Source organism: Elaeis guineensis, chromosome 1 (genome assembly GCF_000442705.2).
Source record: "Elaeis guineensis isolate ETL-2024a chromosome 1, EG11, whole genome shotgun sequence".
NCBI classification, from domain to species: domain Eukaryota; kingdom Viridiplantae; phylum Streptophyta; class Magnoliopsida; order Arecales; family Arecaceae; genus Elaeis; species Elaeis guineensis.
In genome coordinates, this window is record NC_025993.2 from 176,988,243 (window position 1) to 177,059,455 (window position 71,213).

The 71,213-nt window shown below is 36.1% G+C and overlaps 5 protein-coding genes and 2 non-coding genes across 17 annotated transcripts; 2 read left to right on the plus strand and 5 right to left on the minus strand.

Annotated features, from left to right (window-relative positions):
* Positions 1–3,961: 3,961 nt before the first annotated feature.
* Positions 3,962–14,611, minus strand: LOC105039814 (uncharacterized). Its single transcript, XM_010916093.4, has 9 exons — positions 13,886–14,611; positions 13,650–13,760; positions 11,674–11,735; positions 11,340–11,576; positions 11,084–11,251; positions 10,870–10,919; positions 10,624–10,756; positions 7,812–7,849; positions 3,962–4,344 (listed from the first exon to the last, which is right to left on the minus strand). The coding sequence occupies exons 1-9, from the start codon at positions 13,923–13,925 to the stop codon at positions 4,248–4,250; spliced, it is 936 nt and encodes a 311-aa protein (XP_010914395.1). The 5' UTR covers positions 13,926–14,611; the 3' UTR covers positions 3,962–4,247.
* Positions 14,612–14,778: 167 nt separating this feature from the next.
* On the minus strand, positions 14,779–27,576 carry LOC105039815 (uncharacterized). Of its 5 annotated transcripts, none has more exons than XM_073249713.1 (5): positions 27,422–27,562; positions 18,579–18,625; positions 16,799–17,362; positions 16,509–16,628; positions 14,779–16,323 (listed from the first exon to the last, which is right to left on the minus strand). In XM_073249713.1, exons 3-5 carry the CDS (start codon positions 17,318–17,320, stop codon positions 15,202–15,204), a joined length of 1,764 nt encoding a protein of 587 aa, XP_073105814.1. In that variant the 5' UTR covers positions 17,321–17,362; positions 18,579–18,625; positions 27,422–27,562; the 3' UTR covers positions 14,779–15,201. The 5 variants fall into 5 exon arrangements, with proteins under 5 accessions (XP_073105814.1, XP_010914399.1, XP_073105813.1 ...); XM_010916097.4 differs by lacking the exon at positions 27,422–27,562 and adding an exon at positions 22,187–22,335; XM_073249712.1 differs by lacking the exon at positions 18,579–18,625 and having other exon boundaries at positions 27,422–27,576.
* A 4,467-nt stretch (positions 27,577–32,043) lies between these two features.
* Positions 32,044–35,036, plus strand: LOC105039816 (uncharacterized). Of its 2 annotated transcripts, none has more exons than XM_010916098.4 (2): positions 32,044–32,474; positions 33,845–35,036. In XM_010916098.4, the coding sequence occupies exons 1-2, from the start codon at positions 32,119–32,121 to the stop codon at positions 33,873–33,875; spliced, it is 387 nt and encodes a 128-aa protein (XP_010914400.1). In that variant the 5' UTR covers positions 32,044–32,118; the 3' UTR covers positions 33,876–35,036. The 2 variants fall into 2 exon arrangements, with proteins under 2 accessions (XP_010914400.1, XP_010914401.2); XM_010916099.4 differs by having other exon boundaries at positions 32,336–32,474; positions 33,872–35,036.
* A 1,766-nt stretch (positions 35,037–36,802) lies between these two features.
* Positions 36,803–46,167, minus strand: LOC105039817 (uncharacterized). Of its 2 annotated transcripts, XM_010916100.4 has the most exons (9): positions 46,005–46,166; positions 45,778–45,866; positions 45,094–45,702; positions 41,898–44,563; positions 41,521–41,790; positions 41,297–41,377; positions 37,403–37,514; positions 37,231–37,297; positions 36,803–37,143 (listed from the first exon to the last, which is right to left on the minus strand). In XM_010916100.4, exons 2-9 carry the CDS (start codon positions 45,839–45,841, stop codon positions 37,044–37,046), a joined length of 3,969 nt encoding a protein of 1,322 aa, XP_010914402.1. In that variant the 5' UTR covers positions 45,842–45,866; positions 46,005–46,166; the 3' UTR covers positions 36,803–37,043. The 2 variants fall into 2 exon arrangements, with proteins under 2 accessions (XP_010914402.1, XP_073105852.1); XM_073249751.1 differs by lacking the exon at positions 41,297–41,377 and having other exon boundaries at positions 46,005–46,167.
* A 120-nt stretch (positions 46,168–46,287) lies between these two features.
* On the plus strand, positions 46,288–46,359 carry TRNAP-AGG (transfer RNA proline (anticodon AGG)). Its single transcript has one exon. It is a non-coding gene; the product is annotated as a tRNA-Pro (tRNA).
* A 6,472-nt stretch (positions 46,360–52,831) lies between these two features.
* TRNAP-UGG (transfer RNA proline (anticodon UGG)) lies at positions 52,832–52,903 on the minus strand. The gene has a single exon. It is a non-coding gene; the product is annotated as a tRNA-Pro (tRNA).
* Positions 52,904–55,699: 2,796 nt separating this feature from the next.
* LOC105039818 (uncharacterized) lies at positions 55,700–68,157 on the minus strand. Of its 5 annotated transcripts, none has more exons than XM_073249769.1 (5): positions 68,023–68,157; positions 67,668–67,783; positions 66,960–67,028; positions 66,794–66,843; positions 55,700–59,643 (listed from the first exon to the last, which is right to left on the minus strand). In XM_073249769.1, exon 5 carries the CDS (start codon positions 59,452–59,454, stop codon positions 56,215–56,217), a length of 3,240 nt encoding a protein of 1,079 aa, XP_073105870.1. In that variant the 5' UTR covers positions 59,455–59,643; positions 66,794–66,843; positions 66,960–67,028; positions 67,668–67,783; positions 68,023–68,157; the 3' UTR covers positions 55,700–56,214. The 5 variants fall into 5 exon arrangements, with proteins under 5 accessions (XP_073105870.1, XP_073105860.1, XP_010914403.1 ...); XM_073249759.1 differs by having other exon boundaries at positions 66,785–66,843; XM_010916101.4 differs by lacking the exon at positions 68,023–68,157 and adding an exon at positions 67,865–68,000 and having other exon boundaries at positions 66,785–66,843.
* Positions 68,158–71,213: the final 3,056 nt, after the last annotated feature.

The window sequence follows — 71,213 nt, forward strand, 5'->3', positions numbered from 1 at the left end:
ACATCCACAGATGAGTCTAAGGTGTGCAAGCTACAGAGGTCCATTTATGGACTTAAGCAGGCATCTCGGAGTTGGAACATACGTTTTGATAGGACGATCAAAACGTATGGCTTCGTTAAGAACGGAGAAGAACCCTGCATTTATAAGTGGGCTAATGGTCCAGCAGTAGTATTTCTTGTATTGTATGTGGATGACATTCTCTTAATCGGGAATGATGTCCCTGCATTACAGGGAATAAAGATTTGGCTATCGTCACAGTTCTCCATGAAGGATTTGGGAGAAGCTTCCTACATCCTAGGGATGAGGATCTATAGGGATAGATCCAAAAAGTTGCTTGGCTTATCCCAGTCCACGTACATTGATACTATGCTGAAAAGGTTCAGCATGGAAAATTTCAAGAAAGGCTATCTACCGATAGGCCATGGAATTTCTCTCTCGAAGAGGGATTGTCCGACAACACCTCAAGAGAGAGAGCGTATGGGTAGGATTCCATATGCTTCGGCAGTGGGATCTATCATGTACGCCATGACATGTACATGATCAGATGTGGCATACTCACTAGGGGTAGTGAGTAGATACCAATCTGATCCAGGAGAGAATCACTGGAAGGTTGTTAAAACCATCCTGAAGTATTTGAGAAATACTAAGGACCAGTGGCTTATATATGGTGAATCGGACTTGAGACTTATAGGGTTTACAGACTCTAGTTTCCAGTCTGATCGCGATGATAGCAAGAGTATGTCAGGATTTATTTTTACCCTTAATGGTGGAGCTGTCTGCTGGAAGAGTTCCAAGCAGCACACTGTGGCTGATTTAGTATGCGAGGCGGAGTATATTGCTGCATCAGATGCTGCCAAAGAAGCGGTGTGGCTGAGGAAATTCATCACCGAGCTCGGAGTAGCACCCTCCCTTGTTGGTCCAGTTCTGCTCTACTGCGACAGCTCTGGAGCCATTGCTCAGGCGAAGGAACCAAAGGCACACCAGCGGACGAAGCATATTCTGCGCCGCTACCATCTCATCCGGGAGATCGTGGATCGAGGTGACGTCGACCTTCAGAAGATCGACGGGAAGGAGAACCTGGCCGACCCATTCACTAAAGCCATTGCGGTGAAGGAGTTCAACGACTACAAGTCGAAGATGGGTATTAGATACTGCACCGATAGGCTTTAGGCCAAGTGGGAGATTATTGGGAATAGTGTCCCAAAGCCAATCGTCAGCCTGTTGACGGTTGTGCTCCTTTTGTATTAGTACATGAATTATAAATAAATAAAAGTTATTTTGATATTTTTTCATCACAAATGTTTCATCTTCTAATGAACTCCTGTGTTGTGGTGAAGTCCTTAGGACTATTTAGACTCGACAAAGGAGGATTTGTCGTTTAGTCCTTAAACATGTTCGCGACCAAATGATACGTTGTTACCAAGGACGACAATATTTATCGAGCATAGGTCGTTGTGTGCCATATGGGTTGGTTGTCCTCATAACCAAAGAGTGTGGAGACACTGGTATGGCATACAGGTGAGATGTAATGGTACATCTGCACTGAACGTGACCAACTCCGGAGCTATTTCTGCTGTCAAGATTTACTCCGATGGGATATGGGTATAAATGTCTCTCCGATCTGAGACCGTCACGGTGACTTGCAAGCAACTCACTGCACTTAGGCACTGGACTACCTGAATTTCTAATTCAGTAACGGAAGGTTGCTGGGTGTAGTCAAGTACTTGACTTGTCGGTGCGTGTGTCAAGATAGGATTGACCACTCCAGTTTAGGAGCTGTGTACAGTCGTGTTTCAATTTAGCAAAACCTTGGCCAGGGTAGTCCTAGTGAGGAGTCACAGGACTAATTGAGTTGAGCACGATTCGGATGATATCATCAGGGTTGACAGTTTAATCCTGAGTCATCCTAAACACAGGGGTCAAAAGGGATGAATTATACGGTAACCATATTCACGTAGGTTCTGAATGTTGCGATTGCGATTATTCGACCTATCCGGTCGTCGGGTACCATTGCTAGATGGTCACTTCGATTAGTACAGAAATTGGTTCCTGTGCTACCGGCTTAGGTTCGAACCTGCGGGGTCACACACATTAGAGGTTCCTTTCTGATCTGATGGTTGATTATGAGTCTTATCTATCTGGAACTCTATGATTGAGAATTAGGATTCTCTAATCATGAGTTCCACATATTTTGGGTACCGGGGTCAAAAATTTTGAATTTCGAATTTTGAATTTGAAATTTGAACTCTTTGATCAGGGTTTCATATCGATGGTCTCTGATGCCTGATTGCCCATTGGATTTGGACTCAACATTTATGAGAGGTTTAATTAGTGATTTAATCACTAATTAACTCAATTTGATTGAGTAATTATTTTTGGATCAAGTCCAATTGAATTGGATTCAGTTTGGATTGACCCGATTAGGTTAAATGTTGACCTAATCGCTAAGGTGGTTTAGTCCCTGATTTGATCAGGAGTTAGGTTTAGTTAATTCCTGATTTGATTAGGATTTTATTAAGCCTAATTAAGCCTAATTATGTTGGATTTAATTTGGTCTAATTGTGCTCAACCTATTTTAAACTAGGTTGGCTCAATTTGAATCAAACCACCTTGTTTTAAATTTCCTGTGTCACCCAACTTCCTTGCACCCATTTGAATTCACGAGAAGAAACTTCTCGTGAAATTTTTCTCACGTAAAACCCTTCCCCACGTCCTCATTTGTGCGCCATATGGATGGATAAATTAATTAGTTAGCCATTCAAATTCAAAGCATGTTTGAATTTGAATGGATAACTTATCACTTGCCCTTTCATCCTTATCCATTTTGTGCGCCACATTACTTACACGAGAAAAGGTTTCTCGTGAAACTTTTTCACGCACAAAGAGCCACGCCCCTTCTCTTCTCACGCCCAAAAGGATAGGGATAAGTTGGTTTTCGTTTGAATTCAAATTTGATTTGAATTCAAATGTGTAACCTCTTGTCTTTATCCTCTCACGCGGATAAGACACGTTCGACGTTGTTTTAAAAAGAAGAGAAAGGTGGGACGTGCGTAGAAAAATTAGGAGAGAAACTTTGGGGCGTGAGGAAGGCTTCTACGTAAGGTGAAGGTCCAAAACCTTCCGAGAGAAAAAGAAAGAAAAGAGAGAAAATTGGGCGCAGGATTTTTGGTGTGTACCCTAGAGTTTCTACCTAGGGTTCGGGAAGTGAGATTGGTGTGCCATGAGTGTCGTGAGTCCACCAAATTTCAGAGAGAGATCTATCAGCCTCTCAAGTAACTGTGCAGACGATCCGGAGCATCCGAGAAGTCGGCACACATCGATCGAAGGAGTTCAATCAACATCTGCCATCAAAAGGGTGAAATCACGAACTAGCATTCGTAACGAGCTGATCAGACGGGAGCTTCGTGTGGACGATCCACAGAGGCCAGACAGTTGGGTGGCTGCGACATGACAATCAAAGCCCTCCGACGGTGATCAAATTACGGTGATCGACTACCCGCAAAAGGTGATGTGTTCTGAACACAGTACTGTAAAACGTTTACTGATTCAAATTTGAATTTCAAATTTAAATGCATGCTGTTGTATCATATTTAGATCTTAGTGTAGGGTTAATTAGTATTAATTAATGAGATTAATTAATAATTTTGCTGTAAAATAGTAATTTTGAAAAAAATTTAAAATTACCATTTTGCTCCTGCATTAAATTTTTGCTTCAAATATAACAATGCACAATCTCAAGGCTGCCCTTTCGAGTGGCTAGCCCAAATGCAATTAGAAATAAGGCGACAGAATCTCCTATAATTTTGAACAATGTTAGCTCAAGTGATTCCACTTCTGCTGATTTTACCATAGTTGTTTCTCGGCTTAACCAGGAGATTTCATCAGTTGGCCAGACCAAGATTTTGTTCAGTAGCTGAAGTTTCTTGTTCTCGAGTTAGTGCTCCTCAGGTAATCAAATGGATGTCATAACAGCTGAATTTATTTTTTATTTCCTTGGAATGATGAATGCCATGTACAATAACTAACTCAAGTTGAATGATCAAATCAGATAATGCAATATAAATTACAAACCAAATTGGTAAAGGAAAGACGACCATTGAAGAATGATTAAGCCAGCGTATCTATGATGGATCTGGTGTGGCCTCTGAATGCAAACATGGAAGGAATGGTGGCATTACTTGTTAGAATGTATCGACGAGCTCACATCCGGAAAGTGGCAGTAGATTAACTTGGAATATCCACCACAATTAGATGGCCTTCATTCCAGCAACTTCTCGTAGCTTCTCGCAGACAATGAATGTGATTGTGGTCTGGGGACCTAATCTTGCAAAGGTAGCAAAACCTCTGATACATAAAATATGGATGCAAAAGAAATTATTACACAAGTATTCAAATGTAAAGGGTGCAAATTGAAAAGGAATTATTTCAACCAGCTTAATTTATTCAAGCAACAGTTTCTTTTGAGTTTTCTTAGACAGCATTCAGGCAGCAATATTTGCCGATTGTATATAACAGAAGGTATGTCTTCACGCCCATCAAGGATAAATGAAAGTTCAAAAGAAAGTAGACAATGTATGGCAGATGAATAAATAAAGGAAATAAAATGATTAACTAGCTTAGGTTGGGTAAGGGTATGCTCTGCCAAGAAGTGGAAAGAGTAAGCTTTTACTGGTACTTATCCACAGATAATAGTACTTAAATTTCTGAGAGACATACATAATAGTTCTGTCATTGGGTTCATATAAATAAAAAGCATGCTTCACCATGAATTAACCCATGCTTTCAGGTTAAACCATCCAGGCATGTGGTCAAAAAGAACCAGGGGAAATTGACACCCAGTTCTTTCATTGACCGCCATCTGATGATTGGTCCTCACACAGCCACTTTATAAGTAGTCTTGCAAACAGTTCGGCTACTTTTTGCACATAGGACTTAGACCTGTTTCTATACCTGATTTATATACATTTATGCATGGGCCATGGATCAAAATAAAATGCCAATCAAGAGGCAGACAACAACTTCGTCAAACAATAAGGAGAAATCCACAGTAGTTATGGTACTCAGGTCAGATAGCCAATAACAAGTCAGTTTGATTGGCCTGAGGATCTAGCACATAGGACCATATCCTGATAATGATGGAAATCTTCAACTATCTTCATTTAGAAAATTATTTGTTTATCAAAGTTGCCATCCCATCTACAATGATATGACACCATTCTAATCAGATGTCTTTCCTTTTTTACTAATTTTCAGGTCCATACTGTTTCCAGAGACGAATAAAAATAGCATGTCAACACCTCCTATCTAATCATAACAGAAAGGGTCTCAACCAAGAAAATATCATGGTCATTGTTGCATGCCAAGCAAAATTTAGACCCTAGTTGCCAACATTATTGACCCTGCGGCATGCTAAATAACAAACTAACTCCAGTTATTGCATTTGTGAATTGTAGGCATTTACCGCTCTAACATAATGGGATTTTTTGATGCAATCAGCAGACAGGTAAAGTCCACTATTATACATCTTACCTTCTTCTTTTGTTTTTGAAAAGTATGGTTGGAGTACCACCTTCTCTGTTTGGACCCTGAAATTTCCTCAGCACATATGCAAGGGAGATGGGCACCAACTGGAGGACCCAAGTCTCACTGGCTTGCCACATTTGTTGTTGCTTCTTGTTTTCAAGGTTCCCATTTCCCAAATCCCTTCATCCATATCCTTCCAAATCAGTATAGGGTTCAGGATAGCCTTCATTTTAATAAACTGCCCAATGTTTGCGTTACTTCTTACTTAGTTGTGGAAATTTTGAAGAAAACATAAAAAATATTTGGCAGATGTACTCCATAAAGTTATTTTGTGACCAACTTAGAAGGTAATAAAAATGATAGAATGCTATAAAAGGTCCTGAAGGAAGATACATTTAAAGAGCAGACAGACAAGACTCAAGCAGAAGAAAGCACCTGAAAAGATGGGAAAACCATAAATTGCTAACAGGGAGATCTCATCCCAACTTCGTTCTAAAGTGAACTCTTGTTAGCATGCATGTTTACCATGACTAAATACATCAAAGAATGTGTCTAACTCCTCAGTTTCTTACTGGAAAAAGATAACTAAGAGTTACCACAAGAGAATTAAAAAAACCATAAACTGACCGACCCTTTATAATCATGATACCAAGTATTCAGTCCATCAGTTGTATCTAAATAAATCAAAATTGAACTTTATCCATGAAGGTCTCTCTGTAAATATTTCTCACATAATTCTCACATAGTACAACCATCAACATTGCAAAAAAAAAAAAAAAAACAAGGCTTATCCTATTTTTTGCAAATGAGAATTTTGATCTCATTCATGATGAGATAACAATGTCTATGTCATTTGCAGACACACTCCTGAAAAGGAAAGATGAGATTGAAAATTGAAATGGACTGATCTGGAGGAATTTGGCAGTTCAGCCTCCAAGGATATCACTAGGAATGATCATTTGGGGTGCCAAAAGAGATACGACAAACAAAGCCTGGAGTATTTCTCCCCTCTTTTCTTCTCAAGTAGAATCCATTGTTTCTTTATAATTGAACAGTTTAATCAAAGCATAGCAGTAAATGATAAAATGGAATCATTCCGTTATTTTTTAAATGGATAATTTCTAAAACTCAAATGCCTTTAGTTACAAATACATCTAATTATATTAAGTTGTCAACACTATCTGAAGCTTGATCAGTTGATTCCTCATTTCTTAAATTTAACTTAACAGAGGTAGAGCCAGGGGATCAGTTGGGGCCATGCCTGCACCACAACACCACCACCCCCCCCACAAACCAACACAATTTTTTTTGAAAAAAAAACCATAGGAACTCTGCTATTTCTCTCTTGAACTCGGTCGTTCTCATATGCCAGTTTGGATTCTCAGATTGGGTTTGTCCAGCAAGCAAATTTTAGATATCTTAGAAAGTTAATATTCATGCTAAATAAGGAAGTTGTTCTTGTCAATCAAGGGAGCAATCCTTATTGGGATATGAATTGACCGGAGAAGAACTTGATGAACTCTATTCACAAAATGGTACTGTTGAAACTAAAGTGGTTATTTTTTACTCATGTGGCCATTCCTTCATTTACAACTTTGATCCCTTCCCTCAGCAGTCTGCTCTTGACCTGCAACATATGGCATGTCCATATATGCCTTCCTTTCTCTGTCATAGTGGCAAATTAACTACTTGACCATCTCTCAGCATGTTTCATCACTGTATGCTTTGTGCAAAGACGAGGATCATATTTACATGGTTCTTTACTAAAGTTTTAAAGATTTCCAATCCTTTTAAATTCCTATTTTGTTATCTTAATTTCTATGTTTCAAGTCAAGAACATGATAGAATAGGATAACAAAAATGGGTTTGAAACTTGATAAGTTGTGTCTTCCCCTTTTTCTGGGAGAACAAGGAGGGAGAACCCACCCAATTTTTAAGATAATTCAAAGGAAGAAAATACAAACTTATTAAGGCCAATGGTAATGAATTTTAAGAGAATTGATTGTAGGTCTTCAATTGAAATCATTACACATAACATGTTTAAATGATTTGATATGGTGTACATACTTTAGCAAGACATTACACAAGAAAAATGGCAATCATGAAAAAATAAAGCTCAGATGGCTAGGTTAAAGCAGTACAACCATGTTCAACACCAGCAATGATAAATTCACCAAATTATATAAATAAAACTGATTCAGCATCAGGCACACCCAAGAATGCTTGTGTGCCATCAATATTTGCATCAAATACTCTGATGTTTGATAAAGTTAGCAAATGATCCTCACCCTTTATAAAGTGCTCTGAAGCCCTCCGTAAGCACAACCTGAAAGCAACCCAACAACCCAACCAAAAAACAAAATAAGGAGACAAAAAAGAAGTAAGAGCTCAACAAAACCATAAGCATCTTTTTCCTCATCTTGAATCTTAAGAAGAAGATACTTCAGAATTATGAACAAAACCAATTAAAAGAGGGGGAAAAAGCATGGGCTGTTCGCAAAAAGTTCATCTTGCACTATATGCTAGATCAGAATCACAATTTTACAGAAGATACAACCAAAAACATTATAAGCATTTCAGTCTACTCCCTTTAAGATCAACAACAAAAAAGTTAAGTATTTTAGATGTCTTAAAGCAAAGAAGGAAAGAATCACTCTTTATCTTGATTTGGCTCCCAACTAAGCATGGATGCTGAAAAAATTTAAAGCAATGGTTTCACTCGCTCAGCTAGTCAGTCTTAAATGATATATGTAGTGTATGGATTGCATAGAGGTAATTGAGAAAAACCTGGTTGGGTAAACCCATGAATACAAGACTTAAATTGTGATAGGAAGCCGCAAGCCAAACCATGAGGCAATCAGGTAATATTCATGCCAGCATGGGGAAGAGAAATAATTATTTTAGGACAGTAGTACGATTGAAGTCATGATCCGGAACCTTTACCGTTGTGGTATGGACCAGTATGGTACAATACTGAACTCTTAAGAGAGGGTATGTCTCTTGGTGTTTGCACAACAAAATAGATGTAAAATACCATGTAAATCAATGTCGCAACCATATGGATGTGGTACCTTATTGATACGATCTTATATGGATGATTTGGACTGATAAAGATTTGTACTTTAATCCTTGGATGATACTATCTCTAACCTTCTAGATAGATCATGTGGATGGCAAACTTTTTGTGATAGCATATCATCATAAGACTCTGTCTCTATGTGGATAATTTTTGAAAGAAGTGATCCATGAGTTTTAAATGATCTGATATCATTTAAAAGATGAACAAAGCCAATTTAAAACATGTTGCTCTACAAGACAGATGCCCAGTAACTAACAGAAAATGCTAACCATGTCACAAGGAGGGCCATAAGTGAGCAGCTGTAGAGTTTTAGCTTAACCACTTCAATAGGAAGAACATAAGCAAATGCCTAATAAAGTCATCCATTATAGCACAAAAGATAAAAAAATAACACAAACTGCTGCACTTTTGATATCATCTATAGCCTGTCCAACCTCCAGCACCATTGTAAAATGGATTTCATATTTTATTAACTATGGCTATTCTATCAACATACATACATGCACACAAACATGCATATATCTGTGTATTTATATATAGTCTTCCTGAAGTTTCATGCTTAGCATCACTGCTTCTTCCTTGACAAATGACAAATTATTAGATGCAAATACAATCTGCAATCTGCCTCAAGTTTTAGGAGGGGGATATGTGTACTGCATGTAGAATTTCTATTCAATATAACAGGTGACGATGTACATGGCTATTAGATGAGTAATGTATTTTTAGCCATATAGTGGGCTCAGGCACCACCGGCCCAAAATTAGATTGTTGACATGCATTACAACACTTTTCTTAATTTTCTTCAAAAATTACAGAATGTTACTTAAAGAATAAATTGTTGAAATCACATCTACAAGAAGACACTGGAAATGGGCTTTAAGGTTTTCTCAAATGAGAGCAAACTTAAGCCTTTTGCAGTAAGATTGATTGTCAATCTAATTTCAACACTTCACTGTTTTTGGTCTAAGATCAACAAAGGCCAAAAAAAAAAAAAATGTTTAGTTAAAAATTCCCAGATAACAACTCATTCTTCATCAGGGAAGATGCAAATGGTGATCCATCCTCCCTACACCTCAAGATTAATTTATCTGTTGCTTCCTTTAATGTTGCCCTCATTAGCATGACAGATATGAATCTAATTCATATAAAATGTATAATAGAACATCTAGTGACTCTATCTATATCAAATATATTTCTCCAGAAATGTAAATTATATGGTTTACTTAGGAATTCTACACTACAAATTCAAGAGGAAACCCATTAATGCTTTCACAGGTAAGTATAAATTTAAGACTCCTCAGCATGCAACATAGCTATCTTGTAATCATTCATACATCGTTATTTTACATTTGTGACATCCAACACATTTGTTAAACTCATAGCAATTTGTTGGCTTTTGGATGGACTAAAATAACCATGTAAGAATTGTTGATACTGTTCACATCCTTAGTAGATCTCTATTACTTGATCTCAATGCCCATTATACTCTGGGTGAAGGTATTTTGCAACCCAAAAATATCTGAGTTCTAGGAAGCCAGTGAGTGTTAAAGCCAGTATTGGCTTTTGGGTTTGATCCCACTTTTGTTCCAATTCCTAATTCTGAAAAAGAAAATCAGGAATTACAAATCAAACAATTTGATGTTTTTGAATTACCTTTTAATCAAGCATTATGATTGCAGACCTGTAACTTCTAATGATTATGAAATGCTGTATAATTTTTCATGTAAATGTGCTAGCTGCCCAGGTGGGTTGCTGTGATTGTACGATGATGCTGGCTTCATATTTATCTAGATACAAAATTTTATCATGGCACGATGATGATGGCTTCATATTTCTCTATATACAAAATTTTATCATTGCACAGACCTGATAAAATGAGGCTAGGCCCCTAACTGGCAAATAAAACGAATAGACTACAAGATTGTACCAACTTATACTTGATATTCGACACAAAATGTATATGAGAAATATTGCTCAATGTGCAGAAAAACTTTGCATCATGAAGCATTTGTGTTTAATACCCGGTAAGCACAATGGAATCCATTTCTGTAACTTCTGACACCCGTGGGTTCTTGTTGCAACATAAGGCGGGTTTTGATCATGTCGATGGGTGCTGTTACTAGGGTTCCGACTGTTCCAGCTATGCAACTTGAGCTTCAAAAAGGCATAGACTGATGTTAGTTATTTCTCAGCATTCTAATCTAAAAGCAGCTTCAGAGTATAATTCACAGATCTAGACAACAAGAATAACCAGGAATTCCTTATACATGAGATGTAGATGAAAACCTTCTTCAAGAGGTGTCCATTTGAGCAAGGCCTGAATCAGAGGAAAGTAAATGAAGTTATCTACAAAAGCAAAAGCCTGAGTTAAAAAAAGGGATAAAGAATAATATATTATTCAATTAAATATTTAAAACAATGTAAAATGCCTGCTAATAAGTAGAGAAAGAAGGGTGGGGTGCATCCGATGAAGAGCTAAACCTGCTTGGATTCATCATATGTTGCCATCTGTGATGCAGTCAAAGAACCAGCTCTGGCCATTGCTGGGCCAACACCTTTCCAAAGTGCTCTTATGCCCTCCTCTGACATGATTTTATGCATCTCTCTAATAGGGCCCCTTCTGGTGTTTGAGTTCATTTGCAGCCTCACCTGCATACATGCACAGGTAAAGAGAATTCTCCATTATGTAGGGATTATCACAACAGTTCCATAGAATTGACAGTGTGCAGTATTCTACCTTTAAGACTTCCGTTGGATTGGTCAATGCAGTTGCTATGGCACCAGAAAATGCTCCAGATGCAACCTTCACAAGAAAATTAGTTGATCCAAACATGTAGTCACAAATACATTTGCAAGGCTCATATAAGCCTAACCTAAGACCTCCATAAAGGACAGACCTAGTCAATGCAGGTCCAAGGCCCAAATATAGTGCCCTAGGGCCTTCGCTTTTAATTATTTGTGCAGAAAGTTCTCCCTGCAGGTTTCAAAGATTGTGTTTAGCAACTATCTCCAATATCAGAAGAAAGAAATCTAATAGCTTGATGAGACAGCTAGTAGCCATGGAAAGATACCATCCCAATCAAGTTCCCTCTTTGGCCGGCAAGCTGCATCTGAAGTCTAACTTTGAGAACATCTGCACCACCAGTTTCATTTTATACATGTATCAGCAGGTAAGATTTTTCATTTGGTATATACAATTTCAAACAAGGGATATTAAATATTAAAAAAAAAAAAGAAAAAAAATACTAAAAAAAATATTTAGCATGTTATCTTCTATATGCCTCAAAAAACTTAAAATGCCGGAGTTACAGTTCTAACCAATAGTATAATCAGCCAAAATATATACACGTGTCAGATGACATTTCTAAAAGTTTTTTAGTACCTCTATCCCTAACCAAGCTCCAATTGCAAGAGCTCCTTTCCAGTGTCATTATGGTGGGTTGAACTCATAGCTAAGAGCCCAAACCTTAAGCAGTCTTTAGGCTTTGCAAAACAAGAATTTGTTAAGTATCCACACTGTTGGATGTGTATCAGACTCGCCTATATGTGGCCAACATAGAAAATTGAGCTGGACATAAGGCCTGTGTAACATTGCTCCACTCTGTGCACTTTTGTGACCCATTTTCACTTCTTTCAGCTTTACAAATGTAACTTGAAATCTTCAATCAACATACAGCAAGATGATGTTTGCCTTTGTTAAATTTCAGTGACCAAGGTACAATGTCATTGAAATCAGTCTTTAGAAAATCTAATAACTGAGGCAGGCCTTCTATTTTTAAGTCTTGCTCCTACTTTATGCAACATCATTTACTTATGTCTAATTCCACTCGATATCTAGTACACTAGGAAGTATGGACAAAATCAGCACAAGTTCCCTTCTTTAAATATTGTCAGCATTGACGAAGTCAACAATGATGCGAACTCGCTAAACATATGCTTCCCGTCCATTTCATGAATTTGACTTCTTTGGTTCTTGATATCAAAGTAGTGTTTAAGCCATCACTCGACAAAAATTTTGTAGCCACCAGTCTTTTGTGCCCAGCACAAAGACTTCAATCATAAGACTTCCATTGATTCACCTGGATGTGTTGGTATTTATCATATAAATACTTCACAACAATTTCCACTTTCCAGACAATCACGATGGAATTAAGAATTTTTGAAATATCCCAAGACAAGTCCTTTTGCTTTCTAAAAGGTTCTAAAAAAGTTTTGCCATGTCATGTAGGCAATTTTGGAGATAAATCTTCTCTAAACTTGTCTAAGTAAATTATAATTAGCAGTCAATGTCTAATAATATTATACTCTCACCCACGCGCGCCCACAAAAAAAGTATTTATTCAATGGCTTTTGATTATTCAGATTCAATTTTTAAAAATTTATGTACATATCCATGCCAACGTGCACTTGTAATCATATTTCTCATATAACCAGAAGTTTCTTGAACATTCCACAGCATGAAAAAATAGTTAAAAGGTTCAGATTATCATTGGGAATCAAAAAGAAGAAGAAAAAGAATAAAGAAAAAGAAAACAAAGATATAAAATGATTTAAGTAGACACTTTGGGCATCATCAACAAACTATCTGTACAAATTGTGGTGGAAATTTGAATTACCATAGCCCCTCCCAAAATATATGAAAAGAAATATGAATAAGCAGTGTAGATAGGTATCTTCTTAAAAATCAAAAACAATATGAAAACATGAAAAGCTATATCAATCCTATAAAATAATGGTCGTCTATAAAAAAGAAAAAAAAGTTCATACGCACGTAACCCTAATTCACAGTATCCACACTTTATTCCCATCCATAACCATTCCTACAAGGCATTGTGGAGATTCATATCATTCAAGTGCATTAAAGGTGGTTTCAATCTCAAAAAGTCGTACCAATCCTAACATTTATTCTTCGTTTAGGAATTCCGAAAAATCTAGATATCTTTATCCATCACTAGACCAATCCACTTCATATGACATCCAGAAGAAAATGGAATCAAATCAAGATGCTAAAATAGGAAGACAAAAAAGAAAAAAGGAAAAAAAAAACCTAGAGGATGCGTGACAGTGGTAGCAACAGCAACCGCTGCACCACTGGTGGAGAAATGGTAAAGGGCATACGGCACGTCAGATCTCTGCTTCCCTTCACTTTCCATAAGCCCTGCAAATCATCCAAGAATTGCGCGCAAAAAAAAAGCTTTAAACATATGAAAAAACACGGTGGCTCAAATTATTCCTATTTCAAGAAATACATAACAAGTAATATCGATATTCGGATAAGCGTACCTCCGGATGGAAATGATCTTGGAGGCTCGGAACTCCCCATTCCTCCACTTTGATAAGAAGATGGCCTCGCTATTCCTCCCTCTCGTTTTCGTTATTCTTCCACCGGACAGGGGCAGGTTGGGGGAAACGGTTTGGTCTGCGTCACCATACCCACACGCCATATCCCGGATTTGATGACGCCGTTAACGACCCTTAAGACATAATTGTCATTATCTGTCTCAAATTTATGAGCAAACAGCAAACTATATAATAAAAACGAAGAAAAAATATCTAACGCCGTAAGATGACGGCTCTTGGGTGGTTGGATTGGTCTTGGACGGTTGGATTCGTTGGGTCCTTGACTAGGTTTTATTTGGGCTAAATTTTCGAGACGGGATGGGTTGGAAATTGCTGACGCCGTCAATCCTCCAGGGGCTCCACAAAGAAAGCGTCAATAGGGGCAAAAAACACGGCATGTCAAACTTGGAGAGCAGAGGCTCAAAACCAATGAATGTTATTGTTCTCCAATCAGTATTTACACGCACGCATCCATGGCTTTGACGATGAGAAGACATTAAATTTGTCCCTGGATGTTACCTCCGGCTGATTGGATGCCCCTAGGTTTTTCTAAACCACATAATAATAAAACATGATTTTTTTTTTTTGTGAAGCAGATTTCATGAAAACTGAGAAAAGACCTATTTTTATAAAACTTCTGTACATTTTTCAGGTTCAATGACTTGCCAATTTTAGTAGAGCAAGTCTCCCGGAAAAGCAAATAGCCATTTTGTGAAACCGATTCATTTTAGATCATCTGTGAATCTATTTTACTAAAACTGGTCAACAAAATAACCCCTTGGTATGCATTCAATGGAGAAGCACAGTCAACAAACAGCAACAGAAAGTCTATTGCATTCATGAAATGTACAGATTCAATTTTCATATCCAAGCCATAAGCACAATTTTAATTGATTTTTATGTAATATGTTGGCTGACCACTCATACTCCATTAGACAATTGCAGTACAGGATCAGACTAAATGTAACAAGCATACTGGCAACTTCTGCCAACAGACTGAATGATAAAATTCCCAATAAAAATTATAAGCACACTTTTAGTACTGACACAGCAGATGAGAAACTTGCAGCCATAAATATTGCTAACAGAACAAATGTGGGGGCTCAGTCATCTCATGATTTAGTATAGAATACTACATTTTGAGCATGTACCAGTACCTACATCATTCTATAAGCAGAGTGCTTGGCATTGGCATGTGATAAGACATTGCACCAAATGCCTCCAGTCTTTAAGAAATGGCAGGATCTTCCTATTTCAGGCTACCTCGAAGACTTATCTGTGTGAAGAAGAAGGCCAGCAAAGGAGTATCGGGATGACACAGGCAGGAACTGAACTTCAGCCCTGCTATCTAGATGTTGATATCTCTGGCTGTTATCTGAGAAAGCATCTGCCGCATGAGTAGAATGCAATCTTTCAGGCTCGATGACCCGCTCTCCATATTCAACCTCACCTCTCCTGGATACACCATACAAGTGGGTAAGATGAGATGCTGGTTTAGAAACTGGTGCTTCGGCCACTGTCAGCAAATTATACTCTGTCTCATCCACTCTATTCTGGAAGAGATCCATCTGATAATCCAAAGGATTTTGATATAGCGCTCTACTAGATTGACATGGCACAGTTTCAAAAGGATAATTAGGATCCCTGTTTCCAGGGGACATGTCTAACGTCAAAGGAGCAGAGATGGAGGAAGCAGGAACCGGCATCCGAGGTTCTCGCTTCAGACCATATTTCTGATACTCCTCCTCAGTCAGAGAACAAGGATCATGTTGAACGAAATCATCAAGTGCTGAGGAGGTTTGTATGTGTGAAGGCAGTTGTCGCGTCAGACCATATGTCCGATACTCATCAGTCAGAGAAAGTGGATCATGTCGAACAAAATCACTTGACGCTGAAGAGGTCTGTAGGTGTGAAGGTGGCATATAATACCTCCTGGCTTCATCAAAAGCATATGGACCTCTGGCCAATGTTTCTGGGTATGGATGCAGCGAAGCTTCTACGGTTGGTATAAAGGACCTTGGTGGTGCAGCATCCTGGGTTCCATGGGACAAGTTTGACATGGAAGCAGGAGCAGGCATTGGGGGATCTTGCTTGAGACCATATTCTCGATACTCTTCAGTGCGAGAAAGAAGATCATGTACAATAGACACACTTGGTGGAGTCTCCTTGTAAGGGGGTGCATTATAGTAGCTGCTGGCTTTATCAAGGCCATATGGACCCTTGGCCAATGTCTCTTGGTGCAGATGCAGAGGTGCTTCTATTGACGGCCTAGTAGTCCTCAGTGGTGCAGGGACTGGAGCTGGATGTGGAGTACAAGCATGAACCTCAATATTCGGTTGGAGCTTAGGAGAAGGGCGAAATAACACAGTGAGCTTCTTCACCTGTAAAATGTCACATCAAACTTACTGTCCGACAAACCTATGAAGGAAGTATTCCTGATATGAAATTGAGGGAAAAAAAAAGAAGGGGGAAAGAAAAGGTCCATGATCAAATAAAGTCAAGAAAGTAAATGAGCAGCTAAGATAACTGCTTGATTCATGATTTCTGAAAAGATTTTGTTACTCACTTGCTGGACAGTTAGTTGAATCTTGAACTTATTCTTGTTGCCTTCATAATTGTCCTTGATTGCCTTCTTAAAAACACTTTCTGGCAGAGGCAAGCAATCCATGTGAACCTCAAAACGGACCTGTCAAAATTTTTGGTGGATGTTAGAGGATTTCACAAGGAAACTAAGAGAACAGTGCTTAATATCATTCTGCAGTCTGCCATGTGCCTCTGAATGTATGAGTTGGTTTATTTTCAGCAGTATTTACTCTGAAATGGTACTACAGATATGAAATGCTAAATAAGTAGTACCTGTGCAGGGAAGGACCCATTAAAAGCAGATGGCTCAAGTTTCATCCCACCTGCAGATGATGCCCTATAGATGCCATACAAAAGCTTAAGATCGAAATCATATAGGAAGAGCTTTAGACCAAGCTTGATACTCTTTACAAGCTCTTGCTGGTTTGGTGGATAACCCATGACCATGTAACGGAAGCAATCAGGTTTGGTTTTTCCATTGCACATGAATATCAGCCCACCAAGCTTCTCTTCATCATTTTGGTCTCCTTGGTCCTTTCCCTGTGTCTTTCCATTCTCCTTTCTATTGGCCACATATTTTTCTTTGTTTTTGTAGTCTTCATTCTTATTCTCAGGTTGTACTTGAGCCTTTGGAGATCCTTCAGATTCTTTTATTTTGGCCAAGCTCTGATTTGGATCTTTCTTTGCAATTTTTGTCTCAGGCTTCAGTGCTTTGGAGGTTCTTGTTTCAGATGATGCTTTTTGTGATACTTCACCAGTGTTCCCACCTTTTCTCTTGTTACTTCCTGGGGCCATAGTTTAATCTGCTAGCTATGACTGCCAGGCATAATGGAGAACCTGTAACAGAATATCTCAATCAACTTCAATGAAAGGGACGCTTCAATCATACTTGACATTAAAACCGACACACAATTGTTTAATACTCAGGGTAACTATGACTGCTCATTCTCTTGCCAGTTAATATTTTTCAACACAGATTAATGGGAAGTAAATGTACAAGAGCAATGCCAGATAAGAACAATGAAACTAAATATCAGACTCTGTCCAGTAATGACATGACATAGTATTCCAGAAAGTGACAGAACTTTGTTTCACTCCAAACAGTCACAAAATTCAGGACCCACTAACAATATATTACAAAATTAAGAAAAGAAATTCTCCAATTTACAAGACGAGATATTTTAAAAAAAAACATAAAAAACATAATATGATAAGGAAACAAATTGGATGCCCAGTTCTAGATTAAGCTTATTCATTTTGAAGATGAGCTTTACATACTATAGGTCCACTTAATGTTTTTCACGAATATTCCAGATCTTGGTCAGCCATACAATGGCACATTGCCATGTGATACCCCAAAAGCATTTTTTAATTGCAATATGTAAAAAGCTAATGCAACACAATTCGACTGAATTATTACCCATGGAAGTAGGAGGCAAAGCCCTAACTTGAAAAGAAAGGAAAAGATATTGAAATAGTCCTTGCTGTTATTACTAAATCACAAGTATTGAAGGGCTCATGCCTCGGCTTTGCTGCCTTCTCGTTCTCTGTTCCTCTTCTTCTCCCTCTTTCTTCTAAGGAAAAAAGTAGCAGGCAGAGACAAACTGAAAGGGAGTGAAAGTCCTCATTGATTCTCTCTTTTATTCTCATTAATGTGAACTTGTGTTGTCTGAAAACCTTAGTCTCTGGGATAATAGGAGTGTCAAAACTTTTGGACGCTAAAATATTGCATCACTTGCTAGCACTCTGAAAATACTTAAATAAAAGATGGAAATATGCTTATATGAAGAACCAGAGATGATCATTTAGAAAATGAACAATGGGCAAAGAGATATATATAAATGCCAAACTTAAAAAATAGAGCTCAATAATTAATGAAATCTTAAAGATAATTACCAAAGTTCATATTATCTGTCAGGCAGTAGCTTGATTATTTTGTTTGTGAAATATCATACGTATATCTAAGCTTTGTACATCCTTTAAAACAATTTGACACATGATTTTCTATGTTGTACATCTTTTAGTTGTCAAACTCTTTGAATCTGAAACCCACCAGTTATCGTAGTCTTCGATGGCCTTCACTGCTTTGGGGTTAAATAACTGCAATCAGATACCCAATAACAGAGGCTTAAGTGTTGGTGCTGGTTTTGACATAAATCATGGCCCAAAACATGATATGGTAACAGGTACAAATTGATAAATGTCAGTATCAAGTTATAAACTAACGATTAAAACTATTAGGAAAATTAGAAAATAAGAAAGGAAACTTCATCACAGAACATGTAGGAAAAATAAAACAACCCTCCTTATAATCTCTATAGCAGGCAATTTTATGACTTTGTAATCAATTAGTGATTATACTTACAAATGCACACAATCTTTGAACATGAGTCCGTCACATTCCTATAATAAATTAAACACTTTCACACTTCCAAGTGAACCCTGTTTTTCTAACTTGTATTTCTTCTCCTCTTCCCTTTCTTCTCTCTTGCCCTTCTTCCTCCAATGTTGAAATGGAAAGAGGGAAACACATCTTACTCTAAATGTTATAACTCAAAATGACACACATAGATCAGTCTTAAAAGCACACTAATTGTTTGAGTTAGGTCCAACAGGTCTGTCCTGGCTTGTACTAGCTCAAGTCCGCTAGTTTGTTTGCTAAATAGACCAATGAGAACCAATAGTAGTTTACACTGCAAACCAGCCCAGAATTGGATTGCAAGGGAAACAAAGAGATATTATGGACAAACGGAAATTGTGCCATAAGCTGGTATTTGAGTGTATATTCATCAATTTATCCTTAATAGACAATTGGCAGCCCCTAGATTCCTGTCACAACAACCTCAACAACTAGTTTCAAGTTCCAGAGAACTCTGAGGCAACATAATTCACACATATTACACTTTATCTGTGGATAGATTAATTACTGATGACAGCAAAGTCATTAAAGGCACAGAATACACCAACTCATCAAGGTCTCTTGCAACACAGGTGCAAGATGCAAAGGAAGGTGCACGCTATGCATGTGCTTGTGTAAGTGTGTATTTGTATGTGATTTTTTGTTTGTGCACTGTGTTTGTTCGTACTAGTTTTATTATCAGATATGATCAACATCATGAATTCATATATGTGTTTGCACATAGATGTTTACAGATACATGTACAAACATACATATATATACAATTTTTCATACATGTAGACACAAACAGAATGCACAAAAAATCCTCATGCAAACACGAAATAATTTCGGCCACCCCCAGGCAATCATACACATACACGTAGAAACACAAAACAACTAGACAAACACATATGCACATGCTCATTAAAGCACACAAGATACAGCACATTTGCAACCATTCAGCGTCATAAACATCGAGACAGCACTAAAAGCATGCCTTATGCCTCGGCCCCTTAGCAAGGTGCAGAGAAGGTCATCTTTTTGATGCCTCGGCCTGAGGTAGGCGAGGCATTGAGGATGCACCCGGGCAAGCATTGTGATACAGGTATAGCTTAGGCATGCCCCTTAACAACACCAGACGACAGTAAAAATGATTTCAGGAATATACAAGCCTTTTAAATAGATTGAGAAGCATATAAACTCGGCAATATTCCACGAAACAAACAAGGTGGAGAAATGGTAGCTATTTCTACTATACTTTAGAGCAGGGTTTGCCATACCGGGCCAAACCGCCCGGTATGGGGCGTGCCGAACCGTCCCGGTGGGGAACCGAGACGGTTCCGGCATGCAAAACGATACATGCCATTTTCGGAAAGAAAAAGAGAGGAAGAGAGAGAAATAGAGAGAGAGAGGGAGGGAGGAAGAAAAAGAAGGAAGGGGATCCGTCGGAGGGGCCGCCGGAGGCCCTCCGACGGGCAGCGATGGCCGTCGGGCGGCGGAATGGCCTCCTGCGGCTCCGCGCGGGGAACAGGGGCGATCTCTCGGATTTTTTTTTTTAAAAAGCTTTTTCAAAACGAAGTCGGCAAGTGGTTTGCCGACTTCACTTAATTAAGTCGGCAAACTACTTGTCGGCAAACTACTTGTCCGCCGCGGGAGGGCCTCCGGCGGATCTCCTTCCTTCTTTTTCTTCCTCCCTCCCTCCCTCTCTCTATTTCTCTCTCTTTCTCTCTTTTTCTTTCCCGATTTCCTTCGTCGGTTCGCCTCGGTTCGGAACGGAACGGAGGCGTGCCGTATCGTACCGCCGGCCGGCCGATCCGGCCACCGATACCGATACAGGAAACCTTGCTTTAGAGTTTGGCTGAAAGAGTGTGTACCTTCATGTGTCTATGGTACAAGATAAACTACAGCTTTCATCGGTGCATTGCATGTTACAAGTTGTAATTGATAAAACATGTACAATTTAACCAAGAATGATTGATCCCAAACTCAAGAAAAATAAAAATGCACCAAAGGAAGCAAAACTAATGCACATGACTTGATTATTCCCTAGACTCGGACTCAGAAGTGAAGTTGAAATGTGTAAAAAATGGGCATGGCGATCTTAACTACTGTAGAAAACAATGCTGTACATGCTAGATATAATTACCATATAAGGAGCACAAACTATCTTAAGACAATGGTGAAGCTTTCGATCATTAAAAGCCAGTAGGACCATGAAGAATATGCATTCATTCAGAACCAAAAATTGGGAAAGGTCCTCATGCAGGCTCTAGTTCAAATCTTTACTATATTATGATTATCAAAGTCTAATATAACACAATTTTCATTGCTTTCTGACTAAGAAAATTGCATGTTTGCTACCTCATGATGGTTGATTCCACTCTCAATTCATGATTTTGGTTGTCTACATGATTAATGTAAACTGTGTCAAAGAACTACTTGCCAAGAAAGTAGGTTAGCTCTGCTGGCTTTTGTGAATAATGGCCTTAAAACTCCAAATTTAATAGTTTAGACTATTAACTAAGGGGCCTCACTTCTATAAACTAAAAATGGTGGAGTACATTATAAGCCAGGCAGACAGGCAATTAACCAGAACTGGATGTTTATCCATAAACAACAACAACAACAACAACAAAAATCATAATTCTACGAGTGGGATCAGTCATATGCATCACATACATTAACCAAAGACTAGGAATATATTTATCAACGAATACAGATTACAAAAAGTTCATGGTAAAAACATTTTGACATGCATTGCAGGTGCATATACTAGTAGTACCAATTCAACCAAACAAAACATTCTGCAAAAACTATGACAGAATAGTTTTTTTCTTTTTTTTTTTTTCTAAAATAGTAAAAATATAGTAACATCTCATAGATAGCGGAATTTGCCCTAAATGATACAAAAGTAACATGCTTATCGTACTCCACAAATGCATCGCGCAATCAAATATAATCATAAACAAAAGGAACTTACTTATGAAGTGCTTATAGAAGTCAGAGCAAATAAGAAAATTCTTAACCTAAATTCAATGTGAACCCTACTGATTTAGGTAAAAACACGTACCAGTATCAAACCCTAGATAACATGGAAGAAGTGCTTATAAGAAGAAATCAGAGCTACAAGACTTCAAGTTGCTTGGGAAATTCTAACTCTCGGCATACGATCACACAAAATTTAAGAGAGATTGGACGGAAATCATAGAAGGACATCGATTTGAAGAAGAGGAAGAACTAGGGTTGTATGGTTCGAATCGTACCTTATGAGAGAGAGAGAGATCGAGGCGACGATGCCAGCTAGCTGGAAGTGAATACTGTGAATTTTTATTGAAAGCGAGGGTTTTGCTTCGCTTCACCAAGGAAGCTCGGCCATTGGGGCGGCCACACCCATGGTTTTGATAAAAATGGCAAAAACATAGTGGTCGACATAAGTTGCCTTTTTGTTTTTTTTTTTAATGATGAAACGTAGCTAGTTGTCGTTCACGTGCGTGCTATGCATACGTGAGAGAAAATATAAATGATTTTTTTATGAAAAACAAATGGAGAAACATCGTGGATTGTTTTGATCTCTCTTCCAAGTTTTGATTTTTTTTTTTCATTTTAAAGATAAAATAGTAAATTATTATTTTTAATATAGATTTAGAATGTAAATAGAAGGAAAAAAAAAGGAGGATAGAGATACTATGGTTCTTAATAGTGATGCCTACATCAAGAGTAAATAAATAATAAGAACATAAATAAAAAAATTTTCTCACCACTATAAATATAATTTATTACACATTTTTTTGCAACAATATCATTGTAAATATAAAAGGATAACATTATCCTTTCAATTAAAAAATATATTTTGGTTGTCCCATAAAAATTTACATTTTTTATAAACTTTTAGAAATATTAATGCAAGTTACTCTATATTTAAAATACATATTCATTAAAATATATTTATTAACACCATTTACCAAAAAATATGTAGGGATATAATTGTAAAAATAGACTAATTTAAGGGGATATATGAATAGAAATTTTAAAAATAAATATGTAATAAGTAATATTTACAAGAGTGTGTATATATATATATGGTAAGGTGTGAAACTCTTATTCAATGAAAACTGATAAATACAAGGGTGAAACAAAACTAGAGCCAGCAAGCACAAAAGCAGGCTCAGGCAGCAAAAACAAGATTTAAACATGTAATACTGTACATAATATTTTGACTACATTAAAAAATATATATTTTGACTACACCAAAAGAAGAAAACTATATGAAATAGATCCTTGTTAGTATGTTGGAATACAACAATCAAAAAATCAGCATGGAGATGTGGCTCATGAAGTCGAAGAATATGTCATTTATATGTGAGTCAGCGGCATCACAGCTGAGAGTTCTGTAGGAGTTGAAAAGAGTAATGAAGTATTTGGAGCCTTGGGACTTGTACAACCAAGCATGCATAGGAACCATTATATAAAGTTTCTAAATTTATATCTGAGTAAGAACAACCACTATACATTGTGTGGAGGAACCAGGCACATATACCCCGGAGCTACAAGTTTGGAGTCCATCAGGTACTCTTTATTTGTAAGCATGGAATTTGAGTAGAATCATATAATCTAGGGCTCGAGTAGCAAGAAAATCCAATGACATAAGAATAGCGATGTCCAATAGGGATGAGCAGTAAGGTGGCACCAGTCATAAACATATAGAACCTATAGATGAAGAGCTCAATATTATACATACAACTAACACTATTATCTCACTCTTTGATAAGTAATTTCATAAGCGTCAGCATTAAGTATTTGAATAGCATGACTATCAAGATGAGCAACATTTTCAATTTGAAAATCCACTGTCATAGCCACCCGAGCTGTACAATCTGCAAGTTGGTTGGCCTCCCTATGAATATGGGAAACAATAAAGGAAGAGTATCTCATCCTCCAGGTTTTTAAATCTAGCACGAAAGGATTAGTATCGTACTTTCCATCATTAGAAGAAAATAACCAGGACACAACAATTTGAGAATCTCCTTCTAACTAGATTTTTGTGGCATTTAGATTTAAGATTGCTGCTAGGAGCATATATTCAATACCCAAAACCAATATAAAGGAAAGATATTTAGTAGAATAGCTTGAATCTCTTGTGGGGTGTCTAAGGGTTTGACTAAAAAGGAACAACTAGAAATAACTATATTATTCTGTTTTGAATTTGACCATGAAAGAATTCTAGCAACAATTTTACCTGTTAAATTACAAATATTTTCTACCATTAAATATCAGAGAAGAGATAACAATCAAAAACTCAGACCGAGTATTTCTTTTGTTTTAGTTTAAAAAATCTCTAAAGGGCCTCACCTTGGTACCTCCCTCTCCCAAAGAAAAAAGGGGTAAAACCTTGAATTGTGACCATCATATGATACAGAGATTGTTTTATATCAAGATTGGGCATTCTATCATTACTTATTTTTCTTTTATTGATTCTTTAATAACTAAGACAAGTTGAAACTAATTCTATTATACTAACGTTTATTTGGTTGTTTGTTATTATAAAAGGCTTATTGCATATCATTCTCTAAAATTTTCTTCCTTATATATATTAATATAATTTAAAATATATATACATAAATCTTAAGGTTACATCCACCGTACATGTTACTATTAGGAAAATTAGAAAATAAGAAAGGAAACTTCATCACAGAACATGTAGAAAAAATAAAACAACCCTCCTTATAATCTCTATAGCAGGCAATTTTATGACTTTGTAATCAATTAGTGATTATACTTACAAATGCACACAATCTTTGTACATGAGTCCGTCACATTCCTATAATAAATTAAACACTTTCACACTTCCAAGTGAACCCTGTTTTTCTAACTTGTATTTCTTCTCCTCTTCCCTTTCTTCCCTCTTGCCCTTCTTCCTCCAATGTTGAAATGGAAAGAGAGAAACACATCTTACTCTAAATGTTATAACTCAAAATGACACACATAGATCAGTCTTAAAAGCACACTAATTGTTTGAGTTAGGTCCAACAGGTCTGTACTGGCTTGTACTAGCTCAAGTCAACTGATACCGCTAGTTTGTTTGCTAAATAGACCAATGAAAACCAATAGTAGTTTACACTGCAAACCAGCCCAGAATTGGATTGCAAGGGAAACAAAGAGATATTATGGACAAACGGAAATTGTGCCATAAGCTGGTATTTGAGTGTATATTCATCAATTTATCCTTAATAGACAATTGGCAGCCCCTAGATTCCTGTCACAACAACCTCAACAACTAGTTTCAAGTTCCAGAGAACTCTGAGGCAACATAATTCACACATATTACACTTTATCTGTGGATAGATTAATTACTGATGACAGCAAAGTCATTAAAGGCACAGAATACACCAACTCATCAAGGTCTCTTGCAACACAGGTGCAAGATGCAAAGGAAGGTGCACGCTATGCATGTGCTTGTGTAAGTGTGTATTTGTATGTGATTTTTTGTTTGTGCACTGTGTTTGTTCGTACTAGTTTTATTATCAGATATGATCAACATCATGAATTCATATATGTGTTTGCACATAGATGTTTACAGATACATGTACAAACATACATATATATACAATTTTTCATACATGTAGACACAAACAGAATGCACAAAAAATCCTCATGCAAACACGAAATAATTTCGGCCACCCCCAGGCAATCATACACATACACGTAGAAACACAAAACAACTAGACAAACACATATGCACATGCTCATTAAAGCACACAAGATACAGCACATTTGCAACCATTCAGCATCATAAACATCGAGACAGCACTAAAAGCATGCCTTATGCCTCGGCCCCTTAGCAAGGTGCAGAGAAGGTCATCTTTTTGATGCCTCGGCCTGAGGTAGGCGAGGCATTGAGGATGCACCCGGGCAAGCATTGTGATACAGGTATAGCTTAGGCATGCCCCTTAACAACACCAGACGACAGTAAAAATGATTTCAGGAATATACAAGCCTTTTAAACAGATTGAGAAGCATATAAACTCGGCAATATTCCACGAAACAAACAAGGTGGAGAAATGGTAGCTATTTCTACTATACTTTAGAGTTTGGCTGAAAGAGTGTGTACCTTCATGTGTCTATGGTACAAGATAAACTACAGCTTTCATCGGCGCATTGCATGTTACAAGTTATAATTGATAAAACATGTACAATTTAACCAAGAATGATTGATCCCAAACTCAAGAAAAATAAAAATGCGCCAAAGGAAGCAAAACTAATGCACATGACTTGATTATTCCCTAGACTCGGACTCAGAAGTGAAGTTGAAATGTGTAATAAATGGGCATGGCGATCTTAACTACTGTAGAAAACAATGCTGTACATGCTAGATATAATTACCATATAAGGAGCACAAACTATCTTAAGACAATCGTGAAGCTTTCGATCATTAAAAGCCAGTAGGACCATGAAGAATATGCATTCATTCAGAACCAAAAATTGGGAAAGGTCCTCATGCAGGCTCTAGTTCAAATCTTTACTTTATTATGATTATCAAAGTCTAATATAACACAATTTTCATTGCTTTCTGACTAAGAAAGTTGCATGTTTGCTACCTCATGATGGTTGATTCCACTCTCAATTCATGATTTTGGTTGTCTACATGATTAATGTAAACTGTGTCAAAGAACTACTTGCCAAGAAAGTAGGTTAGCTCTGCTGGCTTTTGTGAATAATGGCCTTAAAACTCCAAATTTAATAGTTTAGACTATTAACTAAGGGGCCTCACTTCTATAAACTAAAAATGGTGGAGTACATTATAAGCCAGGCAGACAGGCAATTAACCAGAACTGGATGTTTATCCATAAACAACAACAACAACAACAACAACAAAAATCATAATTCTACGAGTGGGATCAGTCATATGCATCACATACATTAACCAAAGACTAGGAGTATATTTATCAACGAATACAGATTACAAAAAGCTCATGGTAAAAACATTTTGACATGCATTGCAGGTGCATATACTAGTAGTACCAATTCAACCAAACAAAACATTCTGCAAAAACTATGACAGAATAGTTTTTTTCTTTTTTTTTTTTCTAAAATAGTTAAAATATAGTAACATCTCATAGATAGTGGAATTTGCCCTAAATGATACAAAAGTAACATGCTTATCGTACTCCACAAATGCATCGCGCAATCAATATAATCATAAACAAAAGGAACTTACTTATGAAGTGCTTAAAGAAGTCAGAGCAAATAAGAAAATTCTTAACCTAAATTCAATGTGAACCCTACTGATTTAGGTAAAAACACGTACCAGTATCAAACCCTAGATAACATGAAAGAAGTGCTTATGAGAAGAAATCAGAGCTACAAGACTTCAAGTTGCTTGGGAAATTCTAACTCTCAGCATACGATCACACAAAATTTAAGAGAGATTGGACGGAAATCATAGAAGGACATCGATTTGAAGAAGAGGAAGAACTAGGGTCGTATGGTTCGAATCGTACCTTATGAGAGAGAGAGAGAGATCGAGGCGCTGGAAGTGAATACTGTGAATTTTTATTGAAAGCGAGGGTTTTGCTTCGCTTCACCAAGGAAGCTCGGCCATTGGGGCGGCCACACCCACGGTTTTGATAAAAATGGCAAAAACATAGTGGTCGACATAAGTTGCCTTTTTGTTTTTTTTTTAATGATGAAACGTAGCTAGTTGTCGTTCACGTGCGTGCTATGCATACGTGAGAGTTTTATAAATGATTTTTTTATGAAAAACAAATGGAGAAACATCGTGGATTGTTTTGATCTCTCTTCTAAGTTTTGTTTTTTTTTTTTTTTTTTCATTTTAAAGATAAAATAGTAAATTATTATTTTTAATATAGATTTAGAATGTAAATAGAAGGAAAAAATATGGATAGGGATACTATGGTTCATAATAGTGATGCCTACATCAAGAGTTAATAAATAATAAGAACATAAATAAAAAAATTTTCTCACCACTATAAATATAATTTATTACATATTTTTTTGCAACAATATCATTTTAAATATAAAAGGATAACATTATCCTTTCAATTAAAAAATATATTTTGGTTGTACCATAAAAATTTACATTTTTTATAAACTTTTAGAAATATTAATGCAAGTTACTCTATATTTAAAATACATATTTATTAAAATATATTTATTAACACCATTTACCAAAAAATATGTAGGGATATAATTATAAAAATAGACTAATTTAAGGGGATATATCAATAGAAATTTTAAAAATAAATATGTAATAAGTAATATTTACAAGAGTGTGTGTGTGTATATATATGGTAAGGTGTGAAACTCTTATTCAATGAAAACTGATAAATACAAGGGTGAAACAAAACTAGAGCCAGCAAGCACAAAAGCAGGCTCAGTCAGCAAAAACAAGATTTAAACATGCAATACTGTACATAATATTTTGACTACATTAAAAAAAAATATATGTTGACTACACAAAAAGAAGAAAACTATATTGAAATAGATCCTTGTTAGTATGTTGGAATACAACAATCAAAAAATCAGCATGGAGATGTGGCTCATGAAGTCGAAGAATATGTCATTTATATGTGAGTCAGCGGCATCACAGCTGAGAGTTCCGTAGGAGTTGAAAAGAGTAATGAAGTATTTGGAGCCTTGGGACATGTACAACCAAGCATGCATAGGAACCATTATATAAAGTTTCTAAATTTATACCTGAGTAAGAACAACCACTATACATTGTGTGGAGGAACCAGGCGTACATATACCCCGGAGCTACAAGTTTGGAGTCTATCATGTACTCTTTATTTGTAAGCATGGAATTTGAGTAGAATCATATAATCTAGGGCTCGAGTAGCAAGAAAATCCAATGACATAAGAATGGCGATGTCCAATAGGGACGAGCAGTAAGGTGGCACCAGTCATAAACATATAGAACCTATAGATGAAGAGCTCAATATTATACATACAACTTGTTGCGGTCAATCGCCTCGTCGTCTGATCGTCGGGGAACGTGCGTCTGCAAAATAGAGAAGTCCACACTGACCGGAGGCGGCTCCGGCGGAGACCCTCCGACGGTCAAGTCAGAGAGGTGACTGGGCAACAGTGAAATGAAGACAGAGAGCTCAATCGAGAGAGAGAGGGAGAGGAGCGAGCCTGTGGATTCGAAGTCGAGAAGTGGAGAGATCGAGATGGGATCCCTTGCACTGTTGCCTTCCCCGATTTATATAGTGGAGCACGGTATGGCGCCGTCATTAATGACGCGAACAATTGAGGAATTGTCAACTCACTGTAGACTGTCAGAGTCGCCGTAAAAGCGTCATGTCGCCGTGGGGCTGTCAAATCACTAGGGTTGACAATGCCCTAGGCGGGACAATGCCCCTAGGTGACAGTGCCGCATGTTGCTGTCAGAACTGACAAGCTCTGGCGGCTGTACGACGATCGGAGGAGTCGATCGACCCTAGATCGGTGGCCAGCTGAGTGGCGTCGGGCCTCTCTGTTGGTCGGCGAGTCTTACGTGAGTCGGCCAACAGACTTCTGGGTTCAGTCGGTCGGGAGAAGTATGCCCGACTGACACATCCTCAGTCGGTAGTGGGCCGTTAATCGGCCGGTGATGGCGCCCGTCAGTCGGTCGCTCCGACCGTCAGTCGGTCGGTCGGTCCCTCCGGCCGTCAGTCGGTCGGTCGGTCCCTCCGACCATCGATCGGTCGGTCGGTAGGTATTCTCCAACACAACTAACACTATTATCTCACTCTTTGATAAGTAATTTCATAAGTATTTGAATAGCATGACTATCAAGATGAGCAACATTTTCAATTTGAAAATCCACTGTCATAGCCACCCGAGCTGTACAATCTGCAAGTTGGTTGGCCTCCCTATGAATATGGGAAACAATAAAGGAGGAGTATCTCATCCTCCAGGTTTTTAAATCTAGCACGAAAGGATTAGTATCATACTTTCCATCATTAGAAGAAAATAACCAGGACACAACAATTTGAGAATCTCCTTCTAACTAGATTTTTGTGGCATTTAGATTTAAGATTGCTACTAGGAGTATATATTCAAGACCCAAAACCAATATAAAGGAAAGATATTTAGTGGAATAGCTTGAATCTCTTGTGGGGTGTCTAAGGGTTTGACTAAAAAGGAACAACTAGAAATAACTATATTATTCTGTTTTGAATTTGACCATGAAAGAATTCTAGCAACAATTTTACCTGTTAAATACAAATATTTTCTACCATTAAATATCAGAGAAGAGATAACAATCAAAAACTCAGACCGAGTTTTTTTTTTTTTGTTTTAGTTTAAAAAAACTCTAAAGGGCCTCACCTTGGTACCTCCCTCTCCCAAAGAAAAAAGGGGTAAAACCTTGAATTGTGACCATCATATGATACAGAGATTGTTTTATATCAAGATTGGGCATTCTATCATTACTTATTTTTCTTTTATTGATTCTTTAATAACTAAGACAAGTTGAAACTAATTCTATTATACTAACGTTTATTTGGTTGTTTGTTATTATAAAAGGCTTATTGCATATCATTCTCTAAAATTTTCTTCCTTATATATATTAATATAATTTAAAATATATCTACATAAATCTTAAGGTTACATCCACCGTACATGTCACTCTCTTTTAGGTTGTTACTAAGTTGAGCTTGATAAAACTTAGGTCTAATCAAGCTTAGATCAAAAATAATTTCTAGCTATATATTTTAACTCGAATCAAACTGGATGCTATTTGATTTGTTTGATAACAAAGCCGATCAACTCAAGACTAAATCAAGCCCGGTCAAACTAAAATGAGTGCTTGTTTATCAATCGAAAAAATGAGTGCTTATTTATCAATCCAAAAAATGAAAGAATATCCCAATTAAACTTTATTTCAGTGCAAGTATATTTGAAATGTATAATATTAACTAAAATATATTCAAGCTCGATCAAATTGGGTCGGTTTTTGTGTTAGCTTAAAATTAATTTGGAGTCTCTTTTATAAATTCAATCTTTTTTTTTTCTTGGCATTCAAGATGAGTTAAGACATAGAAGACTCTTTTACGCTTATTATATTATCTATCTTTGCATTACTAACTCAATAATTTTTTTCTCTCTAATATTTGAAATATATTCAAAAAAATTTAGAACTTGCAAAATTTTGCTTTACACATATGTAGTTCTTTGGGATCTAGCCAATATTCTCTTCCAACTTTCAATAATTTTAATAATATGACCTATATTACAACATTATGCCAGCAGAGGCATATTACAGATACTAATATAATTTTTGGAAAACTATGAATACTAAATTATAATATCAATGGTATAATAATAGTCATACTGTAGTTAATATATTATTTTAAGGATAAACTAGTGAAAACTCTCTGTTTGAGTTTAAAATTAAAAGTAGCTCCCCAATTGAGTTTCACTTAAAAGCAGCTCCCCAATTGACATAAATGACTAAATTACCTCTGCAGTTATAAACCAATACTAAAACAACACTGCAATGCGATATTAGAAAATAGTATTGTCTTATTGTAATATAATACTATTTTATTATAAAATAATAGTGTCTTATTATGATGTAAGGATATTACAAAATAATACTTTCTTATTATAATATAGTACTACTTTATTATAAAATAATACAGTCTTATTGTAATATAATACTATTATAAAATAATACTCTCTTATTATAAAATAATATTACAGTATTATAAAATAATACTGTGATATTAAAAAATAGTACTGTCTTATTATAAATCAGTACTGTGTTACGTATTATAAAGCAATACTGCGATATTAAAAAATAACACTATCTTATAATAAATCAGTACTGCATTATTGTAAAACAATACTGTCTTATTGTATAATCGTACGAGGATATAAAGATATAACGATCATTTCAATTAGAAATAAAAAATTATTTTTAATTTATATTTGAAATAAAAAATTATTTTTAATTTAAACTCAAATAAATTTTTTTTTTAATTAAAAATATAAAATAAAATTTTTTATCTAATTTATCATTATTTTAATTATAATATTACAACAATATAAACCGGTTGGAAGTCGGCACAAGGCAGCGTCGGCCGTAAGATGAAACTTAGGTATGTACGATCGGTGCAAATAGGAGCGATTCAGACTGACGGCAAATATTCCGTTAGTCGGATCCCATTTTGGAATAGATAAGCTTCAAATGGGTAAGCTTGGCGTCCGCCCACTTCTTTGCCTCCGCCGCCGCCCACACCCCATCGGAGAACGCCGGCGGCACCTTTATCCCCTCCACGCCGTCCCCTCCGCCTCCACGAGGACAATCTTTGTAAGCATTTTCGCCGCCTGCTGCTCTGAAGGGTGTTCGCTAGCCCAGTTATCACTGCCGGTTTCGCTGGAACTTCTTGGCGGGGAGACGATAAAACAGAAGAAATCTGAGGCAAGAAGCGGGCCGCCGGAGGGTGTTTCAGATGAAGTTTTCGGATTGGTACCTGAAGATCGCTGCGGTATCGGCGGCGTGTGGAGCCGCGATGGAGCTCTTCATGATCCACACCGGCTTCTGTATGAGACCCCTCCCTTTCTTCTTCTTCTTGTCTCACTCTTGCTTTCTTGTGTCTTCTTCTGATTCAGGGATCAAAGAGAGAAAAAGAACTCTTTTTTTTTTTTTTTGGGGGGGGGGGTGGGTGGGGGGTGTGCTTCCTCTAGCATTACATAATTGTAGATATGTCTAATGTGTCTAAGCTTAAGAGAGGCCTTGGTCATTTGAGTCAAATTTCTAGGGCCATAATTATTAAAAGGAGAGTTGGTTTGTCTATTCCAAAAGAACATTTGTTATTAGAACATTATGTGTTTCAACTTCTTAAAATTAAAACATGATGCCAAAGTTCTTTACAAATTTATGTTATGAAAAGATGAAAATCGAATTTGAAATTTATGTGAAAATGAGTTTCGAAGGTAGATTTCTTGGTATATTTGTATCGTGGACTGAGTAGGGATGAGGGTGGGGGCTCAGGAGAAGTTTGGGTGTGGGGAAGTTTTTATGAGGGTGTTAAGCAGGTCTGGATTTAGGTTGTAGAGGAGGAGCAAGCTAGTGAGGAAATAGTTCCTAGTCTAGGGCTTGAGATTCTAGGGAGAGTTTAGAAGAGTCAATATTACAAATCTGATTACTGACAGGTGTAAGACCAAACACAAAATTCGTAAAAAAATTATAGAAAATATGTTTTTAATCTCAAATACAAACTGATAATATTATTGTATAAGATTAAACATAAAATTGTCAAACAATTCGTAGAGATTGTTTTAAGCTGATCAGCCATCTGGATTAAGATACAAAGGTAATACCTTCAAGTTTAATCAAGGATCAGAGGTAGTATCTGACATCGGTCCGCTTCAAGCCTGGGCAAAACTTTATTCCCAGAAGCTTGTGCAGTATCATGTCTAAACATTAACTTGAGACAACTCTAAACATGCTCCAAAATGTGCTATTTCAGATTGCTACGTTTAGGAGTTGTTCAACATTTAGAAAGTTATATGCACATAGGAATGAAGAATGGACCTAGAATTAAAGTAGTTTGAATAAAGCTAGAATGGTGTATCATATATGTTACACCTTTTGTGACTACAGACTGCAACACTGATAATCCTAATACTACATTACTGCTGGTTTCAGCAGCAAAGTTTAAATGAAAGTACAATAGTGATCATGCATCAGATAAAAGCAGCAGGATTGTGAAATAATTAAAATAACAATAATGAATTTTGATGTTTCTCATCTATTTTCATGCTAGGAATCGAGAAGAGTGCCATTATATAGGCTGAAAATAGTAGTGTAGAAATGAGACAGCATGCTTATGTGTCCATTTTCTTGTGACTACCAAATGCTGCTCTATTGATTCTGAATCCTGACAGTTGTACTTCCACCATATGCACAGGATGATGGGGTGCTCTCATTTTTGCAGATGATAAGGTAACTGTTCTGGAGTCAGAAAAGCGAGCATGGGAGAGCTCTCCTGAAGCTCAAGCTATCAAAGAAGCCCTTAATCCATGGAGAAAGCTTGATGAAGAATCTGAAAAACCCTCATAATGCAACAAATGTCAAAGGTGTGGCCCTGTCAATTGACATAATGCCTTAGGTTGAGCAGTTCCCATACGTTGGAATAAAATAGAGGTTTGTTTGTCTGGAGCATAGATTTCACATCAACTCATTTGGTTTGTATTTCTCAAAAACCAGTTTATATTAAAACAACATAAAAATAATAATAATTACAATTTTCCATTCAAAAGATCCATCTTTATTAAGCTCCAGTTGAGCATATTTTTTGCCAACAGAGTTCAGCTCTGAAAATTACTTAGTAGATTCAAACATAGATGTGTCTATGAAACAGTGATGAGGTATTTGAGGACTTCTTGCAAGTTGAAGACATTATATCGTAGAATTGAGTTTCAATTTTCATTCTCTTGCATCTCAATTGTCATATGTTTCCTATTACTCTTGGTTTTACCGTTCCTGGGAAGGAGAGAGCATAGCGTACAAGCATGCTAACTTGTCTCATGGTAAATGAGATTAGCTTCAGGGTAAAATGAGATGAACTCATTTAGCCTGCTGGTGCAAACGATCGTGTTTCTGTTTCATGCTCTATTGTCTTTCGGTTGCTTCTTTGTGAGGTTTTTATCTGTATCTGTAATCTGTCTTTTTTTGAGCAATACAGTGGTAATATGCCGGTGCCAGCGTTTGAGATCTACCATTTGTAATCTGTCTACATGGCCAGACCGTCAACCAGATACTTGGCTCTTTCCTTGCTCGTTAGTTTCGTTCTCCTGCTGCGACCAAGTGCCAACCAGATACTTGGCACTTGGTCGCAGCTTCCTTGTAATTGAACAGGTAAGACACAATAATGTAAGTAGGAGGGGATGACTCTACGGCTTTGTTTAGATTGAGGGTACATGAGAGCTCATAAGGGGAGGGGAGAGGAGGGAAGGATAAGAGAATTAATGAATTTTTGTTTGGAAAGAGAAGGAAAGGGTAAAGAAATATACATATCTTAACCTTGTTTGGATAAAGGGGATAAGAGAGTGGTAGAAGAATTTTTATATATATTTTGACAAATATGTCATCTTTTTCAAGTGTACTGTTTAATGTTTGTGATATTTTGACAAAGATCGTGAATCTCGAATCTGCCTTCTAAAGATCGTGATATTTAGATTTATGTGCCTGCAGGCGAAGGGACGGCTATAGAGTTTCTGAGTAGTGCGAAGAGCAAAGGGACGGTTGGGAAGATAGAATATATAATGGTCTAGTTGTAATTTTAAAATTTTATTAAAGATAAATTAGGAAAATAAAAATTAAGCGTAAATTTTTTCTTTCATTACACTTCAAATCGGGGGTACAGAAAATTGAGTAAGTGAGGGGTATGGAGGAGTTGAGAGAATCCTTCTCTATCCTTCTTTACTTCTCAAAAAATTTGATCAAACAGGGATTTATTCTTTACCCTCCTCTTTCTTCTCCTTGTGAACCTCCATGTACCCTCAATCTAAACAATATGTACGGAATATTTGGTTGGGGGGAGTGGGGATCTGAAATCAAAATCGGAATGAGTGACTCTTATTTCAACTATTTGATTAGGAAGAGTCTCATTCCAATTTCGATTTCAGGATGGAATGGGAATATCTCAATCTATATAAAATTCAATCCTTACTTTTCTCTATGGATTTAAATTTTCATTCCAATTTCGATCATGAACCAAATGCTTCAGAAGATTTGATCATTCCGATTTCAAACTATTCTGATTTTTATTTCCATTTCGATTTCAGTTACGAACTAAACACTCTCTACCGTTAATCTGATGTTCGATTAAAATACATACCGAAAAAAGAGAGGTGCCTAGATGAACTGATGTCGATACGAATGTTAGAATTTTTGCATACGACAAACAGTTCGTACCCCAGCAATTTGCTTCTTTCATTTTATCCCGAGGGAGATATTTGAGTTTTTTTTTTAAAAATAATTAAAAAAAAAAAAAGGCCTAAGTTCAAAGTTTGTTATCATAATGTTGCTCTAGAGGGGGAGCTATGCTTCCTTTCAATTACACCTGCAAGATCTGTCATCAGTCCTAGTGTTTTGCACCCAACATCCATGATCTAGGAGCAGGCATGCACAAGGCAGCCATCCTGGCGTTTGCCAGGTTTGCTGTGGGAAGCTTGTCCTCCTCAGAAAGAACTAGCCGCTGCATTATGGATTGGAAGAACCGTTCCTTCTTCGAAACCCACCATTGCAAGCGAGAAGCGGCTCCAATTCCAACAATGCTTGTACCGTGTAAAATCCTCAGAGTGAGAGAAGAAACCCGATTACACCTTTAAACTACCGAGGAGCATTCACAAGGATAAGTGTCGCATTTCACACACAAGGGCCAATCTCTTATCCTACCTTGCCGCACCATCCTACTTTTAAGGTTCTGGGCACCAAAAAGACCTGCTTACAAGAATCGTCAGTTTCAGCAGATCTCTGGATGTTACTAGCCCCTGCTTAGTGCACCCAAAAATTTTTTCATGATCACACTCCTTTGGAAGTAGCTACAGGAACCATATGAGTGGCATTTTTTGTGCTTTGTTCGCCTGAATAGAAAGGAATCTAATATCAGAGAGCAAGGGAGGAAAGGAAAACAAAGGACCGTTCTTCAAAAACAAACAAATTTGACAAGTCCATCTTAATCTAGCAACATGATCCGCGGTTTTAAGGATTCACAAAAATCACCACCTCTCCAGGAAAAAATTCAAGGGAAAAAGGAAGAAACAGCCATCTCAATACAATACAAGCTTAGTCATTAGGAAGCTCACCTTTTTCACCTTAGGAACGATATCATGATTACGGGTCATGCAGAGAAAGGTGCAGATTTAACAAAAATCCTCTTGGAGAGGACTAGACACTATAATTAAAAATGGAATACCTAATTTACATCTTCATAAGATAAAAAAAGGGAAACAAAAGATAAATGCAGAGACGTATTTAATACATACAATACACCCTGCATTATCTTAACCCAGTACCGTTAACTTAGCTCTTAATTTAATGAAATCCCTCCACAAAGAGCTGATGAAATAGATGTAGAGAGCTTCAACATTTAGGGGAGCTAGCTATGCACACTTGTTGACAGGAAGAAACTGGTCTCCATCTTTGTGTCTTAACCATATTGTCGAGCGGGTTTGTTTAACATGATCCAAAAAGAGTCGATGTCTGGAGATTACGGGAACACAAGAAAATTGGACTCAAGAAAGTTGTTAGCTGTGCGTGATGAAAAAGTACAAATGGTGCAGCACTAACCTCTCGTATTCCAGCTTCTGGATGACTATACCATTTAGTAAAAGCTCCGAGCTGAAAACCCCTGCTCCTGAATGTTGAATCCACATGAATGATGAGATATTGGCTTTCTGAGAAAACCGTTTGTCCAGCAGTACAGTTTGAAATAAGCAAGTAAAAAATAAAAAAAAATTACCTTTCTCAAGGAGAGGTATGCAGATGGAATAATCTTCTTCACAAGAAATTACCAAAAGATCATCTGGCACTTTTTCTTCCTTCATTGCAGATCTCCCAATTCTCTCCATTGGCTGAATAAAGATTTAAATTGTCTTTTACTACATATGCAGACATAAGGTGCAGTGTTTATGAAAGAGTAAAATGATACATCACACCAACTATGTCGACAGACTATATGCCAGTTTCTTGCCTGCAGTTTCCCATCTCCCCAACTGGAGGAAATGATAGCATTTTAACTTGTGTAAGGGTAAAAATCTGTTTAATAAGATAATTTGGAACATATAGTTGGGCATATATTGGAGCTTGAGAAATGGAAAGTGCTTGGAGATCTTTTAGTTGCAAAACATCATTAATTGAGCATAAATTTTCCATCTCCAAAGAAAATACAAACACATCCCAAGACGAACTTCTAAATGATTATAACTTCTAGTTATGGAGAGCACATGGAATCAAAAAATAATTGTGATTTTATCATGGCATGCCCTTAAGTCTTGCACATGTTAGTTACTTCATTCTCTCTGTTCACCCGCACCAACAGGTTACAGTCCAAAAGATCTATGATGGCACCATGTGCTACCAGCACCAATTGACAGTAAACTACAAGGTCTTCAGAAAAAATCAAGTCATTACCGCCTCACAACTCCTTCCCTTTATCAAGCAATGAGTTAATCAGGCTTACAATGCACAAGAGATGCAACGCTAAGTTGGTTGAGTGGGCCGGTTTTCCACATGGTTGCTCTGTGTAGAGATGTACTTAGTATCATAACTTCAGGTTACAAGATAGATTGTTCAATATATAGTTTAGTAAATGGGAAAGATCACAATTGTGACCATAAAGCCTTCTCCCAACTATTTGGTGTTGGCTTTATGGATCCTCGTTTGCCAAGTATTTCTACTTAGGACCACTTCTAATATTATTCCAAGTTTCTCCAAACCTTTCTCCCTATTTCCATTCATGTTATCTTATTTCTTCCCCCTTCTTTTCTTACCATCTTTAAGACAAACCAAAGTACCTCTCCTTAATGGAGCATCCTAGATCTTCATTGTTCCTGTTCATACTCCCAACATCTCAATTTATTTTCCATCACTTTGTTCTTATTTGTGCAACTCCGATAGCTCCTCTAATATATTCATTTCTTATTTCATCCTTTCTAGTTTTACCACATATCCATCTTAATATTCTTATTTCTGCTACATTTAACTTGTTTTCATATATGTTCTTTACCCAACACTTTGAACCATACAACATGGCAGGCCTTACTGTTGTAAAGATCATAATCACTAAAAGATATAAATTTAAAGTTATAAGAAAGATTTCATCTCAATGCACATGCCATTAAACTAGTGGGTTTAAATTTTTGGTTATGTGCACCATATATGCCCTAGAGGCTATTTCGTGCACGGCCACCTATAAAGGGGGCTTAGGGAGCATAACGAGATGGAGTTTTATCTATATGGGAGTCTAATCCAATCAGGATATAATGGAGGAGTGCGACCATTCATATGGTACTAAATACTAATGGTGGAGCCGCATTAGTATGAAATCTCTCATCCTTAAATAATCCACATGTTTGCAATGACTCTTCCATCAACGAGCACAGGTTGTAGGGCTGGTGTTATGTGTTCATACCCCTCGTGTGGCTCAGCGCTAGCCTCAGTTAATGTTGTTTCTGCTGTGGTTATGCCCACTCCTCAAGAAAGGGTAATCATGCAATTCAAGTTTTTCACCAAGATTCCCTCAAAAGAAAACCCACCAATATTATATCCATGGAGAAGCACAATGCTCAATCTATGATTGATGCCAACTAATGTGGATACTAGAGACACCATCAGTCCATACAATTGCAAAAGCAATAAAAACTTATTCTCCATTATTTTACACTTATGAACTTAAAAAGAAAAAAGAATTCTTCTTTTGCTTGCTCATAGGGTATATGCCACAAAATGATGATTGATTGACGAGCAAAGGTGGACTGTATCCATGGATCTCAACTGAAAATGGTAGCAATACACCACTTTGTTGAAAAAGAAGGGGGAAAAGAAGAATTTGTTTGGTGTGTTATTGGTGGGGCTAAATCATTGCTGAGATGCTAACCAGCTGGCTATTTGAAGCCTGAACACTGTTGCCTTGCTAGACATGCAACTCTTTAATCCCATCTCATTCCTCTTCCATCTCTTTCACATCCCCATTTTGGCGGGATCTTCCACTCAGTGCTAGGACACTGATTCAAACTCAGAGACTAAGCTTTGTTCACCCGAGCAATAGTAAAACTATGTTAACCAGGTCATTTTTTTGGATACAAAATCCAGGATCACCTCAAGGTTGCCAAAAGCAAAAGACACCCTTAAGGCGACTTGCAGCGCTAGGCACCAAAGAGGCACTCACCCGAAGAAAACAAGACATTAATTTATGAAGAAATATACATTTTATGTATAAGAAAGCAATACAAGCATTATAAGATTAGATATTCAAGTTCAACGTCAAAAATCATAATTATCTTGAACATTAGATATCTTGTTTCACATTCTACCAAAACACCATATAGAAATACCACTTCCTATATCATATTTTTAAGGAAAAACCAGCAAAAGAAACCATTGGCTATCCTATTTAGCTTCAAAATTCAAACATGATAGCAAAGTACCATTTCCCAAAATATATTTCATGTTTCTAAACAACACAGCATAAAATAGTAAATTATTTGACATTCTAGAATAGCCCTTGATTTACAAGGACTCCAATAGAACAAAATGACCCTCAAAATTAAACCAACAGAGCTCTAAAAGAAAAGGCGAAAAAGCGGATTGGAAGAATAGAGCTGGACATAGAAAAGATGCCTGTCCAAACACCTCTTGCTTTGTACCAAGTGCTTGCCTAGGCATTGTCTTAGTAAAGTCATCTTGCCTGGGGATTGTTGAGGTGCTCCAAGTCTTCCTCACCTTGCCTGTGAGCCTATGCAAGTGCTCGGACTGCCTTGACAACACTGGATAAGTTTTTTTTTTAAAAAAAATTATTCCAACTTTTTAATAAAGTAAGTTTATCAAGGTTAAACTAGGTCAATTGGAAGCCAGGTTTGCCACATTGATCAGTATCAATGCCTACCGACCATAACCTATCAGATGTACCGACACTATAATAGGATGGTACAGATACGGGATCCGATACCGAAATGGCGAACTTTAGTTGGGAGAGAATAAATACTGACCATGTTCTAGTATTTTCCTAATGTTTTCCCTTAGGCTTGATCCAAGTTGCAAATGCTTTTTGGATTAAAAACCCATAATAGGGACACCATTTCACCGCTTATGCAGTGACAGCCCAGAACCAGAGATAGCCTTATCACACAATTTAGATGATTCTAATGATAGATCTTGAAGGATGATTCCAAAGCTAGTAAATCCTGCACAACTTTCTAACAAAACACACCACAATTCTTAGCCAACGTGACCGATGTCAATAATATCAAGGACAATTCTTTATGGTGCCTGTTAAGTTCATGCTAAAAGTTCGCTGAATCTACTATCGCTAGCCTGGCAACTCAGTAACTAACCACCCTTGTCTATCTCACTAAATCCCCGAGTAACACCAATGCTCCTGTGTGATGTGGCAGGAGAAACTTTTCATGTGCATAAAACTAGCACCCCATAGCATTACTCCGATATCAAAGGGGACAAGAGACCAACCGTAAATCCTAAACTAGATCTCAGAATATTATACTTCACACAGTATTTTTCACTTTCAAAGATCTTCTCAGCATAGTACAGTGTTGATGAATCTAAGAAACAACAAAAACTAAAATGGAAGTCAATAAAAAAAAAAAAAAAACAACCTCGGAAATATAAATGTATGTACCTGGCCATGAGCTGCCTTAACCAAGCTTGTAATAATCTCTAGAGTAGGTTTTACATTTGCAGTTATGAACACTCTTTTGCCCTACAATGAGTTATGAAGAATGAAGGCTTAAAACAATCTATAAAATATCAATAATGAAAATAGCTGCATGCCCAGAATATTATAGTCTGTGTCAAGTAATCGGCAAATCTAGCTTCACTAATTCAACAAGGATCAGCAACTACCTGCAAGAGTGGACTTTGGCATGCACAAGCCAACGAAACAGGCATGCAAAATCCTATCTCCTTTTCCTTCTCAGCATCTCGCAATATGTAATTCTTCTCATCAATAAAACAGCTTGCTTGTCCGCAGCTTTCAAGCCATAAATGAGTAACCACTGGTTTACCAAAAGCAATTGCTTCTAGCATATTCCTTGTGCGAAAAAACTTATCCGTGACAAAATGTGTAGCATCTGAAATCGAAGATGCAATAGGCACTCCTAAGCGTCCCAAAATCTACAATCAAAATCTGGCACAGTTAACGCATGCCATGAACTTGCTCATAATGCAAATCAATTGAAGAAATAATCAGAAGACAGAGAAATGATAATAGCATAAGTAACCTTTTTCTGCTGCTTGATTATATCCTCATCCAAGTGATGGCTGAACAAAACACGAACACTGCCCATATCTTTTCTTCTTCGCAAATCTTTCAGAGCCGGAGTTGAAGCTGCTTCAGTGGCTTTCAGTCTATGAAGTTCTCTGAGAAATAGTGACTTTGATAAACCTTTATTGCATGTTCTAGGAGGATCTTGAGCCACACAAACAGGAGAAACTGCATCTACATTCTTTGAAGAAGATTTGCATGTTAAACCAGATTGCTGAACCTGTTCTTTAGGTGTCCCTTCTGGTTTGGCATGTTCTTCAGCATCTTCAACATGAGGTGTAGAATATACACCGTGCTTAGGTAATGCTGCTTCTTTAGGATGCTCTCCAGTGCTTATGACACCACTGGAACAATTATTAGCTGCATCAGCTGAACAAGCTTCATGTGAAACTGGCCTAGAAAAACATCCCTTGGAATCCTTTTCTGAATATGGTTTGGATGAAGACGACCTTGTTCTCACACCAGATACTAACGATGATTCTCCTGGAACAGAAGGCCTTCCATCAGCTTGATATGTTATGCGTGTGAAAACAGATCTTCTTTTCCGCTTTGCAGCATCTAAAATTTCAGAAACACTTCTGATAAAGACCTTTTTTCTTCCTTGTTGTTTGCAGGACTGCTTATTTGTTGCCAGCAAACAGTCATCTGGTATAGATGGTTCGTTCAAGTTGCTGGTCATGTTTGGGTTACCTGAAGTAATCTGACCGGTTCTCCTCCGTTTAGGGTGGTTAGAAGCATCTTTTATCATAGAACTGTTTTCAAGTTCATCTTCTTGTAGCCTCTCAATATTCTGCATGGTAGTATGCAATGTAGAAGTCCTTTCGACCCTGGCAGTTTGATCCGGACCCATATCCACACTTCCTTTTCTGGCATTCAATGGTCCAGATGGATTGAGAACAAGCATATCCTGTCTTTCCATGGACCCAGGAATAATTCTTCTTGTTGGCTTGTTTATATCCTTCCTGTATTCACTAGATGAAACTTCAGTGTCTTTTGATAAGTTGAGTCTTTTGGAATGCCTGGTTCGATGTGCAACGGGTGTAGCATTCACATGATACTCCCCTGGCGTGAACTCCTTGTGCACTGAAGGCTGGCCATCTGATGTCAGTGGACTGTGACATTTGTCAGCCTCTTTACTGAAAGTTCCATCCATTGCACCTTGGGTCTTCTCTCCCTTGAGAGATCTGGATGAGGCATTTCCATTGACCAAACTTGTAGCATTTAATTGCACCTCTTGATTCCACACTTCCCTCTTTGATTTTGTTTTCCTCCTTTTGTCATCTGAACACTTTTTCATTCTTGATCTACTTGAGTTTTCTCTAGAAAAACTTGGGCTTCCCACTCTCCTTGATTTGGTATGAAGCATCCTTCTATGTTTAGATCGTGTTATGGTGCCTTCTAAATCGGTAACAGAAGCCCTTTTTCGGAGAAAATCTTTCTTTGATGAAGTCGTCTTTCTACTTAGACCTTTTCTGGAATTCTCATTCAAATGTTCTGATACTACATGTTGATTCTCCTCCTCTACATAATCAACAGGAGGTGCATGAACTAAGGCCTCAATAGCTTCAGCTGCCATTTGAGTATCAGGGCCAACATCATATAAACCTTCAATACCACCCTCAACATCAGTTGCTTGCGGATGCTGCTTTAGAGATTTTGGGTTTGATTGTTCATCCATATCCTTGAAAAGACTCTTCTTTGTCTTTGTTTCAGAAATACGTATCACTTTACTTGTTGTCGAATTGTGCATCTTCAATCTTGAATCTGAATGGGCGAACATTGTTATTTTCCTGCCATCAGGGTTCGCACATTCCTTCTCACCACTCTTATCAAATGCACCTCTGGTTACTTCAGAGATAGGATGTCTAGCCTTTAGGGGATGGCTTTGTGATTTTCGTGAACTGCTTTTGCTTTCAAAAAAGGAATCTTTTCTTCTGCTGAAGAATTCACCTCCACCCTCATCCTCAAGACTGTCAATCCAGTCAAAGATTCCTGCCTTTCCAACTGGACTTCTATGATCAGTCTTTTCAGCCAAACACTGAGCTCCTTTTGTACTGGAAATGGGCGGTGACTTCACCATATCCGTTGCTTTTCGAGTGTTAGCTTCTTGAGATGATTCCATATAATTAACAGAAAGAAACTTATCTACAATCTCTAAAGCATTAGCTTGGGACAGATCACCAGGTTCTTGTGACTCAACATAGCTTAATCCTGCAAGAGCAGAATCAGTTGGGAGTGAAAGAGGCAAGTCCCCTTTTCCAACAATGTTGTCAGTCTTAACTGTGGTTTTATCCTCCTCGGAAGGTGTCACTTCATAAAAAAGTTTTTTCACTGTTGTGTTGATCCCATTTTTATTGCAGTCCTGAATACACCCATGGGAGTTCTCAATCTCATGGTTCAGGTCTAATTCACCTGCTTCAGTTGGCCACAGATCCCTCCCAGTGGCCATATCACCAGCCTGTCCACCTAAAACACCATTTTGCTCTTTACTACATTGAGCATTACTAAGCAAAGATTTTGACTCAGCACCACTTATCTTAGAGTCAAATTTGCGAGCAGCAGCAAGACCAGAAGACCGCAGTGATGCTATACGAACTGCAGTGAAGGTCCTCCTTGAACTTCCTAAGTGTGAAGGTGCAAAGGTATGGAATGTCAGTGTAAAACACAAGCTTACTACAAGTGCCACATTTATGGTTACAAGTTGATTAAACATTGGCTTCCAGTGCTTTAGAAGGGCTGAAAAAATAAAGAATGTGAATACAGAATTTACGGCACTTGCATCAAAAGAAAAGATTCTAAAGCAAGTAGAGCAGCCTTCATACTTCAAGGTAATCAAAGTGTTAAAATTAGGTCCAGTTATTCATATCAATATCAATCAAAAGAATTAAATGAAAATCAAAATTGATGCCGAGAGGCAAAAAAATAAAACAAAATTGAGAAGCTTAGAAGCAGAATGAGTAATGCCTCACAACCATTCATGAAACACATACTATCTAATAAAACAATAGCAAAGAAATTATAAGTGTCAAAATCAAATCTTTCTATTCCCAAATATATCAGTTAAAGTAAAACCAAACTCAAACCCCAAGCATTGAACGACAACAAAGTAATGCAGTATAAAATTGCCCCATAAAACCCAAAAGAGAACAGACCTGCACCATCGTCTTCGTCAGTTGAAGCATCCAAATCCACCAAACCATTGTCGTGCCCTTGTTCATCCGAGCACAAACCATCCCCATTCACCCTTTTCTTCATCTCCAGCTCCATACCTCCACTTTTCCTCTTCTCTCCACAAGGAGTAGCCCCATCATCGGACAACCCTTCATCGCCGCTCAGTACCTCAGTCATCTCCGTCCCTTCATCACCACTATCAACCAATTGTGTCTCGCCCCAGTCATTCGTGTCCATTCTTTCATCTCCACTATCAACCAATTGTGTCTTGCCCCAGTCATTCGTGTCCATCCTTTCATCACCACTATCAACCAACTGCGTCTTGCCCCAGTCATTTGCCTTCGTCTCCGCCCCTTCATCACCACTCTCCACCAACTGCGTCTTGCCCCAGCCATCGACACCCCCATCCTCATCGCCGGCAACATTATCGGGGTCATCCAGCGCTTGGGTCTCACCATATAGTTTAGGAACCTCTCTCAAGCTCTCGATTGGAAGTGTATCGCCCATCAGCATTATATCCTGATCAAGACTCACCCCATCACCATCATCATCATGACCACCATCATCAGTCTCCTCATCAGATCGAACTCCTGGATGGAATCAGAAAGACGATTGAGATTCCAGAAAATTTCAACTGATTAAAGATCAAATAGTTAGGGCATTACCCGGTAGCGGAGGGGAATCGACGTCTAAGACCTGAGTCTCTTCGTGATCCCCGGCGAAAACCATGGGGATCGGCCCAGACCGGATCAAACTGAAGAACTCATCACAAGAAAGAAGAAATCAGTGATAGATTGCAGAAAAATCAAGGAAAAAAAAGAAGAGGAAAACTGAAAGCGAGAGGGGATAGGTGATAAATCGGGGGAAATTGAAGAAAACGGAAATTGATGACCTTTCTGAGAAGAGGGCGATGTAACGGAGAGGAGATCGGAATCTGTAAGGACTAAACAGAGAGAGAGAGAGATAAAAGGAAAAAGAAAAGAAAAGAGGGTTTTGGGGATGAAGAGGTGGGATTTGGTATTAAAAAAGGGGAGGGCGGGAAGAGTCCGGGGGCAAAGAAGAAAAGGCGGCGGTTGAGAGGAGCACAGCAAGAGGGCGAAAGCTGGGTTTGGTTGGACGTAGTGCGAAGGCATGAAAATTTTATTAATAATTATTAGGTCGCCACCTTATGCGGCGGGCATTTGGTCTAGTGGTATGATTCTCGCTTAGGGTGCGAGAGGTCCCGAGTTCAATTCTCGGAATGCCCCCAAACTTAGATTTTTGGTCACCTATTAACCTTTTAGTTTGTATTTTCTTGTCTCCTTTCACAAATAAAACTTTTTTACAACTATTTTCACTTTAGCCTTATTCAAAAACAAACCTTTATGTACTTTGAATTGGTATAGCCGTTTAACTTTATGTAAAAAGTAAATTTTTTTCCAATAAACTGTTCTCATTTTGGCCTTTTGCAAGGTAAATCTTTTTCATATTTGAAATAGTGCAATCCATACCAAATTAGAAGTATTTGTACTATACATAGAAATAACTCTTTTGCAATGACAAATATTTCTTTTCATATTTGGAAGATATTGATTTTCTTAATCTATAATTGATTTTTTTTTATTGACTTAAAATTATTTATATAGAAATTATTATTTTGAACTAAGAAAATATTTCTTTCTTGTACTTAAAGATACTAATTTTGCCTTTTTATATATAATCGTAATAGGTTTTACCAACTTAAAAACATCTTTCTATACAAGTGAATAATAATTTTAAAATAAAAAAATATTTTTATTTCTATTTACTACTTTTTCAATAATATTTTTTTAATTTTAATAAATATAAATAATAAGAAATATTTTTCATTTCAAAATAGTCATTATGGTTGTTTTTATATGTAGTATAGACATTTCTAATTCAGTGTAAACCGCATTAGTTCAACTATAAAAAAAAAAAAAAAAACTACTTTCGAAGAATGCCAAAATGAGAAGAGTTTCAAAAAATATATTTTTTAAGCAAGCTAAAATATAATTATTTTTTCAAAAAAGCTTTTTGGTGAAAAGAGATCAAGGAATTTAGAGGATAAGAACATACAAGTTTAAGATTACCTCTCACCCCTAAACTCATATTTTTTGGTCTAGTTTAACAAATTAATTCTTTAACTAATATTAATTTGGTCTCCTTTCACAAAATGAATTTTTAGAATCTTTTTTCACTTTAGCCTTCTTCAAGCACAAACCTCTGTGTACTTTGAATTCATATAATATTTTAGCTTTCTACAAAATTTTTTTTTTTTCATAAACTCTTCTTATTTTGGTCTTCTCCAAAATAAATTTTTTTCGTATTTAAAAAAGTATAATTTATTTCAGATTCAAAATATTTACACTCAGTGGCGGAGCTACATGGAGACACGGGGGGCCATGCCCGCCCCCCCCTAAAAAAAATACAGACCTAAGATTCTGGGAACCACCACACCCCCACACCATCCCCCCTCCCCGCCCCAACCCTCCGATTGTCCCCCCATGCATCGCTCATGCAACTCACGCACACCCCCTCAAGAGCCTGGGCTCGTCACTGTCAGGTGCATGACATGCGCTGCTCATGCAACTTGCGCTCTAAGTTTCTAACCCTCTGGGCCCCTGATATGCCAACAGCTGAACTCGAGTGAAAATGTGAGATGTCATCACTTTTTTTTTAATAGGATAAACCGTAAACGAAATGGGCCCCTGATGCACCAAACTCGAGTGAAGACGTCATCACTTTTTCTTTTTCAGAGGATAAATGAAACACCCCCACCCCCCTCCCCCATCCCGGCCTCAAGTGGCGTCTCGATCTCTGCCACTCCGAGACCATCAAGGAGTTCGATTCCTCCCACACCTGAATCACCAAAGGGTTCAAGGTAAATCTCAGCTCTTTTTGCTTGGATTGGAGAGTTGATGATCTCATTTCCATAGCTAGGTTTTTATGTGAAACTAGTTCTTTTGATATGGCTCCAAGATTTGAATCATACTGGTTAATTTTTTTGTATACTTTGGACATATCGTTTGATAATTGGAGCTCTCTGATTGAATTTGTTTCGATATTCGGTACAACACCAGTATGTCTTCTCATTTCTTCTTCCCCCATCATGTGTCGTCAGTCGTCGGAAGCTAGCATCTGCATCCCACTACTCCACTAGCCCTCCATCATTGTCGGGCATCGTCGCATTGATTGACTGAAGAAGGTATCAGCGATTCAACGAAAATTTTTTTTAAATTGAGTAATTCTTAAATAATTTATGTGCATTCGTTTGTCTTCTTTCTATTAAATTTTGTTTAAAATTTAATTTACTAAATTTTAGTTTGAAATTATGAATTGAATTGATGTATATGTAATTTGTATTTTATTCTCTAAAATTTAGTTTATGTGATTAATTAGTAAATTAGTGAGTTGCTCGTTCTTTTCATAATTTCTTTGTTAATTGCTATTATTTTAGATCATTCTTTGCTTGAAATTTAATCATAAATGATCAGAAGCAAAAAAAAACTTGATTTCTTCTTTAAGAAAAGTGGAGAAAGTAGTTCTCAAGGAGATATGTTGGGTATGGCCAAAACAAAAGATAAAAAAGAGATAATAATGAATCTTTCAATCCAAGTAAGCAAGTCTATTCAGTCCCTATGTCTCCAGTTGAGGGTCTTTCTCCTATGCCTCCAATGATTGAGAATCCTCCTAATTTTTCTTATATAAAATGTGATCTGAGACTGCGTAAATCTATGTAGGATTATCCAGTTAATCAACGAGATAAAATAAGAAGGGCTTATTTGAGATTTGGACCTTATCAAATTAAATTTTTCACTTTTTCATTTTCAGAAGAAAAGCACCATCATCGTTTTCAGACTTCTTGATATTCTAATTTTTTTTTTGCTTGAATATTATGTTGCAAAGGATGCTGCATTTTGTCTTCCATATTATTTTTTTTAGAGAAACCAAATATACAAAGTGGTTATGATGCATTCATAGTTTCTGATTTCAAAAATTGAAAAAAGATAAAATGTGAAAAGAATTGAGCTTTTCTCAAATATATGGGACAAAATCAATGTTCCCCGCATAAAAATGCTATAAGACATTGTTTAGCTTTATTAAACCAGCTTGGACATATTGATAAGATAATAGAGAGATAATCAGAAGAATAAAAAAAGAAGAATAGGCTTTGGGTCAAAACATCAATTAATGTCATTCGCTGGCTTGCATTTCAAGGGGTAGCTTTTAGAGCTCATGATAAGTCTATTAATTCAAAGAATTGTGAGAATTTTTTTAAGTTGATTAAATTTTCAGCATTTTATAATAATAAAGTAAAAAGTATTGTCTTAGAGAATGCTCCATTAAATGCAAAGTATACATCCCCTATGATTCAAAAAGAGATCTTGTATATTTTGGCAAACAATGTAAGAAAGAAAATTTGAAAAGAGATTGAAAATTTTAAATTTTACATTATTATTGATGAAGCAGTGATAAATCCAAGTGTTGATGTCTAAAATCTACGTAGTCAAGGTTATGATGGGGCTAGTAACATGCGAGGTGAATGAAAGAGATTGCAGACATTATTTCTCAATGAATGCCCTTATGCATATTATGTGCATTGCATGGCTCATCGATTACAGTTGGCTTTGGTTACAGCTGTTAGAGAGGTATTTGTTGTTCATAATTTTTTTTTAAATTTAACCTTTGCCGTTAATATCATGACTGATTCTTGTAAGTAACAGAATAAGTTAAAAGCTGCTCAACAAGTTGAGATTGCACAAATATTAGCTATTGATGATGATGATGATGATGATGATGATGGAGGAATCAAAATAAGAAAAGGTGCCAATCAACTTGGTACTTTGAAGCGATTAGGTGATACTTATTGGAGTTCTCATTTTGATTCTATTTGCAGTCTTATCAGATTATTTGATGCAACTTGTTCAGTTCTTGAAAGTATTAAAAATGATGGATCTAACTACAAAATAAAAGAAGATACTGTTGCAGCTCTCAAAAGGATCACTTCCTTCGAGTTCATTTTTATCTTACACCTGATGAAAGAAATTTTAGGCATCATTGATATTCTTTGCCAGAGTTTGCAACAAAAGTCTTAAAATATTGTTAATGTAATACACATGGTATTAACTATAATATTACTTATTCAACAATTTAGAGATGATGGATGGAATTCTTTTATAGAAAAGATTATATTGTTTTGCACAAATCACAATATTGATGTTCTGAATTTTAGTGCTCCACATGTTGCAGGTCACAGTGGTCGCCGACTAGATGATATTACTGTGGAGTATTATTATCATTTTGATATTTTTAATACTGCTATAGATTTTCAACTGCAAGAGATATCTACAAGGTTTAATGAGCGAGTCATCAAGTTTTTGAAACTTAGTTCTACCTTGGATCTGAGGGATGGGCATAAATCCTTTGACATTGATGCTATTTATTTTCTTACAGAGAAGTATTATCCTTTTGATTTCACAGAGAATGAGAGGATTACTTTGAGATATCAGTTGTAAAATTTTCGTATTGATTTTCTTAATGATTTAGACTTGAAGAGATTGTCATCTATTAGAGAATTATGCCAATATTTAATGGAGATGAAGAAGTCGAGGATTTATTATCTTATTAATAGATTGATTTATTTTGTTTTGATTCTTCCAGCATCTACTGAAACTACTGAACATGCTTTTTCAACTATGAAATTTTTAAAGACTAGATTGCACAACAAAATGGAGGATGAATTTCTTGATGATAGCTTGATCGTTTATGTTGAAAGAGAAATTATAGAGATCTTTAATTTAGATTTTGTTCTTGATGAATTTATATTTTTAAAAGAACGTTGTTTGTAATTTTAATTTTAAGTTGTAATAATAAAAAAAATTAAATTATATTATGTATGTATTATTTTGGCCTCTGTAACTCAATTTTCTGGCTCCACCACTATTTATACTATATGTAGAAGTAACTGTTATAAAATGATAAATATTGCTTTTTCATATTTAACAAAGATTGATTTTTTCTCTTTATCTATAATTTATATATTTTTATGATTTAAAATATTTATGTAGAAATCACTATTCTGACCTGAGAAAATATTTTTTCCTTAAAGATACCAATTTTGCCTTTTTACCTATAATTAGTACAATGTTTATCGAATAAAGATATGTATCTTTTCAATAATTTTAAAATTCAAAAAATATTTTTTTGTTTCCATTTATCTCTTTTTCTTTCAATAACATTCTCTTTTATTTCAACAAACAGAATGAACAAGATTTTTTTTAATTTCAAAACAACTATTTTTATTATTTTTATATATAGGATAGATATTTTTAATTCAGCGTAAGCTAAATCTGTTTGACTACAAAAATGGGTTATGCTCCAATAAAATCAAAATGAGAAGAGTTTTTGAAAAAAATAATTATTTATGAAAGAAAACCAAATGCCTAATTCAAAAGTTAATAAATAAGAAATAAAAGCCCAATATGTTTAAAGCTAAGGATGGATTGGTGCTGAATAATAATAGTTATGATTAAGAGAGAATTCTAAGATTGGTGCCAAATGTGTATATATCACATACATATCATGTGTGTGTATATATCATAAAAAAATTTGATCAATTTTTTATTTATCAATTGATCTATATTTTCATATTTTTCAAGATGAATAAATTGCTTTTCATCCGCAGCATTTATCCATGAAATGAAAGATAAATCTTATCCACTTAGGAGATGGCTAAATTATTTTTTCATCAGCCAGTAAAGCAGGGATTTAATTTTATTCCTAAAATATCCCATCTTAATTTTCAATACCTTCATCATTCAATATTTAATAATCGAGTCATTTACTCTCTCCAAATTTAAAAAGCATAAAGAATATTATCAAAAATATGTATAAATTCTAGTAACATACCTAGGAAAGTAGTAATACAAAAGATTATGGATAACAAATTTAGAAATCACTTTCCCATGCATAAAAGAATATAGATGAATTATTTTTTCATCTAAATATCATATAAAAAATATTTACCTAAAAAAATATAGATTCTGTTAGATTATTGACCAACTTATCTATATTCTCATATTTTTCAAGATAGGAAAATTACTTTTCGATGGGCTGCATTTACCCATGAAATGAGAAAAAATCTTATCTATCTAAAGGATGGCTAAATCGTTTTTTCTTCAATTGAAAAAATAATTTTTTTAATTCATTCTTAATATACCTTTAATCTAATAATAATAATAATATATATATCAAATTATATTATATTATTATATAATAATATTTATATAATATATTATCATAATATAATATAATATAAAATATTATATTATAATATTATAATAAATTATTAATAATATAATATATTATTATATATTAATATATAATAATATAATAATATATTATGATATTAATATAAGATGTTAAAATAATATAAAATAATATAATATATTTTTTATTATATTATTATTTATAATAATATTTATATAATAAAGAGTATTATAAAAAAAATATAGATATTATTAAAGCATTCCTTTGAAAGTCCAAGACTCCAATAGCGATCTATATTTTTTTTCTACTATATATATATATATATTTTGGTAAGATACTTTTTTTGTATTTTCATTAGAGATAAAAAATACTTTTTTGTATTTTCATTAGAGATAAAACGTGTTTGTTTTAAATTTTTTTTAAAACACATAGACAACATATGGGCATTTCGGGGCATTCCGAGAATCGAACTCGGGACCTCTCGCACCCAAAGCGAGAATCATACCACTAGACCAAATGCCCGCTTGCTGAGGTGGGCTTTAGAAATTTAATTTCTAGTTTAGCACACCAGCTTCATTGTAAATCCGAAACTTACATAGTGAGTTTATTTTTCAGAGCTGTACATCTAAATATTCATATATGCTACCAGATGAAGGTGGTATTGGTAAAGTCTGTAGGGTTGTTATTGAAGACTTTGGTTCAAATCCCACCCTTACCTTGATTTTAGTTGGGAATTAATGAAAAAACTAACATGTCTAAAGAATAATTCATGAAAGTTTTAACATAGTATTCAGCCATTTTCAGCAGAAAGTGATGTTCCGACAATTAGAGTGTTCGGTTTCTTGCTTCCTTTCTATGTTTTCTATTCCAAGAATAAACAGTGTCACCATAGTTTTTTAGAGCTGATAGAAAGCTTGATCCAGCCAAAAAGGTTAAAAGACAAACCTGACTAAGTCAATGCAATAGCCTAAATTTTTATGATAAAAATTTCAACCTAGTTTTTGCACTCAGCTTTAAACAAGTTATGCTAACGACCGATCGTCTACACCTAGATCTAGCATTCACATTCATACGCTAGACATGGTAGTAGAGATCTTTGTGATAGACTACTTTGTAGGAGAAATGGACAGACATGGAAGATTATATGCTTTTCTTGTCTGTGAGACAACTTCTCTTGCAAGTGCTGCATAGAAAGCACAGTTAGATTTCTTAGGATTTGCTGTGAACATTATGCCAAGGAATACATAATCAAATTGGACTAGAGCAAACCTTGTATTTAGTGAAGTTTACATTCCAACAATATAGGTACAATAAAACTAGTTCATGGTGATTTTTTCAGGGCCACGTTACAATGAACCTTTAAGAATCTAGATGAGTATACGTTAAATAAAAATCATCCAAAATTTGATGGTAAAATATCTCCACTATTTTTTTTTTTAAGAGAGAGAACTAGGCAAAAGCCAATGTCGATCTTATTGGGGGGGGGGGGCGCCCAGAAAAACCTGGTTAGCCCAGGCTAACCAAAGCATATGAGTAGAAGGCTACATATTAAGAATTAAGGCAGTCAACGACTGGCTTCAACAATCTCAGCTTCTTCTCAGAGCATGCAATAACTTCAATCATTAATCAGGAACTTAATGCTGTCAATAAAATTAGAATGGGTCCTTGCCTTTTGTTTCTACGCTCCAACAGATGGTAAATTAAATACGGTCATATCCCATCCAAGGTGCAAGTAAAGAACTATATTAGTACTTTGCTCATCATTCCAAACATCCACCAGACCATCACCAAGGTAGGTGGACCACCATGTCTGATATTAGCTCCAAAGAAAGGTCAGATTTGTTTATATAAGAACAGAAGAGATGATCGGTTTGTTTTATCTTTGACTCCACAAAGAAATGAGGGTTTTCTTAGTGTTCAATGGCTGTGCAACACCTGGCCACTCTATTCGCTGCGTTCCACCTCACTGAAAGTCAGAAATCCTTTTAATAGGATTATGTCTTTAATCTTTTTAAATTATGTGCAAGTTAGCTTGAAGCTTCAGTTCCACAAATATTAGTTCAATAAATATCTGCTTGACATTTTCCTTATCTTAAAATTTCTATTGAACGTGACCGAGTAGACTAACCAGAACCAACCCAAATTTAGTTCTTAATAGGACTGCGTCGGGTACTCAGATTGGGTTGGACCGTTGTAGGGTTTTAGAGGTTGGTTCGGTTAGGATTTGCCCTCGACCCCACCGAAGCTGCTCGCAGTCCTAATGTCTGAGCTTGATAGAAGAGTCGACCAAATTTATTTTGAAGAGAAAAAATAATACATCGCAGCCATTTATTCTGGTTAGAAGTGTTGGGTTTTTTTTTTCCTTTACACCGTTGCCCGAGTTGCTATTAGTGCTCCAAATATAAGGACCTCAACCGCTCTGCCCCAGGTGAGATGATGGTGACTGCAAAAATATCAGCAAAATAACCACCACAGCACTTTGGAAGACCCTATATTCATTTTTCCCTTTATAAGACGGAGAGATATGAATACATCCAATAAAATCAAAAAATTAAAAAGAAAAATTCAGTATCTGCAAATCTTGGCTCTGCTCTACCCCAGAAGAAAGCAAGTTGCTTAGACTCGCAGGTGCACTCCTGAATTGCAACAATAAGGATGAGGAGGCACCAAGAATCTGTAGATTAGATGTCTCGGAAAATTGGTAAGTTGGTCACGCACCGCAACTGTTACAGCGCATGACTTTGGTAAGTCCGAAATATCTCCTCGATACGCAAGTAAACTTCCTGTACAGGCAGTGGATGTCCAAGAGGATTCAAAAGGAACTCAATCATCTGGCCTAATCTACAAACCAGATCACTCTCGGGAGGGTAAAGGCCATGGCACATACTCAGCATAGTTCAGGTTAAGTAGTGCCAAAATTAGTGGTTGTCCTCTCCACATGCACCAACTTCTGAACCAAGGCCTAAACAATTCATCTTCTTGAGAATCATGCACGGTAAATACAAAAAGGACTCGGACATTGACATCATTCAACATTTTGGACAAAAGAAAAGATGATTCGATTCTGTGTTAAAGAAGCCCTCGTGGATAGAAACGGCGCGCGCGCACATATATATATATATATAACAGTGCGGGAGAACAAAATGAGCAGTGGCTCCTGAATCCAAAGCAAGGTATGAAGTGGTAGGAAAATTCAAACCTTGCAGGAAAAGCTAAATAATACCACCACATATAAAATCATGACCACCGTAGTAAGATCTAGATGAATTCCTAGGTTGATTCTATCCAAACTATGGAGACTACCAGCAAAAATATCACTTAAAATAGCAGAGAAATGAGATAGGATTGTGAAAATACTCAGTCAACATCCAACTAGCCAGCCTTCTTGGGGTTTCATTGTACCAAAATGCCAAACTGCAGTACCGCAGAACCCTGAACAAATAGGATTTCTAACATGAAACTATGGGCAAGCATTAAATATTAGAATGTTACCAAACTAGTTTGGGATGCATGATTAAAGATCTACATATATACGAGTGTGACCGGTGGCGTACACTCACTTCCAACTTGCAAAATGGACCAATTGAACAATCTGCAACCTTTCCCCTTCTTGAAACCTCCAAAACCAAGAGCACAGCATAGGCAATTGAAATAGTCATCCAGATTGGATCCAGCAGAATTACACAAATTCTGCAACTTTTTCTGAAGCAAACCAGAAATCATTCTTGCTGCCTTTTTAATGTGAACCCAAGCTGATAATCTAAGGATCAACTGAAAGGTCATAAATCAAAATTATACTTGTGAAAGACCCCCAACCCCAATTAGCCTATGTTTCAGTCAACATTTGTAAACAGAAAAATCTCTGGCACAGACGCAGGATCTAGTTCCCAATAGCCCCGTAGCTTGCCACCTCTTTCATCTCTGAGTCGGAATGCAGGTATTCGGTGAGAGAATCTCAGAAACTCATCTTCCGGAATCTCCATCATGGCCATAACATTTCCTTTTCTTTCAGGCCTGAATACAGCTCTATAACCATTCACCTTAGTTAAAAGCGAAACTTTAACACCTGAACCACAATGCTCACAAATCTCCACCAAATCAAATTCACAACTTTCTAAATCTGTGAGGGTCCATCCTGCACGCCACTTCTTGTATACAGCCCAAATCTCACCAATGCTAGGGACAATAACATAATGGTTTTTTCTACCAGTTGGTCTGGCCTCTACAAGATGTGAAAATGTATCCGTGGTATCAAATGTAATGCTCCCGGAAGCAACTTTAAACGTTCCACATCCAATTGGCAGCTCCTCTTCCAACCATCGTTTCTCCTCCTCGCCTGAAGGACAAGCCTCAAGCCATATCATGTGCACTCTAAAATCCTCCAATTCAACCTTCCTGATCCAACCATAGTATTTGGGATATTTGTCAATATCACTGTACAATGCCCATATCTGGCCATGTTGAAAGTTTTCAATAGCCTTGTCTTCTTCAAAGTTATGGAACTCTGATTCAGGATATTCGTAGGTAATCGGGCTTTGAGATGACGATGTAGAGGGATCATGACATTCAGCATCACTGTTAGCATTGGCATTCTGAGGATCTACTTTATTTTTATCAATCTCTACTCTGGATGCCTTTGTTTCATTTATATGATTTGGACCAGTTGCTGCCATATGCTGACTTGTACTTGCATGATATTTCTCCTCACAAACTCCATTTGTTTCATGAGAAGAAAAGTTCCAACGTTTCATATTCTCAGTCTCCCCAATTTTAACAGTTCCAAGCTTCTCTTCATCAACTGCAGTCTTCGGATATGAACCATTATGCTCATTATCCAACTTTTCAACTCCAACCGTTAAGCTGTCAAGACTGACGGAATGAAAAATCTCTTCAAAGTTGTTAGGAAGGGATGCCGAATCAAGTTCAAAACAATCTTTGGGAATGCCTTCCCTTTCAGCTCCAGTCATCCTATAAGAAGGAATACTGTGAGAAAATCTAAGTATTTCATTGGGTGGTATGACACATGAGGCTGTTATTTCGCCTTTAGCTCGGATAAACAAGCTCACAAAACCCTTTATCTTGACCAATGGAACAACACTAATGCCAGTGCCTGCTATGAAATCTAAAACCACTTCTACAATTTCATATTCATAGAGCCTGTGACTGTCTGGATCAGAGCTCCATCCAATATCCCAGTCCTTGTAAAGGGCCCAAACCTCACCCTTCCTAGGATATATGTCATATGAGTTTCTCTTTCTGCCTTTTTCCCAAGAAATAACATGAGAGAACATCAGGCGGTCTTCGGTGACTTCTGATTTCCCTAGTCTGAAGTTCCCACAAGCAACGGGCAATTCCTCATCAGACCATGCCATTTCAGCTTTATTTGTGGGTTCATGTTCTAGCCAAGTAAAGCGCAGTTTGAAGGTTGGGGTATATACGTGCTTAATCCGAGCATAGAATCTAGGCATCCCATCCAGATTATCGTAGACTGCCCAGATCTGATCAGCTACAAATTGAATTGGACTCCTTAGCTTCTCGAAGTCACAAAACTCTGGATCAGGGTATGAAAAGGATCCAACATTAGGTGAAGCCTTGGAGCTTGAATCAACACTAGAATCAATTCCAGCTTGAGATATTTCCTCTTTCTCAGTGGTTCCTTGTTTGCTTTCATGCACTTTAACTTCAGTCACTTCTCCACTTCCATTTGGCAATTTCTCATCACACATGGTGCCTCTTTTCTGCTTGCTATCCATTTTGTCTTCAGAAATATTGTTCTCACTCATTCCCACATCAACTCCATTGGCATCACCATCTGAAAAGTCTTTAACATTCCGATCAGCATTATATGATGACCCACCCTTTCTCAACCTTTTATGACTAGGAGGATTCATGAAATCATCGTCATCATTGAAACTTTCCTCTTCATTATAACTGACATTTTGCTTCTGCCTGCTTGATCTTCGCAGGCAATGGCTGGCACTTGCCCCAGCACCCTGCTTTGCAGGATGGCCATCTTCAATAACTATATCTTCACTATCAGTGCTATCTGAATCACTAGATTCAATGACTGCTTTTCTGCCCCTCTTCTGGCTTGTGTTTACTTTTGAAGGCTTAGCCACCTGCTCTCTCTTATTCACCTCTGTAAGGTTTACTTTTTCAAACTTCACCTCATTGCCTGCCCCAACTTCAACATTCACCTTACTATCTTCTTTTGTCTTGTTCATAGATCCACCTTCATGTTCATAGTTGACTGCTGAAGTCCCACCCACAGTACCCTGAAATGCGGTGCTAGAAGAACTACGTCCAAATTGAGTTTGCTGGGTGGTATTATGAGCTTGCTGGCTAGGAACTTGCTGCGTTGGAATTCCAGAACTGTTGTATGAATAGCCCGAACTTGCCCCGGGAGGGACAGTTTGTGCATTTAAATCATATGCTATGAAAGGTTTCATGCAATTCTGACAGCGGAGAGCTCTGTTTAATATTGTCCTGTAATACTGGTATCTCATGCCACAAGTGGGGCAAATGGTCCAAAAAGTCTGGGTACCACTGAAGGCTGATGGCTGTTGCTGCTGCTGATTCAAACCATTAAAATTCATGTTATGAACATTGCTTCTAGCACAAGTAGTATTCTTGGCTTGCTGAGAAGGCTGCCTTGATGGGGCAATTTTAATGTTAACATTTCTTTTGATGTCATGAAGGGACCGCTTCGCACGGTCAGATAGCGTCATATGTGCTTCTCCGATTAACTTAAATGCAGCTTCAGCACCTGCAAACTTGTTTTTATCGGGATGCAGTAAAAGAGCAAGCTTCCGATACTGCTTCTTGATAGATGAGTCATCTGCTGATGGCTCTACTTGAAGAATTCCATACCAGTCCATTTCCCCATTGACTTTAACTGCAGCCGAGCAATGCACTTCACAAACAGTTAACATTTGAGAGATGTTGTCAAGGTCAGGAAAGAGCTGGTGGGCCTTGAGAGCAATCTTCCGTGCCCCAACAAAATCTTTGTTTTGCATTCTTTTTTCGGCAATGTCCTTGGCTCTGACAGCCTCTTCCTTGTTGCACTCCATCATAATATAATAAGAACGCCCTTGAATTCCTTCATGTAAGATGCTTCAACCAAAACAGGTTATGTTTCTTCCTCATGCTCACTAATATTCATGAAGCATGAATATAGTTCTTGAATAAAACCAGGATCTAATATTGTAAGTAGGATCAACCCTCTCCAAACAATAAGTCTTTACTTCTGGGAATTCAATCACCTGCATGCAGCAGACAGAGGGTTGGTTGAACTTCAGTCCTCAAGAATAAAACAAGAGAATTTGATCCAGCATTGCAGAATCACTTATGGCTTCCATTACAAATATCCGAACTAAATCTTACAATATGACAGATAAGCTGCCAAAGCTGGCTATATTTTTAATCAAAAACTTTTCAGATGCCTTACCATATCAAGATGAAGAAGCCAAGACCTCCAGTGTTATATGAAGCATTTGGGGAAAAAAAAAAAAATCTTATTCTAACTTTCTTTGTTGAAAATGCTTTAGATAAGCAAAATTTACAGATTTTATTAATATAACAAAAGGGAAACCGACCTGCACCTCTAATACACAAACATGTACACTCCCAAGGAAGAGATTGGGAACCCTAAAGAAACCAGTCTCATTCTATAATAAGAAGAGACCCTAATAATGGGCTCGACACAGAGATGATTAATAACTGACTATATATCTAAAAGTTTTGATTTGCAGCTACAGAGTATGAAGGAAATTCAAAAACCAAACATAAAAGTTCTATTGATCTGAACCAATCTATGCAACAATTTGATAGATTAACATGGAGGTTAAAGCTATCAAGACCTTAGAATAAAATAACATCGAAATTTTCAATTACATTCAAGTTCCCATCATCCCTACATCTTGATTTTGAAAAGTGCAATCACAAATAGACTTCATCTACTCTTTTTTTTTCCACAAAAAAAAAAAAAATGTCATACACAAAAATCTGAACTTTTTATCAGTAATACATTAGAATAAGCTAAATTTAACTACTGATAATGATTCACCTTATTATAGGTGTAATCCTATATCACTAAACTTCAAATCAAACACTGAGGGTCAAAAATATAAAACCTAAGAAAATAGACTATATCTTCTAGATCTCAAAAGGGCCTCCAAAAGGAGCATTTGCACAAATGAAAGAGAAAGGAAATTAAAGACAATGCCTAGAAAAGTTGATAAAGAGACCACCTATTTGTAATCTTTGGTGGTGTTTGGTGACCCAAATGTGATTGCCAAGGTGATCTTAAATCACTAGTGATCCTCATCCTAAGATAATCTAACCCCTGGTGATCTAAGATCACCAGACTTGATATGCTATATTTCAATGATTAAAGATCCCCGGGAATCCATTAGTAACCTATTTGGTATTCCATAAGAATCCAAGATCATTGACCTATACACCAAAACTACCCAAATATATTTCATAAAATATATTTATTATTCATATAAAATATATTATTATAAGTTATTAATAATATTAATTACTAATATATCATAAAAATATATTTATTAATCAAAAATAATATTAATCGTCATTTAATATTTTCATTTATATTTATAATATAACATAACATCTATCATATTTGTATAATATATTAGGTATATTGATATACTAATTTTTCTCATTGGATTAAGGGATATTTTTATTTCCAAATTTCAACCCAAAATCATTGCCCTAGGTGATCTTGAATACCCGACCACAAGGATGAGTTTCCTATCACTAGGTTGGGTGGTAATTTAAACAGTAGGGATGATTTGAGATCATTGCCACGTAGGATTACCATAATGCCACCAAATATGGTGATCTCGTTACCTCCACTCACATCACCCTTGGTCTTGGGATGATCACCCTAATACCAAACACTGAACACCCCATATAGTGACCATGATTAGTAGATTAGAGGACTGCTAGTAAGAAGATGAGCATCAAGCAAAAGCACAAAAAATCAATGACTTAAAGAACATAGAAAATCAAGTGTGGCCACATCTGGACCATCCTATTGATATTACACTGACATGACAACAAAATTATCCAGGAAAAAGATGCAGCTCTGTTACAAGTCTGAATGGGTATAACTTACACCAGGATGTCTTCCTCAAGTGATATTCTGGACATCTCTTATAATAAGCAGATTGATCCAAAAGGTATCTTAAGGTAGCAATGAAACTAAGAAGAAAACTGATGTTAGTTTGGTTTAGTTTCAGTTTATTTTATAACAGTAGAAAATTGGAGTGCCATAACAATACTATTTAGGTCAAAGTATGTTTTGTATCCGATTGTTAGTGAAACTATAGCCCTTCTGAATTATAAGAGTAGGCCCTCACTATTCAAGTACAAGATTGGGTTTCTCATATCTTATCCATGTTTTTTCTCATTTATTCAATTCTTAAAAGGTCATTTAGCATAATTGATAAATCCCTACATGCAGCAACACTTCCTCATCAAGTGAATGAGAAGAGTTGCCAAATGTAGTTCAAGCCCCAAAATAAGAAAATCAACCACTGCTCTACATATTTCCAAATTCCACCAGGGAAAGGCCACATTGCAAACCTGTCAGATGTATTCTGGCTTTGAATGGTTGCCTATAGATAAACTGTAAGATATGACATGGGGCTTATTCCAAAAATCTAAATCAAAAGGTGAACTACTGAGATAATGCATTTTATTTAGACATCATACTTCTGTGCCAATGATACAAGGTCAGCACATAATCAAGCATTAACCATTGATGACTTTTAGTTGCATCAACCACAAACTCTTGTCCCCTCTTTAGAGGTCCAAGCCAATATGCATTAGCCCAATAACCCAAGTTTTAAGAGAGTGAATTGGGGGCAGCCCAAACCTAAGCAAGGCCCTTTAAGAATATGCAAAATCCCCCGCTAGTATTAGTTCATCAGGCATATAAGGGAACTACAAAGTGGACCTCGGATTTGTTGTTACTTTTCTAAGGGTGTTCTGCAAGAACATAATGAAAAATGATCCTAACCCATTATTGGATCTGTTTTTGATGCTTGATGATGTTCATAATTAATACCTAACTTCAAACACATAAGATGACCCTCATGTCGCATCATATGGATCAATGGTACTACATATTTGACCCTATCGATATTGTACAAATGTCTCTCGGAGTCTTGGCACATTTAGGTGAATAGAATGCACAATAGAAATTAAATCATCATTTATTAAACAATGGCATCAATAGTACTCATTCTTGATAAAATTATGGTTTTTTCCCTCTTTTTTTTTTTGTTGGGGGTTTGGGTTTTTTTTTTTTTTGGTGGGGGGGGTGGTGGGGAGGGGGAGGTGGGGTCAATACTCAGAAAGCAATCTTCCCTTCCCAACAAAAAAAAAAAAAATGTCCACCTCCATTCTAGGACTGAATCAAGACAATCAACTTAACACAGGACTTACCAAAGTAGGGTTTAGATAATGATTGAACCCAAAATTACAGTTATGGATGAATTTTGGATCACTTAAGATACTAGAAAATCATGATATAGTGTGAATTATATGGTCTCTGAAATTACAATGTTGTTCTTTTGTACAACTAGTATTTTTTGCTTCCAAATGAAAATTCCAAAAAATAACTGAAAGGGTGGAAACGTAAATTTCTGTCAAAAGTATTTTCCAAGTTCATAATTCCCTATCATCTTATATCTCCATTTTTAAACATATCCTTAAACAACCAAAGACCATTTAAAATATCTCATTTTTCAACTTTTTCAAATTTTAAATTCAGAAAGAAAAATCATGATATTCAAAATTAAGAACCTCCAAATGCAACCTAGATATATTTATGTCTATGGATTCTTTGATAAAATTCATTGCTCCATGTCTGAATCAAAAGATCTAACATCGCCCAAACAATCTTTAGGCAACCTTTGAAAATATAACCTGTTAGAATTTTTTATGAACCATACATGTTCTCTTCATAAAAGAAATTTATTGAGTATAAATACTTGACACCTCAAAAGTTTGAAATATTGGTTAATACAGCATGTAGTGGTTGCTAGATGCCATACTACCCAGGACCAGTATGTAGAAGCAAAGGTACATGCAGTATGTAGCCTAACCACAGCCAAAACAATCCTAAATCAAGCCCAGATCAAGAATCAAGCAGCCAGACCTTAACAGTGCTCAAAATAACATTTATTTGGTTATGAGGCTCATTTTCCACCATTTAACTCTAAAACATACTTGGTTTCACCAAAAATTGATTAGATGTTCAATAACATCTTTACATAATAAAGAGTTCACTTCAAGAGAGGATACTCATGGAATACACCTCGCATCAGCATTTCTTATATAATCCCAAAATCTCATCCTCTTTACATGTTGGCAGAAGAACCATAAGATGACTCTAAATATAACTAAGACCACATCTTGTTTACTTTAGAATCTAACTAAAATGGACACAGTAAGAAATCTAAAATCAAGAATGCTTTTAATACTAAAACTTCTAATCAAATCTCACTTAGACTGAGCAAATTTCAACACCCTCAAACACTTAGCAAGTTATCAACCTAGAGAATACTTTTCCGAATATTGGCCAGACTCAGGCTTTATGTGCAATGGAGTTGTGTCCGGTCTAATAATACTAGTCTATCTTAAAACAGATTTGATCCAACTCTAATAACCATTGTAATGTTTGAACCTGCATGTAAGATATTAGCAATATAATTTCAAAGTGAATTAGAATCAAGAGTCTTATATGATTGTATAGCTCAGTAATGTGCACACTAAAACACACCACATATGTAGATATACCATATATCATGTACCCCTTGATCTGAAATATGGAAATTGTGATCAATTGGGTGTATGGTTATGGACTTATATTCAACTTGCATATAGCAAAATCCAAATTTGGGGGGATTCATGTCCCTAAAACCTAATCAAGCTGGACATGATGCATATCTTAATTTGCCCATTTTCCAAATGCATCTACTTATGCAGATCTTTATTTGTCCATTACATCTCTTAATAGTCACAAAGATTAAAGACCAACGGAATTCAAGAGGTGTAGCAATTTATAATTATTTCAGATCATCGGTTATTAATTGATGAAACAACAAATGTTTATCTACAAGAAATGTCTATGGAAGTATTGGCAGATAGATGAAATTATATAAAAGATTTGCTTTTTCACATAAATCTCCTTGGAACTTAAAGTTTAATACCTACAACTCATTGCAGCCTTGCAAAATCCAACTTTAATCTAGGCAAAATTCTTATTGGCATTTAATAAAGTCACAAAATGGACATGCCTTACAAGTTAGTCTTGACAAAAAGTCCGAAATGACACCTGTTCCTGATCTTTTTTTTTTTTTTTTTGAATGAAATTTTGAGCCATATTGCATGCTATTAAGAGTTGATAAAGCCACCAAAGTCAATATCGAGAAATAGAATGTGCCCAAACACACAAGATGAGCAAGCATATAAGAAAATATAGGGAAAATATTTAGCAAAACGTGATAGAATTAAGTTAAATGCAAGTAGATTATAGGGTAGATTGGTTGCATTAATTAAGGGGGTATTTGGTTGGGAAAAGTGAGGGTCTGGAATCGGAATCGGAATGGATGACTCCTATTCCAACCGTTTAGTTGGGAGGAGTCCCATTCCGATTCCAATTCAAGGGTGGAATAGGAATGGCTCAATCTATATAGAACTCAATCCCTACTCTCCTCTATGGATTCAAATTTTCATTCCAATTCCGATTCTGGTCACGAACCAAACGCTTCGGAGGATTTGGCCATTCCGATTCCGATTCCAAGCCATTCCGATTCTCATTCCCATTCCGATTTCGGTTACGAACCAAACACCCCCTAATAGTAAAGCCAAACAACGAGTTTGAATGGATGAATGTTAGAGATTGTATCCGTCAATAAGAATGAACAGAAAAGGAGCTGTAAAACCAACACCTAAAAGCTGAAACAAGGGTTGCCTATTATGGCTAAGGCCATCAAAAGTGGAGGACTGAAAGGTTGTCCTCATGCCCATCTCTTTATTATTTTAACCGATGGAAAACCCGCACGTTGCACGGAGCCGGATATACGAAAATAATTTTTTTCTAGATCTAATCGGATTGAAAAAAAATTATATATAAATAATAAAATAATATTCATTCAAATTTTTAGGATCACTTCATATTCTCAACTACTGATATAAATAAGCTTTAATTGCAAGAATATAATAATACCATACATTAATAACATCATTTAATGTGAAGAGATGTTCTTTCCAAGTGGCACAACAAAACTTATTTGAGAAGCTGAGTTGGCAACATTCCAATACTCATTCACAGAGTATTGTTATATATATATATATATATATATATATATATATATATATATATATATATATGATAGTAGAAGCTTTTGCACAAACTTTCTATGACTGGATCTCTACTATTGAATCACAGCCATCCCTCTTTCCCACTTCCATGAATATTTCTCCACTCAAAAAAAAAAAAAAAAAAAAAAAAGAGGAAAAACCCAACAACCTAGCCATTTATGAATCTTTTCACATGCATTGCACATGCAGGACATTATAAAAGGATAAATAAGGGAAATATCATAGCCTTTATAAGTTGGATGGATTTGTAAAGCCAACTTGAAATAGCTGGAACAAGTCTTGTTGGTTTTGGATAAATTTACCCCTACTGGAGGATTGAAAGGTTGTCCTTACTACAGAAAAGATAAAGTGGGAAATTTCATGCTCTTCATGAGTTGAAAATTGCACTGATAATAAAATATAAAAGTAATTACATTTTAATTACTCTCTTAAACCTTATGGTATCATACAGACCTACAATCTGAACCAGAACATCACTGCAAAGAGGAAGAATAAAAAAAAAAAACGAAAATCATGTCAAAACAAAAAAAATCATACACCAATAATAGAAGGATGGTGTCACAATCATAACCTACATGGTAGACTAAAATAATCACAATAAAACCTCTCCCATTAAAATAGTAAAATTTATGGAGCATAACTCTGAGTGGAGAAGACTGGACGGATGAATTCAGCATGAAAACAAAAAAGCCTCCACAAATTATGCTAACATCAAATCGTTTAATAATATTTTTTAAAGAAAAGCAGAAAATTTCCTGGCTCTAGAAATTTACTAGCAAAACTTATGCAGATCCTACAATGCATAATTAACAGCACAAAATTTTGCCCTAAGAAAACAAAGCCCTTATAGAAATAAATACACACAATCCTTAAGCCCCATATTATATCAATGACAAATTCGCATTATCTGAAAAGTCAGTTCAACATGAGAGGAAGGGTCCATAACACAACTCAACAAAAATCCATAAATTTTATGAATAACACCTTTCTCACCGATATTGCAGCTCAACAGAGATCCAGATATAAGCACACAATCTCAAAACCTGCAAAGCAAAAAAAAAAAAAAAAAAGAGGAAAAAAAAAAAGAAGAAGTTTCAAATTCATATACATGCGATGTTTCTTGCAGTCACCAACTTCATTAAAATAACACCTTCCTCACCTTCGTTAGCGGCAGAAGTAGATATTGCAGCTCAACAGTAATCTAGATAAAAGCCCGCAATCTCAAAATCTGCAAAATAAATGTCACTGGCATCAAAATCTTAGACATTCTGAGTTTTCTTTTAGCAATGATAACTAAAGTTTTTAATAAAGGGATCAAAACTTTCCAATCGAAATAGCAGAAAAGCCCCAAATCTGATTTAACCAAAACACACAGCCTTCCAATGATTCCACAAACAAAACAACAAAAACATTCAGTAGTCTCTTTTAAAGCTATGGCATGCTTGAGTCCCCAAATCTCCCCACCAAATAAATTCCCATCCATGAACAGAAATACATAAAATTGACAAAGACAAAAAACTACATTTTTTGGCCATGAACAATCTCAATGGCTCGTCAACGTAAACAGTCGTAATGTTTTAAGATTTCACAAAAATAAAATTTATTGCCCTCAAAATTAATTTTAACATTTGTCGATGAAAAAAGTCTCACTCGGAAACCAACTCTCCATTAAAAGGCTAGGAATTCAAAATTCAACAAAATATACAGAGAAAAAGGACATGACCCCAAAAACCTTGATACGCAAATTCCACCTCTAAATCACATATAAAGACCAGGTAATCTCAAAAAGGATCGAGAGAAAATTGCAACCAAAATCCTACATTCCGCCGACCAACCAGATGAAAAGCCTAAAACCCTAAACTCTCACCAGGACGGAAATCGCGAACACCAACCATCTCTATGAACGAGCAATCCCTCAAAGGAACGACCCAGGGCGATAACAGAACAAGGGAATCGCGTAGCCTTCCGTCGCCCCTAAGCGAGCTGAAATAGAGAGGAAAGGGGTGAGTGAAAAAGCCAATAACCCCCCCCCCCCACCCCCACAAAAAAAAAAAAAACCCTAACCACGGAGAAGAAGCTCCACCACAGATGGCGGTGCCGCCGTCCGGAACCCTAAGTGGGTGGCGGAGAGAAGGACGAGGAGGAGCGGGACTTTTAGAAACCTCGAACCAGAGAAAGTTCGAGAGAGAGAGGGGGGGGGGGGGGGGTGAGTGAGGACTTACTCGCTGGTGCCGGCGGGGGACGGGGGAAGAGAGAGAGAAGCGGAGGGGTCAAATCCGATAACCCGCTCACCCAGCGGGAAATAAAAAGAGAGAGTATTGAGAGAGAGAGAGAGAGAGAGAGAGAGGAGGGTTTTGCGGAACGTAAAATGAGAAATAAAAAGGGAGAGGACAATGCATTTGACAGCCATTTGGCACGTTTGGATGCATGTGATGTTGCATGGGCGATTGGGATTGCATTCCAAAGTACATTCTCCAATTTTTTTAATAATAATGGTTAAAAACTGTACTTTATATTTTTATTTTTAGAAAATATTATCTTGCACGGTTACGAAAAGGAGGGGAGAGAAATAGTGCCCAAGAGAAGAGTCTAGAAATTTGAGGGATCTTGCAACAAGTGTTTGGCGTATGCTATACATGTGAGAGAAAAATATTATCAAAATTATAGTGGTCAATGGTGCTAACTTGTCAAGCTAGTAAAATTATATTAAATAATTTAAATTAAAATTTATTTTTATCGAAATCTAAGAGATTAAGAATATATTTAATCAGAAGAGATGAGACTTAGAAGTGAAAATAGAAATCTACAATTTTCATTTCAACTATTTGATTAGAAGAGTCCGATTCCATTCTTATTTTAGAGAAGAATGAGAATACATTGGGGGTTATAGCTTACTCTCTTCGAATATTAAAATTTTTATTTTTTTCAAAAAATTTAATTTTTTATTTTCTATAATATTAAATTCTATTTGGATTCTAATCATGAATCAAATATATTTTGGGATATAGCTATTCTAATTCACAATCTAATCCATTTCAATTCCGATCCATTTGAATTTTGATTCTGCTTGCGAACCCAATATGCCCTGAGGATTCATTTGCTTTGCGTTAATCTAGCATGAAAAAATAAATTTTATATTGGATTACCATATTTGGTATAAAAAATAGAAGAGAAAGATGATAAAAAAAATTTATGGATTTCATGTTTATTTTTCAAAGAAAGAAGGTAAAAAAAATACAATGGGATTGGTATTTAATAAATTCTAAGCAATGATAATCCATACTTGATAAAAATACCTTCAATATATTTAATAGAGATAGATACAGAATGAGACATTAATGGCAACGAAAATGCCAAGAAGGATAAATCTTAAAAAATATAGTATATATATAGTTATTGAATTTATTTTGATATCTTTTCAAATATATTCAAAAAAAAGTTTTTATAAAAAACTAAGGTGCAGATAGCATTATACAAAAAGTTATATAATTATATATAATTTTTTTTGGTAAATAGTCATTATATATGAATTGATTGGAGATGATCATACTATCTCGATAATAAAAAATTACTTTATATTGATGGATATATTTATAAATTTGACTAAATTTCTATATAAAATTATCTTCAATCAAATATATTAATTTTTTTTGATATCATTTGGTGGAGTAATTTTTTCATCATCTAAATATAGTAAAAATTATTTTTTTAAAAAATTATTTTTTCAGATAAATGATTCATAGGAATCATGAAATTATCCGATAATTTGACAAACCACAGTCAAATAAAGCATAAGAGTGTGTGGAGGAGGGTTGCACCTAATTGTGGATAGCTCATCACCTGTGAACCATTCTATTAAAAGAAAAAGTGCAGTAGTTCGGTAATATTTTCACAAAGTAGAATCAAAATTATGTTAGAGCCCTATGTTAAGAATTTTTTCATAATAATGGAGATAGAGTGTGTTATTATAATGATATTATTATGATAATCATTAACAAAACTTCCACGAGCCAAGATCCTCTCTGGTTTAAGATTAAACTAGAGAGGTCTGATGACCGGTGATCCATGTATTTTGGAACATGTTGATGATTGGATCTCGCAAGATACATGTCGTATATTATCATTGTCAAACCACCAGCTATTTTGCAATATTAGGTGACTGGTAAGTGGGAACCAAGCCTTTCTAGTTCAGTCATAAATTAAGATGGATAGTAACTCATCTTCTGCAGCTCCAAAGATTTATAAAAACTAAAAAAAATTTATACATTGGCTCAGGTATATCTTGAAAGTTTTCACTAAAGACGAAAACCGGAGGCTAGTTTTTGAGCCTCCCTTAAAAAATATTTTTGTTAAAACTTTTTCTTCTCATGGAAGCACGTTGCATATATTATTATTAATATTCTATATTCTACCCTTCTTTTCGAAAATCTAGCATCTTTTCTCCAATAACCTTTTTTTTCTTTTCCTTTCCCTTGTTTTTTAGCATTTCATTATACCCAATTGACTTTCAACAGTCTTTCAAGCCAAGGCATTAGTTTTATCATAGCTATTAATATGATAATTTAATAGCTTTTAAGTAATTTGTATGTTGGCCAAAAAGTAATTGTTGGAATTCCTATATTTCTTAGGTATAATAGGATGGCAAAATAACCTATCAAATATTTTGGTTGTATCCATGTGTATGTGTGTGTCCATATGAACACACATGCACGCGCGCGCGTAAAAATATTTTAATATTTTAATTTTTCTTATGCATCTTAAATAAGAAGTTCAATATTAATCATAAAAATTAAATTGTTGATTTGTTACTAAATATGTCCTCTTCCTCCCTATGCTTAGACCAATCAATAACGTTAATTTCAAGATCTTTTTAATGCCAAATCATATATGTTACATAGCATAGGATGGAAACAGATAAGAAGAAAAACGAAGTCTTGGCATCAGTTTAGCTATGTAGCCATGAATGTTGTCCGTCTGTTGCAAAAAGAAACCAAGTTTATACCATACAAAAGGTACTTGGAGATGGATATTCCTTATTTATGTTGCATGACACTTTAAGGTTGCAGTTGGTGCACCATCGGATAATTTTGAAAGATAATGTGAATTATATTCAAAATAAATTATCATCATTAAATTATTAGTAATATTGATTATTGTATTTGGTACATACAGATAATGTTGCAGTAAAATTATTAAGAATCTTGATTGATATATTCGATATAACGATCTAATTATCAGTAATGTAAAATTAAATTTTCAAAATATCACCATAAAATTTTATGAAATTTTGAATTAGTGAGAAAATTTGATTTTATTTTCTAAATTTAAATCAAAATTTTTAAAATATGTCCGACGAGAAGAAGGGGCGGCAGTTGGGTCGTCAAAAAAGAAAACGACAGTGATGAAGGTGAGG

Coding starts and splice junctions, on each gene's coding strand:
- LOC105039818 (XM_073249769.1), bottom strand. CDS start 59,454: ATGATGGAGTGCAACAAGGAAGAGGCTGTCAGAGCCAAGGACATTGCC.
- LOC105039816 (XM_010916098.4), top strand. CDS start 32,119: ATGGGTAAGCTTGGCGTCCGCCCACTTCTTTGCCTCCGCCGCCGCCCA. Junction 32,475..33,844: donor CATGATCCACACCGGCTTCT/GTATGAGACCCC, acceptor CCATATGCACAG/GATGATGGGGTGCTCTCATT.
- LOC105039815 (XM_073249712.1), bottom strand. CDS start 17,320: ATGGCCCCAGGAAGTAACAAGAGAAAAGGTGGGAACACTGGTGAAGTA. Junction 16,629..16,798: donor ATGGGTCCTTCCCTGCACAG/GTACTACTTATT, acceptor AAATTTTGACAG/GTCCGTTTTGAGGTTCACAT. Junction 16,324..16,508: donor TTCAACTAACTGTCCAGCAA/GTGAGTAACAAA, acceptor GACATTTTACAG/GTGAAGAAGCTCACTGTGTT.
- LOC105039817 (XM_010916100.4), bottom strand. CDS start 45,841: ATGGTTTTCGCCGGGGATCACGAAGAGACTCAGGTCTTAGACGTCGAT. Junction 41,378..41,520: donor GCCAAAGTCCACTCTTGCAG/GTAGTTGCTGAT, acceptor AACTCATTGTAG/GGCAAAAGAGTGTTCATAAC. Junction 37,515..41,296: donor TTAAGGCAGCTCATGGCCAG/GTACATACATTT, acceptor ATCTTTATTCAG/CCAATGGAGAGAATTGGGAG.
- LOC105039814 (XM_010916093.4), bottom strand. CDS start 13,925: ATGGGGAGTTCCGAGCCTCCAAGATCATTTCCATCCGGAG. Junction 13,761..13,885: donor AAGATCATTTCCATCCGGAG/GTACGCTTATCC, acceptor GATGATTTGCAG/GGCTTATGGAAAGTGAAGGG. Junction 11,736..13,649: donor CACTGTCACGCATCCTCTAG/GTTTTTTTTTTC, acceptor CTGGTGGTGCAG/ATGTTCTCAAAGTTAGACTT.